General features: G+C 35.3%; 2 protein-coding genes across 2 annotated transcripts; one reads left to right on the top strand and one right to left on the bottom strand.

Annotated features, from left to right (window-relative positions):
- Positions 1 to 3,349: 3,349 nt before the first annotated feature.
- On the top strand, positions 3,350 to 19,080 carry naalad2 (N-acetylated alpha-linked acidic dipeptidase 2). The gene is made up of 19 exons (XM_006628119.3): positions 3,350 to 3,522; positions 4,648 to 4,753; positions 6,739 to 6,925; positions 9,417 to 9,518; positions 9,706 to 9,831; positions 10,884 to 11,070; positions 11,532 to 11,625; positions 11,798 to 11,893; positions 12,616 to 12,701; positions 13,194 to 13,313; positions 13,657 to 13,739; positions 14,217 to 14,280; positions 14,490 to 14,557; positions 15,851 to 15,942; positions 16,087 to 16,177; positions 16,364 to 16,628; positions 16,859 to 16,940; positions 17,310 to 17,402; positions 17,730 to 19,080. Exons 1-19 carry the CDS (start codon positions 3,438 to 3,440, stop codon positions 17,917 to 17,919), a joined length of 2,217 nt encoding a protein of 738 aa, XP_006628182.2. The 5' UTR covers positions 3,350 to 3,437; the 3' UTR covers positions 17,920 to 19,080.
- A 355-nt stretch (positions 19,081 to 19,435) lies between these two features.
- On the bottom strand, positions 19,436 to 25,394 carry LOC102695968 (cysteine and histidine-rich domain-containing protein 1). The gene is made up of 11 exons (XM_006627832.3): positions 25,112 to 25,394; positions 24,184 to 24,233; positions 24,040 to 24,096; positions 23,428 to 23,576; positions 23,213 to 23,316; positions 23,038 to 23,096; positions 22,457 to 22,527; positions 21,893 to 21,998; positions 21,365 to 21,484; positions 21,157 to 21,219; positions 19,436 to 20,979 (listed from the first exon to the last, which is right to left on the bottom strand). Exons 1-11 carry the CDS (start codon positions 25,176 to 25,178, stop codon positions 20,821 to 20,823), a joined length of 1,005 nt encoding a protein of 334 aa, XP_006627895.2. The 5' UTR covers positions 25,179 to 25,394; the 3' UTR covers positions 19,436 to 20,820.
- Positions 25,395 to 72,089: the final 46,695 nt, after the last annotated feature.

The raw sequence follows: 72,089 nt of genomic DNA on the forward strand, positions 1-72,089 counted from the left end.
AACAGTGGATCATGTCCTCGTAGACTTTTGCTTTTTATATTTAACAATAAAGTTACCGTGACATTAACAATGTTATTAAAATATGTTGATTGTTATAACATTTAACACCATCCCCTTCTATTCTGAGGATACATTTATTTTTTAAACTGTAACTCAAAACTGCAAAGAACTAAAAAGAATTGTTTGCTACCAAGTACTAATCTCAAACATAGCAAAATCATGAAAAAATATTTCATTTCCCAGGAAGATAAATGAACAGACATTTGGGTGGATTCATTTAAATGTGATGATACTGCTTCTAGATTAATAAGCTTTTAAAGAGACTAAATAGATAATTTGATTATTTTATGGAAAAAACGAATTTCTTGTCAAAGAAATACATTCAGCCACCAATTCATTCATTGTGTGCTATTTAAAATAGACAGGTCTCGTCTTTGTTGATGGTCCCAATAAGTTTAGAGTAAGCAGATGCAGATTGTTATATCATGGTGTTCTACCAAACAGTCAGATAAGAACAAAATAAACAAGAAAGATTGCATTGCAAACTTATCAGTAATACAAGAACCCCAATGGATACTGAGGATAAAATTTGTACCATTTTGTTTTATAAACATGTAAGAGAGAAATGGCCATATAACATGTAACTGCCATACAAAAAACATCTCTTGGCACAGATTTTGCATTTCTGTCAATCAAGCAACTGGTAATGTTTAAAGAGTAGGGGGGCATATTTAAATATATACTGTAATGTATATAGAAGAGGGCTCACTTCATCCATCCCTGTCATTCAGTTCACAACTGGGTGATACACGGCAGCCATTGTTGCCCAATAATGTACCAGATCAGTTAGAGAAGTGAGAAATTGATTCTCCAAGTGAATTAAAGTGGAGAACTAGGCCGGCAGGAGCCAAGAATAACATTGAACACTTGTATCTGGTCTTAAGCCCCTAACTGTGCCATAGAATGTTTGCAATTTTAACAACCAAGCAGTCAGGAACTCAATTCATCACCTCAGTAATGACGTCTCCTACAGGACGGGGCCTTCCAGACCGCAGCACACTGGTCTGGAAGTTTTGTTCTAGAGGAAAGCATACCATCTATTGTTCCACAAACACTACTTATAGCAGCGGCCTGGCTTTCCTTGTCGTTGGAGGTCTCCCCACCTCGTTATGACTAGGCTAATCCTTGCTTATCTTCTCAGATCAGGGTAGGAGATAGTAAGGCTTCTGTCTTTTAAGTATTTTTACTACAGAAATACCTAAAAGTCTGCCAGTGAAGCCACCAGCCCCACCAAGTCACCTTTAAGAACGAGGAAACCTTTTCTTTGTACACTATAGATAGCATTCGCCAACTGAACAACTACAGTTTAAATTGCTTTAAGCTTAATGCAAAACATGATTATTCAATATGATGCGAGAAAGCCCATTCTTTAAAACTGTAGTTCTTATCAAACTAATGAGGATAAACTACATTAAATCATATGTGAAATTACAATTAATCTTCTGGATAATAAGTAAAGGTAAAGGAACCGGTCATGTAAATATTCAGGAAAAAATGATCATTTATGATATCAAGAAGTAAATACGTCCTGTCAATCAGCATTCGCAAACCAATTTGCTCTTTCTGCCAACAGTAATTATAAAACATGAATGCTGTACCCCTGTCTCAAACGTAGAATAGTCATCTGTCTTACATAAAATTGTGTATGAAATGGGATGTTGGAATCTGCACATTTTTTAAACAACTGATAACCCATGTTTTGACTTTCTTTTTTCTATTGGGCAATAATAGGAAATCTTTTAGTGTTTAGATTGAAATGCAGAACTGTACTGAGAGGGAAATTTCTGAACAAAAAAAAATGATACACCATAGCTTTTTAAATATCAGCTACCATCTAACAGCTGTTAGAAATTTATGCTTCAGAATATAATTGATTGCACCATTTTTAATTTGTAAAAACAGTCGTTTAAAATCCATAAAGTTACACTTTTATAATCTGCTTTTCTGACTTGCACATAATTGAAAAACCAGCCAATGTGTATGTAAACACTGTCCTCTAGTGGATTTGCCGTGAAGTCCCGTGAAACCTGGAAAAAAATAACTCGAAAGCTATTATTTTCCATTTCCCGTTTTAAAAAAATAATTCACTAGAATCAGTAATACACTTTAATATAGGTATGTATTTAAGGAAAGGAAGGAGAGTTGGTGCCATAGTTCAGGCCTATAGTGAAATCGCTGTTTTAAGAAAGCGAAGGATGGTATTCTTTGCCCTTAATCACAAGTGCGATAATAGTAATTCCTTATGATTTATGAAGCACTTTAGAGGAAATGGGGACTCCCCTCCACCACCACCAATGTGCAGCACTCACCTGGATGAGCGCCACAGTGCGCAATTACGCTTACCACACACCAGCTATCACTGACAGATGTTATATAATAATGATGGTTTCAGTGGGGAGAAAAACAGGGTGATGAAACCGACTCATAGATGGGGATTATTAGGATGACATGATTGGCAAAGGCCGATGGAAATTTGGGCAGGACGCCCAAATTTTCGAGACATACCCTGGGATTTTAAATGAGGACAGAGTCAGGGCCTCGGTTTTATGTCTCAGCCAAACGGCGGGGCCTTTTGACACTATAGTGTTTCCGTCACTATACTGGGGCATTAGAGCCCGAACAGACCGCAGGGTGAGCGCCACCTACTGTCCCCTCTAATACCCCTTCCAATAGTAACCTTAGGTACTGGCCAAGCTCATACCCGCTTAGTTTCAATGGGCTGGCAGTTCGTTGTAGGGTGATGTGGCTGCTAACGATAAAGCAGATTTCCGGCAAGCAAATTAAGTTGTCTGAAAAATACATGAGAAACTGGAAAATACCCTCTCAAAATTCTACTTTAGAGACGATTATATGAAAAAGAAAACAGCGAGGGTATTGCCACCTTCTCTAGATTCCACAGTAGCAATCTCTCTTTGTAACCACTACTGTAAATTCAGTCATACTATGATTTTCACACAAGGGTTATTATATTAAAACGCTACAAATTGCAACTGTACATTTCAACAATGTTCCTTTTTGTTTCTTCCTCACATCGTTAATTTTATTCTATGCTATTTAATCATCCATTAGGTTACCGCCGAGTGTAGGAATGGGTGCAGAACACACAATTTGTAAATGTCGGTGCCTGTTCGGTATGTCGCCATTCCTGTTTGTTTCAAGACAGTGACCTACTGTGTGTGGGTAATTTAATTAATTTAACATCCTTTATTCTTTAAGTGTTTCAGTTTTGCGAATAACTTAAGTCACACCAACAGTAAAACAAAACGGTTCCAAACTTTGTGGCAATTGTTTCTTATGGGACCGCCCTCCCCCCTTATCTCTCGCGTAATAACAGCAATCATCAGTGGCAGAAGCTGGGATAGCTGGAGACGAAGCTAATGGGGATCCAGAAGGAGAAGCGTTTAAAATGGTTTGGTTTACTAGTAATTATTACTGTTTTTTTCCTAATTGGATTTTTAATAGGTAAGATATTATTTTCTTATTATTGTGAAGTAATGTGATTTTATATCTCGCAGTAACTTTTAAAATATTTCGTGCCGATTTACCTTGGAATACATTTACTATTCATACCAAGCAACGGTGTTTTTTTTTATGATGAAACTAAAAATGCAACTTCGCAGAAGTTTGGGGGATAGCGTATGTCAGTAAATGTATTTAGTAACTGGTGATCATTAGAAAGTTTGGACTTGCATCTAACTGTTTGTAAATCATAGTAATAAAAATAACTGAAGAACTTCTTTAAAATAATTTGTTTAAATCGTTAGAAGATCACAGGAGCTGCGACCTTCCATTATAATATATGCATTACTCCTGTTATTTTTCTTTCTTTGCTGAAACTTTGAAGGCAAGGATTTATTGATATTTTGGATTGACAGGTATTTATACTTAATACTTAAAAGTATTTAAAGTATGTCGAAATATTTATATACCATAAAAAGTAAACAACGTTTTGTAAACATAACAATTAAGAAGCAAAAAATTTAAGTGTTTAATAGTTCCGCTAGAAATATAAATCTAAAACAGATTGCTTGTTCAACATCAACGAAATAATTATGAAACTGAATAGGGGCAGCATGGTGGGGTGTGGTTAATACTACTGCCTCGGTGCCTCGAGTTCTAGTGTGTACTTGGGGTGCTATATGCATGGCGTCTATAGTAGGATTTCTCCCAAGTGCTCCAGTTTATCCCTACAGTCCAAATACAGTACGTAATGGTAGGTTAATTGACTACTATCCCTGGTAAGAGTGTTAGTGTATCTGTGTTTGTGCCTGTCTGCCCTCTAATGGACTGGCGTCACGTCCAGGGTATACCCTGCCTTGCGCCCGATGCTCCGGCTGCCCTCTGAGCCTGAATTCGAAGAAGCAGTTAGAAAATAGATGGATGAATGAAATATAATTGAAATATTTATAGAAGAAGATACAAAATGAGAATTGTAATTCGTAATCTCTAATTGAAAGACAGCTTTCAAGTACTACTGTTAATGCATGTGAAATTCCCAATAAAACAAGCTCTGGTGAGACGTGTCCATTCTTGAATTATGGGTCTAATTGTGTAAATTGTTTTTTTTTGTTACTTTTTTATATAAAGGATGGTTTGCAAGGCCCAAGGCATCCAATTATGAAGGACCTTCTCAGAGATTCCTGAAGGAGTTTCTCAGTGAAATGAAAGCTGAAAACATCAAGCAGTTCCTCAGGTACCATCAATTTTCATTTCCTTTTTAGACTAAATATAGTGTTTTATGGGGCAAAAAATGTTGATACCCTATAGCCAAAAAAAACCCAGAACACTTAGTACCTTGAGGGTTAGGAAAGGCTAAGATTTTAAATGTAGTAACTTTATCTAAAACATGTATATTAATGTAGAACATGATTGTAACTTTCTCTTGGAGCTTCAAACCAGAGATAGAAGCTGCGTCTTCCAATGTGCGCCAAATTTGGTGGGGTATTCAGACAAACAAACCATAAAGCTATAATAAGCAGTGTTACATCCACTGATATGGATTTCTTTCTGCCGGATGAGTTTAATGCCTATTACGCTCGATTTGAGAAGGGAATCACGGAACTGCTGGCACTAATGTTCCCAGCTGCTGATGATAACGCAATGTCTGTCACGGAGGGCAACTTTCAGACGGGAGAACATACGGAAGGCATCTAGCCTGGATGGCATTCCTGGATGGGTCTTTAAGTCCTGTGCAGACCAATAAGCCAGTTTTGGGGATATTTGTAATCTTTCACTTTTACAATCTTCTGTTCCCCTGTGTTTTAAGTAAACTACCATTTTATCAGCAGTGAAGAAAAGTACTGCGAGTTGTTTTAATGATTACAGATCAGTAGCACTCGAATTTTCTGTAATGAAATGCTTTGAAAGGCTGGTAATGAGGCATACTGTATTAACACAGTGGTACCTGAGTGCTCAGATCCACTGCAGTTTGCATACCGGCATAAAAGGTCCACTAGTGATGCTATTTCCTGGCTCTTCACACTGCCCTGGTTCATTTGGATGATAAAGACCATATACTTCAGAATTCTATTAATTGATTACAGCTCTGCATTTAACACTATAGTCCCATCAAGACTAGTCATGACACTTAATGACCCGGGCATCAGCACCTCTCTCTGCAGTTGGATTATGGATTTCCTGACTGGCAGATTACAGACTGTGTCAATGTGAGTGTGTCAGTGTGACTGTGAGGGTCAATGGAAAGGTTTCTTCCATACTGTCCATCAATATAGGTGCCCCTCAGGACCGTGTGCTTAGCCCACCGCTATTTTCCACGTTTACCTACGATTGTGTGGCCAGACACAGCTCCAACGTCATCTACAAATATGCTGATGACACTACCATCATTGGTCGAATCTCCGGTAGTGATGAGACAGCCTACAGGGAGGAGGTCAGAAAGGTGGTGTAGTGTTGCCCCGACACTAATCTTTCCCTCAACGTCAGCAAAACCAAATAGTTGTTCATTGATTTTAGAGAGTAGGGTGGGGACCACGTCCTTATTCACTTCAGTGGGGTGGCTGTAGAGATGGTTAGCAGCTTCAAGTTCCTGGATACCTTCATTACCAATGATTTAACATGGTCCCAGCATATAAATTGGGCTACAAAGAAGGAGTATAAGGAGCTACAAAAAATGCACAACAGGGCCTTTACTTCCTCAGACAGTTTAAAAAAATTGGTCCATCTTAAACTATCATTACTGTGTTGCGCAGGTGTGCTATTGAGAGTGTGCTCACGTGTGGTATTACAGTGTGGTTTGGCAGCAGTTCGTTGTCTGACCGGAAGGAGCTATAGGGGGTGATTAGGTCAGCCAACTTCATCAGGAAGGCTGGAAGTATCACTAAGGATACCGTCATCCTGGTTTCTCACTTTTCCCCCCCCTTCCCTGTGGTAAGCTATATAGGAGCAGAAAGGCATGAACGTCCAGAATTAGAGACAGTTTCTTCCCACAGCTGTCAGATTACTGAACTACCATTGCCTCACACTGATGTTTTTTTCTCGCACTGCTTGTCTGACTTTTTTTTTTAAGTCGTATGTTATTTAACTTGTTGTGACTGCTGTGGTTCTGTTTATGTTTTTGGTGATTCCCTTTAATGTCTTTGTATTGGAGCATACATGCAAAGAAGCATTTCATTCCACTTGTGTGTATGACTTATTTATGTTTGTTTTGCTGTCTCTCAGGAAATTCACACAGCTTCCTCACCTGGCAGGTACAGTTCAAAACCTTCGCCTGGCAGAAGAGATTCAGGATGATTGGCTGCAGTTTGGCCTGGATTCAGTGGAGATTGTCCCCTTTGATGTCCTCCTGTCCTATCCCAATGAAACCCGTCCAAACTACATTGCAATCATTGACAACCTAGGAAACGAGGTACTTTACATAAATGTAATAGTAATCATGTCTTCCTTTACAGATCCCCAACTTGTAACTGCAAATTGTTATGTAAAAGCACATCTTGGGTCACTTGCCATAGTTCTCAGAAAACTGATTTTGGCTGTCAACGGATATTGGCAATACAGTCAGCAAGGATAAAGACTCACCTGCAGTCTAAATGCTTTGTATAGTTACATCTACAAATCAAAACTTTTAGTAGATAGACCCCTTCTTAGAACTGTAACTTAATTTGAAGTAAAGAAAATATATTTTTTAATTTACGTAATAGGTGATGTGTGTGCGTTTTATTTCTCTTGATTTTTTTTGCTTTGTAGCACTATATTATGTGAGGCTTATTTAGGAAACGGACATATCTAATATCTTATTCATTAAAAGATGTGAAGTTTAGGGTAAATAATCTCAAAGATAACTTGTCTGAACCCAGGCTGTATTACTTGCCATCTAGAGTTGTTGCATAAGCAGTATTGGAGTTCAAAGGTGTAAAGTCCATGCATTAACCCATAGTAATGTTAGTACTCAGTAACTCCTCAGTGTACTGGATGAATCATCTTAAGCAGCTTGCAGAAGGATACAACAACAAGGGCTGCATTAAGGGGTTGGTGCCATGACCCTCTGATAACCTCTGGTTATCCCAGAATGCTAACCATTACTCCATGCCTGTAAATGTCATTTGTGATGTTGTTAGGCACAGCAGGAAGAAACTAAAATGTATATGCCAAATCACTTGTGAGACTGGGATTATCACAGATGACTTCCATTACTGTTAAGCACCATCCTTATTACCTCTGCTTACTGTGTGTTAAAGCTAATGTAGAGGCCAGTTTAAACACATTAGTCATTACAGTTTAAAATGTTGCAGAACCTAAGCCTTCAACAAACCATTAAACTGTGTAAGACTGAAGTTTGCCTGTAAAGATTAGCCAGTCAAATCAAGATTGTTGACCATAATCTTAGTCAAATGACAGTCGCTATGCACTGTAGAAACATCTTTCATTAACATGAATAACTATCACTTAAAAATAAAATTAACCTTTACGAATTATCAACACTTAATAACACAACTGTTTAAATTGAACACGACATTGGAATTTGCTCCATGACACTAATTTATGACTGCAGTCACACATAATAAATATATTTGCTTATGAAATGGAAAAACATACTCATAATCTGGGAGTTCAAGAAAGACAATAATGTTATCTCTAATAGAGGTGCCATGTTGCAGGGTGGTTGGCCCAGTGGCCCAGTGGTTACCATTGCTGCCTCACAGTACTGTGGCTCTGGGTGCAATTTTGGTGCTATCTGTGTGGTGTTCTCCCTGTGTTCACATGAATTTCCACCAGGTGCTCCAGTTTCCTCCCATAGTTCAGACATACTGGCAGGTTAATTGGCCTCTGGAAACACACTCTCCCCTGGTGTGAGAGTGTGTCTGCCTTGGTATGGACAGGTGTCCTGTCCAGGGATTATATCCCGCCTTGTACCTGTTGCCTGCTGGGATAGGATCTGGCTCCTCCCCGATCCTGCATTGGATTAAGTGCTTAGAAAATTAATTAATTGATGGATGGATCAGCTGTTACATAATATACAGAATGCATTTTTGAAACATCATATTCTATTAAAGCCATTACCTTTGTACTGTAGGTTTATGGTTCCTTTAAGTATTATTTTTGTGTGTGCTTGCTCATGTCTTTGTGTGTGGTTCAACTGAATTACAGGTAATGATCAGTATAGGTTAAAGTGTAAGGGGAAAGTCAAACATCAACAAATGTTAGCAATATGTTGTTCAGAATTGGATACTATAACAAACTGCAAGAACTTCTCCATGAAATAAAACATCTGGGTGCATAGAAAAAGTAAAAGGATCATAAGTTTATTCATCAATATTTTATTAGGGACAGAAATAGCCTTGAGTTGCTTCAGTCATTTTATTCATACGTTCCTAGATTTCAGTGATTAGTAGTAACCTTTAAGTCAATTTCTGCATTTTATTCTGAGATTTGCAAACTGCACATTATTGGACATTATGTAATTGAGTTGCAAATACATCTCAAAAATTGACTTGGACTGTATATGTTAACATTTTGTAGAGAATAATATTAAGAAGAATCAGAGGTTTATAATGTAATAATAATAATGTTAATAATGTTTAATTAATACTTGTATTACTATAACTTTTATTGTGACTCAACAAGGGTGTCCATAATTTAATATAGAAAATATTTTTCTAAAGAATAATTATTGTGTTTTAAGTGGCTTTATTTATAATAATTTTTTTGAAAGCTTAAGGTGAAAGAAAATGGTATTTTTTGTAATAGCATTGATTTCTAAATATCTGAAACTGTAGACATGAATTATTTTTCATGTGCATGGAAGTACAATTAAGTTTCCTAAAGTTAAGTCAAATGTTTCCTGACGTTTATCTGAAACTGAGTGGAGCCCAGTATAAATTTACTAAGTTATCTTTCAGGTTTTCAATACCTCTCTATCAGAGCCTGTTCCTGAAGGGTATGAAAATATTTCCAATATTGTGCCCCCCTACAGTGCATACTCTGCACAAGGTCAACCTGAGGTAATTGTTTTCTTATCACCTGTATTCTGAGCATACAGATTTAATCAGTCAGCTTTTTAATTGTGCATAACTTGTACTTGATGCATTAAATAATATATTTTTCTTATTATATAGATTAACATTAGATAAATAGATTGTATTTGTCTAATTTGCCAGAGTCCTGTTGTATGTCTTCTTTTGTCAACAGGGAGAACTAGTTTATGTGAACTATGGCCGGACGGAGGACTTTTTTAAATTGGAACGCGAAATGGGGATTAATTGTTCTGAGAAAATTGTTATTGCAAGATACGGAAAGATCTTCAGAGGCAATAAGGTGAGAGTCTCACAGTCCCTGGTCTCCGCAGCAAATGGCCGCATTCGCACGCAGACTCAAACACCTCTCGGTTCCATGAGAACATGATCAGGTAATAATAATAATAATAATAATAAAAATAATGATAATAATAATTGCTTACACTTATATAGCGCTTTTCTGGACACTCCACTCAAAGCGCTTTCCAGGTAATGACAGGGACTCCCCTCCACCACCACCCATATGCAGCATCCGCTTGGATGATGCGACGGCAGCCATAGTGCACCAGAACGCTCACCACACATCAGCTATCAGTGGGGAGGAGAGCAGAGTAATGAAGCCATTCATAGATGGGGATTATTAGGAAGCCATGATTGGTAAGGGCCAATGGGAAATTTGGCCAGGATGCCGGGGTTACACCCCTACTCTTTTCGAGAAACACCCTGGGATTTTTAATGACCACAGAGTCAGGACCTCGGTTTTACGTCTCATCCGAAGGACGGCGCCTGTTTACAGTACAGTGTCCCCATCACCATACTGGGGCATTAGGACCCACATGGACCGCAGGGTGAGCGCCCCCTGCTGGCCCCACTAACACCTCTTCCAGGTAGGCTGTCTGTGCTGCTTTCCCACACTTAACGGGTAATTACCTCATCAGCACCAGATCCTTAAACCCTGCCCTGTCCTCTGTCATTGGATTATCACCCTGAGGGTCTCGGAGTGCTTGTCTGTGTTTACTCCAGCCTTCCTACTGAAACTACCTGAACCTTTAAACCCGGGAACCCCTTCTGTATTCAGTGTGCTGCACGGCCACTGATGATGTGCACAGCACACAATCTCTATTTTGCCTGTCTGCGCAGCTCATCCCCCATTCTTCCTGTCTGAACTGTATTTCCTCCACCCTGCCTGTCTGCTTGCTTTCACCCTGACCTAGCAATTGGATTCCTCAGCCTGCCTTGTATCCACAGCATAACACAAGTCATTCACACTAGCCTCCAAACCCCAGCCCTAGTGAAGTCTACTACAATGCATCAAAGATCCCCACACTATAATGTCTCTCTACTGTGTTCTAGGTGAAGAATGCTATTCTTGCCGGTGCAAAGGGTATCATCCTGTTCTCAGACCCAGCAGATTACTGTGCTCCAGGGGTAGATGTTTACCCCAATGGGTGGAATCTCCCAGGGGGTGGAGCTCAGCGAGGGAATGTGTTAAACCTCAATGGAGCAGGAGACCCCTTAACCCCAGGGTACCCAGCCAAAGGTAGGTCCTGAGAAACAAGTAAAGAAGTTATAGATCTTCCTTTAATTCTGGTCTTCACAATTTTAGTGAAGAGCGGGGCCTTCAAAAGAGAGTACCCGTCCAAGTGCAGAGGACAGGCAAGAGGCTTTACCATATAATCTTAAATTTTACTTCACTTTATTTCACTTTTAGCAAAGGAGGAAGTGAACAGAATTGTCATTATCACAGTGTATTGACAAACTACTATTTGATCCTCAGTTTTCTCTGGAGCAAAAATAGAATTTTGGAAAAATCTCAAAGATACGGTGACTTTTAGATTTCAAAAGATAGCGACATAATTTAAATTTTATAAATTAAAAAAAAAATTATGACAACATCAAACATTTTGTATAGGTTTGTGATGTTTTCTTTTATTCAGCACCCAGTGAAATGTGTTATTCTTATGGGAGCCTTCTCAAGTGAACATCCACTTTTCTTCACAGAATATACTTACAGATACAGTATAGATAAAGCAGTGGGTCTTCCTAAAATCCCTGTTCACCCCATTGGATACCATGATGCTGTGCATTTACTCAGGTGGGTGAGAAAGAACATATTATTTTTGTTCACACTGAATATGCTACTTTTTCCATACTGGTTTTTATTTTAAGAATTTGACTCCAGAGTGGTGTTTCTCAAAGTGTCGTGAAATTGCGACATAAATATTTTCCTCTGGTACTATGTGTTATTCTGTATTGGCTTTTGACAGGAATATGGGTGGAGAAGTTCCCCCTAACAGCTGGAAGGGAGCCCTCAATGTTTCCTACAGAATTGGACCTGGTTTTGCTGGAGAGTTTGCCACACAGTAAGGACAGCTTTTTTAAGCTTAGTAAATAAATTCTGCAGGGTAGCTTTGCCAGTCAATAAAAAATATATTTCTGCCATGTGACTTCTTACAGTACATTACCTTTTAAGTTATCTAGTCATATGAGTAACTGTAACTGAATGATCCTAGAACTTATAGCCTTAATCACAAGATGTTTATTTAATTATTAACAAAATTCTGTAACTTTTTTGTTATAAAGAGGCAAAATATTGGCTTGAGGTATGAAACTTGTCTGTGATACCTGTTCATTACTTTGAGAACAGGACTTTTATCAAGGTAAAAAGTGTTACAGATACAGTATGAGAAGACAACTGAAACTGTGACTAGAGTACTAAGACCTGTACGTATTTATCTGTTGTACATGTACAGTTCAATGATACTCAAGATACAAAGCATACTGAAGTTCACTTAAGCTGAGTTATCCATTTGCAGACTTTTATTAAACTGCAAAGATAATTACAGTAAAGAGAAACTGTAAAAACATGTAACTGAAAGTGTATGATAACAACTGATGGTGCTTATCTTGCATTGTATAATGTTAATGATTTTGTATTTGAGGGGGTGGAAAAAGGCCTGCAGAAAGTTGTATGCCTATTTACAAAAAGGTTAGATAAAACTGCATATTGTTTTCAATCTCAGAATGTGTATTTTTTATTTTGTTGTTAGGCTTCCCTATCTAAAACGATTCTTTTCTTACGCAGAAAAGTGAAAATGAACATCTTCACAAACAATAAGGTCACAAGAATATACAATGTCATTGGGAAAATCCGTGGAGCAATGGAGCCAGGTAGTACTTTCAAGAATCTTCTTAATTCTTAATTCAGCATCTCCACTTTTGGACACCTAAGTCTATTCATACATCCTATGGCTTTGTTATCCATACAGAACCTTGGGTCACTTGACAGTCTGATCTCTGATCTTTAAATAATGAACTGAAGTCCTACTGTCCTCCAACTTAATTTTATGGTGCAAATTAGCCTAACACAAAAATATGCAATTCTGTTGCATATTATTACATGCTTGGGCTAAGCTGGCTAGCTAAACTATTACATAACGTGACAGGTTATTCTTGTCCACCCAGGTCTAGTAGAATGAGACTGGGACATGTCTGGACTGTTCCATCAGAGGCAAATGGAATCACTGAAAAATACTGTTTGTACGGTACCAAGGAGGTTAATTGTTCACTTATATGTTCAATAACCTTCAGAGTACTTTACCTGTGTCACAAGGACATTTGACAGTTATCTGGGTACAAAGTAGTGTAGTCTTGTATTCACAGACAGGTATGTCATCCTGGGAGGTCACCGTGACGCGTGGGTCTTTGGAGGAATTGATCCAACTACTGGAGCAGCAGCTGTCCATGAAACTGTAAGAAGTGCAGGGATGCTTGTCAAAAAAGGTTAGTTCAGTTTCATAAAACAAAGAGGGGAAAAAAAACGTTATTGGATTTTGAAACCTTTTCGCCGCAGGGTCAAATGGTGGGGTGGTTCTCCAAGCTATTACGAACTTCAGGTTTTTTAACTCGAAGGGAGGGATAGGGTTGGGGGACAAAGCTCTTTCCTCTTTATGAAGCAAAACCAATGTGCCGTTGGGCGCCCAGCAAAACCTTAGGAATATTAGTCCCTCCACATTTCAAGAAATATGTCTATTTTCATTCTACGTTTCAGCCTTTAGTTTCTAAATGTTCTATGAAAAAAAGTATTTTACTATTATTACAGTGTAGTAACATTTTATGTGTTTAGGGTGGAGACCCAGAAGATCAATAATTTTTGCAAGCTGGGATGCTGAAGAATTTGGATTGCTAGGCTCCACAGAGTGGGCTGAGGTATTTTATATCAGTTCCAAGCATTTTTGAGCCAAAAACAAATACTGTAAGAGACAGGCCTGTTTGCCCCTAACATTTATTGTTTTTTTTTAGATGCAAAATTGATCCGGTCTTGGGGAGTGAGACTGTTACGTACATTGGCAGACACGATTAATTTAAAATGAAGACATTAGTTACCCTGAATTGTGATTATTTAAATGAAATTCTGGAATGCCTGTAAACAAATATACTGTAGTGTCTTAATGACATTGAAAAGGGCATAAAATTACTGTATTGTGCTTCTACTGTATACTGTATAAGCATTGATCATGTACATTAAAATTATTATTTGCTTCTATATAATAATGTTCATGCTAGCTGTTGTTATATCAATGTTTTCTATTTGGACAAGTCATTAAATGGGCAAAATAAAACAGTTTAATTATAAGGCTACTGTATGACTTTAAACTTGGTTTTATCAATTTCTTTCTATGACAGGAAAATGCAAAACTTTTGCAGGAAAGAGGAGTGGCTTACATTAATGCTGATTCTGCCATAGAAGGTTAGAAGGTTATGTATTGCTTTTTGATTATTTTGTTCTGTTTCTTAGTCTGAAGTTACAGGAAAGTAGTATGTGAATGTATTTAAGTATCAGCTGAAGCTTCAAAGAGATGTGTGTGTTTCAGCTAAGCTCAGTCCTCTTAAGTATTGTGGGATGATTGATGCATCTCAAGCTGTGTGTTTGTTGCTGACATGGTTGATATTTTTCAGGTAATTACACACTGAGGGTTGATTGCACACCATCATTGCACACTCTCGTATATGACCTGACCAAACAGGTAACTCTGCACTTTTGGAGTAATTACACGTCTACCATACTTGGTATTTATTCCACTGAAAAATAAAGTCTGTGATTAACTTTTCCACTTTTACTTGAACTGGTTCTCAAAAACCAATGACAAGTGAATGGCCCCAAAACTTGAGGACTAAATTACAGGTTTTGGAGTAGATGTGTGGATTCCAGTTGAAGTGGTTGAAATAATTGTATATAGGTTGATGTTATGTAATGTAAGATTTATTTGTAATGTAACATTAACTTGTTTGTATGTTTTTCTAAGTTTTTCTCTGTGTGTAAAACAGCTACTTTGATGCAAATCAATTCTGAGAAGTCAGACAATAAATGTATTATCATATTTTATTGTCTTTAAGAGATCACTTCTTTTAACATACTACAGTATTTCTAAATGCTAAGTGAAGGGTTTGCATGTGGTAACCACAGAGCACATCTAATTATCTGGCAGTACAACTTTTTGGATCATGAATTTGGTTAGATCCTAATGAATGCGATAGAGGGACACATGTATTAGAGGATTCTGAGGGATAATCGTCTTGCTAAGAGAATGGCAGTCTGAACTCCCCCCTCACTTTTGCAAGGAATGAGCCAAGGAGCTGCTGCAAGAGTGTAGATTGGAGGGTTTGAGAGAAGTGCACAGAGTGAATTGCAGAAGGTGATAAATGTACTGTATATAGGAGAGCAGAAATAGGCAAGATTAGAAACTCAATATTGGGCAAATGTTGCTGAGATGAGAATACTCAACAATTGAGTTAACCATATATTTACTAAACAAGCAATAACCTGCAGTTATTTCTATTTTAATTGTTAGAGAAAATTCTCAAGTGACATTCAGGTTTCATAGTCATGATATTAAGGATATATGAAGCTGTCTCTGAGACTAATCAGTCCATTATTGGCGCAACTTTGAAAACTTTTAAATTTAATTGCTCTGTTTCTGGTTGCAAGAATGCTATATTTTAGTGATGTATGAATTTCTGGTTCTATACAAATATAATGTCTGAAAGTTATAGATATGTAATTCTTTAAATACTTTCAAAAGAATGTCTCCATTGTTGACTATATTATAGAGCAAAATATTTACATACATAGAACAAAAATCTCTGGACGTCTGCCCTTTTATTATTTATTGGGGCAATTTCTTCAGTACATTACTTGTTCATAAAATTATTTATGATTAAGATTTACATTAATTGAAGCAGATACAAAATGAATTAAAATCCATCCAGTTAGGATGTATTGTGTATCTTTTTTATATAATCATGTATGATTTCTATAGATTGCTAGTCCCGATGAGGAATATCAGGGCAAATCTCTCTATGAGAGCTGGCATAAAAAAGATAACTGGACAGAGGACCGAGATGCACCAAGGTAAAATAAGCTTTATTATTTTTACTGAGGTAATAAATCCAAAATAATTTGATTTTACTAATACTGGTTGTTAGTGAAAAAAGGTTAATGAATTATATATTAGTGACAGGATGAAACATGTCATGTTTTATTCTCTTTGTTCAGGATTAGCAAGCTTGGTTCTGGCAGTGACTTTGAAGCGTATTTTATAAGACTTGGAGTTGCTTCAGGGCGGGCAAGATACACTAAAAACAGAGTAAGAGTACTGGACTCTATCTTTTTTTAAGGATAAGATATGCATGTAACGTATATAATGCTTCATTATAAACACAGTATTGTATGCCACCTTTTTACATTTTTTTAAAATATATAGTCCCCTTCTCCATATTTGCCTTGAACTATGTGTAAATATGTTCCCTTTTCAATATTTTCTGTATTTCAGAAAACCGAGAAGTACAGCAGTTACCCTGTGTACCACAGTGTCTATGAAACATTTGAACTGGTGAAGAGGTTTTATGATCCTTCCTTTAAGAAGCTGCTTGCTGTGGCACAGGTCCGAGGAGGCCTTGTCTTTAAGCTGGCTGATTCCCCGGTTCTTCCGATGGACTGCAAAGAGTATGCAGAAGCCTTGTGGAAATATACCAACAGCATATGTCAGCTGGCTTTGAAACACCAGGCTGAACTGTTCAAATACAAGGTTTCATTCGGTCAGTTACCAGACTCCCATAAATAATTTTATTTGTATATGCTTGTGATTTATATGTATATTATAATATATTTATTATTATATATCTTGCATATTCTTGTGATATGCTTTTTCTATGTTCTAGTGGCTAAATGCAAAATGACCAATTCTAATATTATACCAAAAGCCCTGATCTAATCTCTCTATTATTTCAAATAACTAAAACCACCTATCTGTCTTTTTGGGGGGCAGGTCCTCTTTTTTCTGCAGTTGAAAACTTCACAAGAGCTGCAACAGATTTCCATGAGCGTCTCAAGGTCCTGGACATGACCAAGTAAGATTTAGCTTTTTTTGGCAGCCAGTTCTCAGTCCCATCTTCACAGGCATATAATTCATAATGGGGTATTATAGTGTTGTTTGAGAAGGTAAACTGAGTAATTTAAATGATAAAGTAGTTTATATGGCTGATGTTTTAACCAAAGCAACTTAAATGTGCACCCATTTATACAATAGGATATTATACTTTCCTATGCAATACTGACAATTTGTTACCTAGATTCAGTAAACGGTCAGAGAACTTGGGACTGCATTTTCCCTTTAAGTAATTTAAACGTCACTGATACCAGTAATTATAACTAGGACTATATAGGTAAAGTGATGTTCTTTAAAGCTTTTTTATATTGTATTGCATTTTCTTTTTTAGTCCTCTTGAAATCCGGATAGTAAACGATCAATTTATGTATCTGGAAAGAGCATTTGTGGATCCTCTTGGATTGCCAGGAAGGCCATTTTACAGGTAGGAACCCTTCCTGAAAACGTTGTGTCGACAGAGGCTCCCTGCTGTTTTTCTCAGTACATTTCTTGTAATTACACTTTTGCCGGAAGCTTCAATTATCATGCGTGGTTGCAGGAAGATGATGGAATGTTCTGCATTAATATTAAAAAAAAAAATCGAGAGGACATTGCCTAATTTTTACTCTTTTCATCTCCTTTGTGTTATTCATTTAATTTTGATCATAAGTGGCTCTCTCCTTTTTATAAAATGTTTCATAAACAAATGTTTGCAAGCCAACTTTATGTGAATGCATTAATGATACATTAATAGCTATTTTTTATCCTATAGGCACATTATATTTGCTCCAAGTGCCCATAATAAATATGCAGGGGAGTCATTCCCAGGAATCTACGATGCTATGTTTGATATCGAAAATGCTAAAGATCCACCCAGTGCCTGGGAAGAGGTCAAACGGCAAATCAGCATTGCAGCCTTCACAGTACATGCTGCAGCAATGACTCTTAATCCTGCAGCCTGAGAGGACCATAATGCAAACGGAAGTACAGCATTCAGTCAAGAGTACTGTTGTTTTCAGTTTTCAATATTCTCCCTGTGACATCACAGATGCAGAAACCTTTTCACCAGCAAGTGATAGAAAAAATAAAATTTTATTTTATTGCTGTAACTGGGTCATCACATGATTGTGATTTAAATAGTATTTTTTAATGGAAATACGTAACTTTAACCTGCATTATGACCGACGTTCCTTAAGTATTTTTAGGATTTTTTATATACTGTATGTAATTCTTGTACTTGGAGTGGTTTGGGACACCAGATGGGTTTTGGGATCTCTTGCCAAAGACAATCACTGGGTCAGCACCCCACTGTGAATATTAAGGTTGATTTCATACTATGACCTTTTCATTCCATCCAGCTGTACAAAAATGCACCAGCAAGTACTTAACTGGCCTACTGTCCCACTGAGAGGAAGATTAAGGTTGCAATGGTCCGTCACCATAGAAGACATTGGGCTTGTTGAGGGGTTTAAGGATTTTCCTTGCTTTACCTAGATCCTTTTTTAGCCATATTCACAATCATATGCTTTAAATGACTTTAGACATACAAGTATGAAACATTTTTGCATTTACATTTAAAATTTCCTATAATTAATTTTTCAAACAGTAAATTTATTTTATACAGAGTATTTCAATATTTCAAATTATAATCTAATATTTACACCTACATCTTCTCTTTCCAAAACCTTTCTTGGGAGATAATTTAATGTTTAAAAACAAATATCCTTTCTACCCAAAACAGTATACATGCAGGCACTCGTGTTTAATACTTAAAGTGATGATGCAGACAGAAAACTGCATATCACAGCCACGATCTCAAAGCCATTACATTACAAAGCCAAAAAAACCTGTGAAACAGACTAAATGAGAAATTCATAAACAGATTTGGCAAGATATGCTGAACCATACAGAAAAAAACTAAACTCTTAATAGTGACACGTCTCTGAGCCCCTTGTTAATTAGACCACTCTGAGGTTTTTATTCTCCACTATTGACAGATTACTATCACCTCATTTTCTCCACCTCTGCTCCACTTTTCTCTTCTGTATTTTTGTTTTACACTATAAAGGTCTCCAAACACTTTTGGTGTTCATCAACATTGAAATAAATTCTTGTAAATCCTTGTAGTGCTGTCTCAATATAAATATGATAATACTTGGCAGCAGTGGCGATTTGAATTTAAGCATAATACAATTTTTCGTCTTCATGCTAATTTGTACTGTAAAAAAGCGGAAACACGTACAGTACAGATTACTGGTTAAACGTGTTGGTGCCATCTACACTATCTTTGATTTAGCCTGGCAAATGCTTTTTTAAAAATTGAATTCTCAGCACGCAACTGCTTCCACTATGAGGAACGTTTCTATAGTCATCTGTGCTACTGTTTCTTTTGAGGATTAATGTTCAGTTCTACTGATTAAGAGGAAAAAAACACTGAAAAAACACCACAGATTTAGTTACTTAGTAAGCAATCAAATATTTCAATATAATGATATTTTATTTGTATAAGCTGTAGGAAAAATAAACTAATCTGAAGTAGAAAGAAACAGCTTTTAAAAACCAATTGCAAGAAAATCAGGTTCTTAGGTCCATAAAATACACACAGTACATGTTTACATGCTAGAAAGGAATGAGAAACACATGAGGACATCTTCAGAGAATAACTTAGTACTTTTTGCAATATACAAATTTACCCTGATAATACATTGTGCTGAAAGCCACTGTATTCTAGGCCTTCCTGGTAATATTCTAGGTAAACCTTAAATGGGGTTTAAGTAAGACATTTAGCAATTTTCAACATATTTTCCACACAAAGAAAATACTGGCATTTGTTGTTAACCATTCCTCATGCTTTTCAATACAGGAAAAATATAAAACTTCAAGCAAAGGTACAGCATAGAATTTTAGAATTACATTTTCCAGCATGACTGTATTACTCGCTATTAGGGCATGCAGACCTACCAGATGCATTCTCACTGACTTAACATTCAATAACTGTAATCAAACTAAGTTTGTTAAATCCCAAGTTATTCAAACTCGAGAAGAAATTCTGAAATGTAAATACGACTGAAAACAAAATATATAAGACAATAGCAGATGCTTTTTGACTTTGTCTTTGCAGGTTTATTTTTTAAATATGCAGCTTAATCTGGATTTTAATTTGAATTTTAACAATTGACAGAAGCACACCAGCAGAGAAGACCCACTTAGGTTTAAAATCTAGCTAAAGGCAGAAAAAGATGCATTAATATAAACCAGACCAATTGATGCATTTTGAGTACAAGTCTGAGAGGTCAACATTTTAAGTTAAGAGATCTGAATTCTCCAAAAGAATTGTTGGGTACAGCCTACATATCACTAATATTGTTTTAGACCCATTTATTGAAAATACAAAAAGAAAACATCTAAAAAATGTCTGATTGCAATCATTTAAGAACTTCAGTCAGTGAAAATCCATTTTAAGAAGGCATTAAACAAAATCTTGTAAGTCACGTTATTGGAAACTAAACCGTGCTGTTACACTAATAACTAAAGTAGAAAAAGGCATCAAAGGGCACAGAAAAGAAATATAAAATGCAAGTATTATGTAACAATGATGGTAATGTAAAGACTTTTGCTCCCATGATACAACCTAGACTTATGGACCTGAACTACAGAGGTGCTGTGGTAACCTGTAGATAATGTCTCTAGTTTTCAGTTCGATGCTCTAAATGATTAAGTCTGATTTTTGAATTGCAATGTTTTCAGACTTATGAGCCTCATCTGGGTTTGAACTAAGTCACTATAGCACTGCACAACATTGCTATATCTTTGTACTGCTGATGTAAGGTCGCTCTCCACCATATACAGTAGATTTAACTGGACTAATCGTCAACATCACCGTTTTCACTGTCTTTCTCCTTTTGCAAGATCTTTGCAGGAGGCAGATCCAGTCGGGCCCATGACATTGGCTCTGCTTTCTTCATGGCGATTTCAATCTTTGTAGCCGACATGTTCATAACGCATTTTTTCACGTCAATAACCTTAAAACATAACACAAAACAGCATTTGCAAAACAGAAATTAAAGGTACTTACTCTCATTCCATAGATTTCATTATCGAAGAGGTATCCATCTTCAAGTGGTTTACACACTTTTAAATAGACAGTATGGAAACAAGTGTCCAGACATTAGGTACTAATAAAACTTAAATATACTTACACCCCATAAGTTAATTTCTTGATCAAACTCCTTTTCGCCTTCAAATATGATGTGAATTTTTAGCTGTAATACAAAAAATATTTTAATTAGGAAATAAAATTAAAGTTAGTTTTCTGACCTCTTGAAATGGACTGTGATAACTCACAAAATGTCAATTGCCTATTAACTGTTTTAAAAAAAATTATAATTAGGTATAAGCAGCCCTTACCACAGTACTATTTCCTTCCACGTAGCTCAGTTCTGGGACAGCATTTTTGGCATAGATTGAAATTACCACTTGACTTCCAGTCTGATGCCAGTCAAATCTACAGGGCACAATTTTTTTCCCCTGAAACAAAATAATTTCTAAAGTTATGACAGAACGTCTTCTGCAAACATTCCCTTTGCCAACAAGATATCAATATTTTTTAAGATGAAAGAAAAAGCTACAATGATCTCTATTAATCTGTTTGAAATCAGTCTTTAAATTCGCCCAGAAGACCTACAGTAATTGTCACTAATTGTCAGTAATGTCAGTCATTTCTCTCTTATACAAACGATTGACACCGTGTTAACAATTGGTAAGTATAAATGTAGTAATTGTTTAGCAAACAGTAAGTGATAATAGTGTGATATAACTTAAGTGTATTTCCTACCATTATCTTGTCATACAAATAGTACACAAATGTCTAACTAATAAAATACTATGTAAAAAGGCAGTGAAGATCCCTGAGAATACAAGCACAGAAACACTTACAGAGTCCTTTTTTCTCCAGAAGTGGTTTCCTCTTGTACAGCCTTCTTGAGACAAAAAGGTGTTAAAATCTGAGGTTTTCCTCTTGCAGCAGCTCCAGTACTTCATCCTTTCAAAGAACACCATGCATTGACTTACTTTATGTAATACATTCACAGCTATGCCCCCTGTTTTACCAAAATAAGCTATTTCAGAATTTTAATAACTGTTTTGATTTTCACCAGTAATCTGAACAGACGTAAGGTACAAGCTGTAACTTCTTCTGCTTTAGACAATATTAAAGTATTGACATCAAAAAGAAATGTTATGAAAGCAGAGGAAAGATAAACACAGTATAACTACTGAACGTTTCATGTTCATCTCTGCTTTACTACTATACTACGTTAAGAGACTGCACTTTTTTTGCGAGTACTTTCAAATAATTCAGAATTGCATAATCACCCATTTACTTTAATGTACTTACAAAATAAGCATTTCGAACAATCGTAACCAGTTAATGAAACTTTTCTGTATTTTCAAAAAGAAAAACTTGTGTTTAAATTTCATTGCCCAAAGGGGGTGTCTTACCCTTCATGAAAAATAGGTACTCCAGCATGATATAGACAGGTCTCCTCATTGCTTTCCGGCCCAGCAAAAGTCTATAAAGTTGAAACCCAACACAGGAAACTTAGATATTACTAAACTACGCCTAGTGACAAAATCCTAAAGGATTTCCCACTACCCAGAGAGAAAACAAATATGTAAAGAGATGACACATGAATCAGAAAGAATTGGTTAAGTTTCTGCTTTGAATTTCTTATGTTGTAATAAATGACAAGTGAACCAAAAATCCAACAGAAAAACAGAACTATATCCAATGCACAAACCAGTAACCAGTTTCCTAGGACAATTCCAGTTTTCTCTTCAAACCAATTCCTGTTGCCAATTTTTCCAATAGTGAATGTATAAAATGAATTCAAAATAGACTGAAAAATAAAAATTGTAACTGAAAAACTGGAACTGGTCTCAAAATTGATTGTTTTATATCTTTAGTTCCTCTATAGACATTATTTTTTAAATTTCTCTATTTTACAACACTTGCAAATATCAAGAAAAGTACCTTGTTACTATGTTTTCAAAGTTATATTTTCTTCTATGTGCGCATTTACCTTTGAACAGCCTCCATTTGTACACGATGTACCAATTTTCACTTCTTCTCCCTCGTTTTCTGAAAACAAAAATGTTTATTTAGTTATACAGTAAATGGCAAAGTAACAAGTGTTAATACACAAATATTTTCACAATGTTAAGAATTATTACGTTAAAAAACGTGCTACCATTTACCTGACTTTTCTTGATCATTGACTTCTGAGAGTTTTAATTTTTCTAAAGCCTGTTTCAGTGAAGGTGAAACTTTATATTGCAGCCTTACAAATGGCTCATCGGCACTGTAAAGGAAAAAATAAGAAATATTTTGTACATGACTATGTGACAACTTATAAGCAGAAAACCAAAAAGTATCAAAAAGTACTTAGATTTTAGGATGTAGAAACCTTTACCTTGGTCTTTGGAAACTTTCTACCGGTTTTGGGCCCTGAATCACATATTCATTGAATTTTGATTTTAGATCCTCTGTTGAATCTTTTTTATCTTCTGTCTTAACAGGCTCAGGAGGCTTCTCCTTGTTATGAGGACCCTTTGTACAACCCTTGAAAAAAATTATAAAGGGACACATTCACCTTCACAATTAATTTTTCTTGAAAGACTTGAAATAATTTTATTTATGAGCAAATTGTATTTTCAAGAAATTCGTGGAGCTATACAACACCACAGATAATACACAACAGAAGAAAAAGGTATAGCAAATTGACTTACTGAAAATGAAAGCAATAAATATTTCACTCAAAATCTGTCTTTAAGACAGTTTTGAATGCGTTACAAAACTGTAACACATCTCTTACTGATGTGGGTTACATCACTCTTAAATCTTCCATTTCACTTTATACTAACTGCACAGATTTTGGATTGAACGTCTCAGACTATTTGGTTTAATTTTTATAATCAGAATCAAAATGATAAAATAACTGTATTTTAATACTTGATATGGCACTGTCCAACACTTTTCAATTAAGTTCTGTCACAAAGTACTGAATCAAAGACAATATACTTACTGGGATGCTCAAAAAGTCTGAAAAGTCAGTTGTCCGTCTTTTACAGCAAGACCACCCCTAGACAAAAAGAAGATGCTACAGTAAAAAAATCATGCTTCAAGCTTTAAAAAGCTTAGTGCAGTCTGAAAACTTTTTTACACAAACCTTCAAGGCATCGTGAAACACGGGTACTCCAGGATGATACGTACAACCATCTAGAACAGAAATAATAAACAGTAGATAATCGGAAAACACTAGAGTACATTGATTAACATCACATGGACTTCAGTACTGCAGATGCAAAATATTACCCTCATATTTTTACACTGCTTCAGTCAGGATACTAACGCACCTTTCAGGTATATTTCAACCTCATTCATTCGTTATTTCGACAATGCTACAATCAGACTTAGGTTGGTCTTTACTTGAAACATCAGGAATTACTAACCGGTCCTGAATCTGGTCGACTGACATATTAACCCTAGAAGTCCCCAGCTATATAATATAATCAGCTGGGTAATGAAAATTAAAAAGATTTGCAATGCATTCGATCCCTCCCACGCACACACATATTGCAAGAGTACAAATAAATCAGATCACATTACCCAATTTTAGATTCAACCTTGACCACACGTGGGATCAGGGCATATGATCATAATGCATTGTTAAACGTTTATATTACACGAGTTTCTTATAACTTTCCTTTACAAATAACCAAGGCACATCGAAAACCGGCTTATTTTGTGCCAGTAAATGAAACTAGCTGCTGAAAATCGGGATGACCTTTCCAGAAAATTCTTCCGGTTTACCATTTTCTAACAGTATGTTTGATATACTTAACTTAATTTAAAAGACCAATAGATGTTTAATTCAAAATAATTAAATATCTCGTTAAATAACGCTACATACGTATAAAACACATTTTTAAAATAACACATGCTTGCTGCAGATGGAAACTGATGTCACCAGTAACTGTTACTAAGTAACCTAAAAGGCGAAGTCAAAATATAAAACTAATATAATAATAATAATAGTAATTAAAACATTTGCATCCCTATCGTATTCTTGTATATTTTAACACACGTGAACTTACCATCAGGATTATCCTCGGGGTTAAAGCGCTGTCCGCAACCTTTATTATAACACAGCACAGACATCATAAAAAAACTGCGGAATTTAACAAATCCCTATTAAAAGCAGCAACGTTGTTATAAAAAGATAAAAAATACGACACCACAACGACCCGAACTTTACGTATCAGATCACAAAAACAATCACACAACGGCCCAAGCAGAGGGGTCTGTGCTTAGAAGACACAAACAGTAGCCGCACCGCACTCCATTCGTTTGCACAGATACTTCCGGAAATTACCGGGGCCTTTCGGGAAACTTCGCGAAGTTTCTGGTATCGGAAATCTTCGAGTATCTTCGAGTACCTTCGGACTGACGTAAAGCCGCCACAGAGTCCGCTCTTCTTTTCACAAACGCGGAAACAGTGGCGTCTAGTGGAATTTATGAATATTGCATGGATCTCGTTAACATCAGAAAATGAATTCCACAGAATACAAACGGTATGTTATGAATGTCACGCCTTTATGCCTGCCTGCATTTTTTTTTAACAATTGAATTAATTGAGCTAGGGCAGTGTATGAGCTGCAAAGAAATAAGCACAGGGCAATTCCACATTAAACGTTTAAAATAAAGAAGAAAAAACAAAAATAAATTGGCTGAGGACTGTACAGTACTTCAGGTGTTTGAGAGAATGAGAGAGAGAGCAGGAATATGAAGGAAAGGAGATCAAATTGAAGATAATATGAGCATGGGTAGTGTAAAAGTTAAAAGAGATGGAATTCTTGGGTAATAATTCCAATCAGGATTTCTATTTCTTCAGTCATGGTTCTCTTCATCATTGTGGCTTTTTTGGTCATTGTTGCAAGGTCAGCATAACCATATCAGCCTGCTTAATAAGTATCATGTTATTTTCTAAATCTGCATTTTACAATATGGTAAATTCAGTTAAAATTAAATTAATAATTTAAGTTACAGTGTTACATAACCATGACTCCATACCCTAATCCAGACCTAACCTGATCCCTCACATGAAGCAGTCACAGAATTCACAGTTGTGAGTTGTACCTTCCGATAGAAGGTTAACATATTAAAACGTTTATCCCTAGAAGGGAAATCAGGAGAAAATGCATAGAAACAACACTGCTTCACTCCATCAACACACATGTACAAACATAAGGGTACAGTCACATGGATGAGGATATTTTTCACTTAAATTTCTCTATAAACGTAAATAGCTTATGTCGACTCCAGTACTTTAATTATGAGCGTTAGTGTGTGGGTAGCACTAAGGAATATTGCTAGGATTTTTTTTAAAAAGGGGCATTTGAAAGTTGTCGAGTACTGAAAAAGAAACAAGGCAAAACCATAGATTTATTTTCACCAAAATACAACTATCTTTTTTCATAAATATCTGATACATATCCGTTTTTATTTTATTTCCCGACCATTCACTGGATTCTGCTCCGGCTTTTAACTTTCGTCTCGCCTCTCATGGATGGATTACTCTGCTCTGGACTTTAATTCACCCTGGATCTCCCTACGGACTCCCTTTGGACTTGTTCGCTTGGACCACGCCTCCCCCGAGCACCAGTGCACCGTTGACACGCCCTCTTGTTCGTCTACTGGCCCCGTTCCTTGTCTTCTCTCCCCGCGTTTTTTCCACTCCCTTTCTGGATTCTATTGTCTGCATATGGTCCTGAAAAAAACGTTTCGTGACAAAAACAGGGTCCATCACTCTCTAATGTGTTTTTATGATTATGATCAAACATACAGTATGTCTTGTTAGATTGCAGCCCATGCTATCTGTACCATAGCTGTGCGTCAGTGCAACCTGATTCCCAGTTCTTTAATTGATACTAAATAGGATCAACACATTAAATGAACTGATGTCTGCAGTAAATACTACAAAGGAATGAAAAGGAAGTGTCATAGAGCAGATTGGGAAGCCTTGATCTAGGTTTTCCACAGAATGAACAAGAAAACATAACTCTTCATAAACTCTTCAGGGCAAAACAATTTTTGTTTCTTGAAACAAATAACAACAACAACCTTCAGTTATCCTGCAAATCAGCAATAGCTTGAACTCTATTTAGTAATTCCCTATTGGTTTAATTAAAATTCTCTATGCAGTCTTCATAACCGAAAACTAATAAGATAAAACTAGACAACACCTGTTAGCAGCTGTTGTTTTTCTTTTTCTTTTTTACTGTAGCCATCTGAAGATACTTATGAAAATGCCTACAATTCTGATATGGTGAAAGGAGAAAATTTAAACAAACATACAACAACACAAGCAAATATACATAGGTAGGTACAGTAATTCCAAGTTCAAAACAAGAGTTCATTCAGGTTTTCAAGGCATTCAGTGAACAGAGACCATAAGACTCCCTTAGCCAGATGAAACACCAGTGTATTTCCTACCGCCAGCAAGCACCAATTTTACTGTACAGCTGGATAGAGTAAGGTAGTCAGGGTAAAGTACCTAACTCAAAGTATGACAACTGCGCCCGTACCTGAGATTTGAATCTACAACTAGTTCAGAGACCTATTTCTCTACTCTATCCCCTAGGTGGGTTGTACTTTTGCTAAATTCTTCCTAATGCATAGTGGTGCAAATTGTAATCAAATGGATGAGAAGATTACTCCAAAAGTCATAAATGCACTTTAACTAACATATAGTAATGAGAAATGGAAATGCAAAGCCATGTTTTATTTAATTCTTATCAGGTATAATCCTCGTTCTTGTTACTATAATCAGATTTGAAACAAAAAAATACATTCTTTGATGATGTCAGTTTATTATTTTGTTTTAAATAATAAAGACTATCAGAATGAAAAGAACGAGATGCCAGTTTCTGGTATCACTCCTGTTAGGCTACTTTCAAGGACTATCAAGGTCATTTTCATGTTGAAAGACACACCACCCATCAATTGGCTTGTACAATGCAATAGCAGTGTTGTCACAACACCTTCAAATACAGTATGTTGTCTTCTAGCAGTACAATCAAGGGTGCATTCCTGAGTGGATAAAACACATCAGTCTCTTTTCTGTCACCTCAGATTCTGCCTGACTCACAAAAGCTGATTATTTCCATGTTTAACATCAAGACATTTCCTTACCCAGATATGTACAGAGTTTTTAAGCAGAGAGTTTGCTATGGTCAAAGCATTCTTTCTGCACTCTCTTATTCTATTACCACTGCACTCTAAAGACATGACATTTCTCAACCCTAGTGTTTTTGTGTTGTTTTTTTTTCTGGATAAGCTTCTTAATTGTCAAAGCAGTGTATCTCAGTCAATGTGTCACACAGACAGTCCACCTTTAATAGTGTTGATCATGAATTAACCACTTTTGCAAATCCTGCAATCCTGCATTTTCACGTAGTAAATGTCTATCACAAGAAAAGAATACAACACAGCATTACATTCAATCACATCACACCTTATTTATCACGCACAGCAGTTTTCAAATGCCACCAGTGGTTCTTTGATGTTAAATTGCACTTTTTTTGCATTTTGGTTGTGCATCAGAATATGCAATATATGGTGAGCACAGTAAATCTTAACTCATCTGTAAATTTAATTCAACCTGACGAAGATAAAATATGCAGATTTCAAATTAAATTCAGTGGCTCCATGGCCTTGAAGAAAAGCTCAGATAGATATGCAGTAGATACGGGAATCCTACTGTTTATATTCAGTGTTAAAACAGACATAAGAACAGACTCTGTTTAAGTTAGCCTTTCCTTACATTTATTCAGTCGTAAATGCAGGAGCTAATCCTTTTACTAGAATGAAAGCCATCACCCACTGCAGTAGCATGATAAACATGAACAAGAACTGCAAATATAGACGCGGGCCAAAATGGAAATAATGACAAGAAAAGATACATGAAAGCAAAGCACAATCTGATTGAAGGCTGGTCCAGTAGCAAGGTTGGCTGATTTTCTTTTCTGATCTGCTTTGAAGAGCTTTTTTTCTTTACCAGGGGCTGTGTTCAGGGTTTCCTTTTTAAAAGTGCTTTTTCCAAAAACATAATTAGGTCTGTACTGTCTTTGTGTGATCCATTTAAAGCATAGAGTTGGATATTTACTCTGATGAGTTTTCAATTTAACAATTGTAATTCATAAACAGACATCTGCAGATACCGAACATTTTGGAATCTTTATATTCTACTCACCATGCTAACCTTCAAATCTCAAAGTAGGTATAAAACCCTCAGGGAATGCTGTGTTCATACCCCAGCTTGTTAAGTCAGTCTAAAATCCCTCTGATGGCCTAGATTCCAAGGGTTCTGCAATATGAAGGAAGCCGTCAGTGGGAAAGTGTGACTAATGTTTCTCTACTAAATCGTGTACAATCATATTTCCTCGTGGTCTGTTTGCCCTTCTAAACAGCAATGCTATTTCCTAGAGCTATACTGTAAATATTATTTTTCTCATACCTGGTTTGATATGCTGCAGTTGGTCAAAGCTGGTCAAAAACTGCATTTTTTTAAATATTATTTTTTACTTGGTAGCTACTGTCACTCACTGTTGAAGGTAAAGATTGAAAGCTGTTTTTAACCAATTTTATGCTGAACACCATTGTATAACACATGAATATACTGAAATTAGAAGGGCAAAACAATTTACAGGTATTCAGGTCTTCTATAGAAGAATAGAAGTATTCCAATTTACAAGATTCAGAGAGTTTCATGCTCTTTAAACATGGGTGGCTTTCTTATTTGAAGAGGAAAGGTTCTTTTGTAGAGACAACAAGATGTTTTATAGGCTCTTGCTGGCTGGTTTCTGTTCCAGTTGAGCTCTTTGCTCCTAAAAAGTTCCTTAATTGGAAGCACTGCCAGTTTATTTTTTCTACTCCAAAGTTGGAGATTCAAAGTTGGACATGAAGAGGGATCAATTTCCCTACGGGATCAATAAAGTCTTATCTATCTATCTCACTTATTACTTATTGAAGTATAGAAGGTAACATATATTACTTACAGTATGTATTAAATAATATTACTGATTACTGAATATTAACGATTATATTATGTTAATTATTAAAAGCAGCAGTTTAAAAGGCAATGAACTTTCCGGATGATGAGGAACTGTAACGTTCAATTTAATCCTATTGTTAGGTAAACTGCATTATGTAACGAAATGTTCAGTCAGAGCAAAAAACAAACAGGCATGTGAGTGCACAAGAGTACAGTTGGGAACCCCTAGCCTGTGCATACCATACATTCCAAGGCATAATTTGTAGTCAGCTACAAAACATAGCAGGAATATTATACAGTTACTAATGGTAGTCTATCATGCTTCCGGGAAATTAACTATGGACAAATGTATTATGAGATGAGAAGATACAGTAAATGGGTTAATAAATAGGAGTATCAAAACACATGAGAATTATAAATTAGTTCTGCGTGTTAAAACATATTAAGCATTAAGTAACAATCAGAGCTTGTAAATTATGTTGAGTTTTTTAGGGCAGTGCTAGCTGAACAGTTTGCTCACTACATGATCAAAATATTTCTCTGTATTTTTACATAGCTTAATGTGAATTTATCAGTCAAGTACATTTATAAAGACTGTTTCTGAAATTATTACAATTAAAGCAAGAGCTCTTTACGTTCTGAGATCATTTTCCAAAATATATATATATATTTTTTTATTTCTTGAAGGTTGGCTAGAATATAACCATTACTTTGCAGTAATCATTATTACCACTTTCACAAAAAAAGGCACCCTTCTCTCTTCTTAATGTGAACATTTTATTTTACGGGAATGAGTACTGACTAATAATCAGACTTGAAATGAAGACTTTTGAATTCATCACACTGATCAGACACAGTTCTCAAATGAACAGCAGTCACACACAGTACAGTACACTTTATACCCAACATGACATTCAAGATTTCTTATTTTTTAAGTAGAAAAATGTTGGATATCAGTAGCAAATAGTGTATGGAAAACTTAAGTTAGTAAATTGTTTCATTCACATTTTTTGAAAATGACATGCATGCTTCCCTTCCCACCACCACACACACAAACACTCCAAACAGGGTAAAGGGGTCAAAGTTTATAGCTACCCAGGAAATGCCGTGCTGCCAGTGATGGCATATATGTCAAATGTTTTAAAATTCAGTTAAATGCACTTTCTTCCCCATTTCCTATTTATGCTTCAGTGGTGCACTACAGGTTTTGGTAGTGTCACTGCATTGCCACAGCTCACAAGATTGATACAGAGGGAAAAATGGGCCAGTACTCTTCTACAGTTCTATGAACCAAAACACTGAGGAATTTGAAATGAGAGCAACATATAAAAATCTGTCTTCTGGACTGACATGTTTTTTTTTTTCTTTTACAATTCTGTAGCATCTCAGCTCTGATAAATATGCATTATAATATGTTGGCTCTGATATGAATGATTCTTACAGCTGCACCACAAACTGTTAAAAGATCATGTAAAAATGAAATATGGAGCAACCCACATCCTTCTTTGTGAAGATTTCATGATGAATGGATTGATTCTGGTCTGGGATTTAAACCTCTTCTTCTTTTTCCTACAAAGGCTTCTTTCATGATAAAAGAACAATGCTCTCTTCCCCTTGGCATCTGTTTTTGTTTCTTAAGTTCTGCTGCTACAGTGTATTTGTCAGTGTTGCAGTGCTTTAAAACAGACATTTTGTATTTGGAACACTCTCACCCCATCATTTCTTGTGCCAGGCGTGCTGAAACAACGGCCCAGTTTTGAAAAGATAACAATCTCATAGATAATTTTCCTTGATAGTTTAAATCTACGAATCGCGAAAACACTCTGGGTTTGTTACAAGAGCCACTGGCTGTAACAAAAATCAAGCAAATCTGCAGCTTGAACATTATGAAGAAAGAGGAAGGCTTTTCTGTCAATGTTAAGTCAGTGGATTAATGAGGTTTCTGAACATAGAGAAATGGATGGAGATGAGTAAAACTATTCTGAGGACCAGAATTTACTATAAGTAAATACAGCATATTTACAGAATAGGTTCTGCTTACGAAACCTGTGGTTTCCCATTTACTTCCAAAATCTATTAAAGAGCAGATGGGAATGAGATAGATATTAAAGTGAGTGCTGCATAGTGGAGATACTGTACACAAAACTGCCTTGACATTTTGCTTAAGAAAATCACAAGGTACTGCAACACAAACCAGGATATATTTTGGCATGTTAAAAGTACTATTTTATCAAGAAAATATTAAATCAAGACCATATATTCTAAATAAAGCCTTGAAGTGCTGTTATGTTGGAATATTTTGTGTTTATCAGCCTGTAAGTAAGGCTTTTAGTGTGCATCGTGTTTTAATAATTTTGTCTGGATTTGTGGGACAGCTAGTGCATTAACATTACGAGACAACATAGGTCCAGAATCCTCCAGTTTGAAAAAGTGCTTGATTCCAGAGGCTAATTTCTTCAGCAAGAAGGTGTTAAATTCTAAATAAATAAAATGAGTGTGATACAATAAAATATATACCATTTCATATTTTTAAAAATTGATTTCAGTAATTGTACGCTGAGCTACTGAATTTCCTGACTTACCCTTACTCCCCTTACTTTCCTGACTTACTTAGTGGACATGACCATAAAGCAATCAGATTTTGTTATTACAGGAAAGGAACTACAAAGATGTCAAGATGTCAAGCTTTACTGTACAGTACTCTAGGGAAAGCTATTTTTCATATGGTCAAGAAGCCAGTGAGATTATGTCTTGGGCATTATACTGGACACATAACTGTCTAGCAATAAATTATTTAAAGAAGCACTAACAAACTTTGGAAATGTTTTTTTTTCTTCCTCTGAACTGTTGCTTGACTTATTCTCTAAGCATCAAACATATGTTGGAGGTTATTGGGCAGGCAGCCTGAGATGGGCAGGGGTGTTTTGCTGAACTCACAAGCAGTGCTCTGGCAATGAGAGATCAGGATCTCCTCTTTGATGTCACCAAGATAACAAAGAGGATGACAAATTTACTTCTTAAAAAGAGACTTACATTAATAAACACGCATAATCTAAAATGTCTTTGACAAGGTTTTCTCACTTCTTATGAACCAAGGACTTGTTCTAAATAGATATTGAGGAATGTGTTGAACCAAGTTCAATTAAACAAATATTACAGCATAGGAAGTTCTTGAAAAACATATATTACAAACTAAGTAAGCATTGTAGCTATAATAAATGCCATTTGCAAACCTTAAAGCATATCCTCTACTTTTATTTTTAATTTTTACTGTTAAGAGACAACAGGTATAAAGCAAACATAATTTTGTTCAAACCACCAAAAGACTAAAACCTTGAGGAGATTATACTGATTAAATTGGTAATTTATACCTTTCAAAAATATACAGTATATACTCTCAAAAATACAATTAACTTTTGTTACATCATATTTTGAACGTACATATACAGTATATAGTATATATACTGTAGATCATAATGTGTTACAAAGAGAAATCTTTAATGTTTTCTCAGCGTCAATGTTTTTGTTAAGTGCTACCACTGATACCTTTACAGTATCCTCCGGATGCATGCCAGAGAAATGTGCTGAAGTTAGCTGGAATGAAAAGTAGCTCAGTCTTTATCCTGTGTTCCATTGAGAAAGCATCCTCTTAAACTGCTGAAACATCCGTTTCATCATTGCAGTTTGTAGCAGTGATAAGGAGGATTTTAGTCGCTGTTGTGGACACTGCCCTTGAGCAGAATTCTTTTACCCCAATTACTCCCTCTTCACTGTAAATGAGTACCGGCTTTTCTATCCAAAGAATGAGGGAAGTCACACATTCCTTTATCTACTTTTAAGTTTTTAAGCTTGACGACCTCTCTTTGTTTTTGTGTAATAAGCAACATAAATTGACTTTTTGATCAATACTAATTTTTTTGATTAACAGTGCAACAGGTCTGTATTTTTGTCCTTCACAATAGCAAAATAACTAAAAAGGCATCTATTGTTGAAGTAACTTAGCAGATATTCAGTTCTGACCCAGGAGAAGTGATCAGGATGATCAGGACGGACATATTGCTTATAACTTAAGCCTGATTTAACTAATTGTATTTGGCACAGCACTGGTCACAAATAATTCCCTAAATATAACTCCAGGAGACTGGAGAGTCGCATCAAAGGACAGATGTCTATTTCAAAAGAGCAAAGACTCTTGGGTTTTGTTTTGCTTCAAATTTAACTGCTCTTGCCTTCACCTGCACATTCATGTTTTGAATTGTGAGCCCAGAATTCAAAACTGAATGAGGGTCAGGCTGGACAAAGAAAGTACAAAAAACCATTGGGGAATGAAATTATTGTTGCCTTTTTTGATCTTGGTGGTGATAAATAGATAGTGCTTTGTCTACAGTGTAACACAGCATCTTATGCTTCATAACAGCTGGGCTGATTTAAAATAATCAATATTGTCACATCAAGGGACACTTAGGTATTGTCCAACATCTACTGTACATCATTAAAACAACAAGTGAGGTGACAAAAAATCATGTAAAAATAGTATACATATGAAACAAAAAAGATATGCATTGTCATACAGAGTCTATTTTCAGTTTCTTTAACAAAACCAAGGAATGATCAGACATGGAAAAACAATCCATCGCCGTCACTCTTTGTCCAGTTATGCACCCATCTTTAGGGATTCTCAGACACAGGTAATATCTGTTCTGGTCTCAGTACTGCTTTCGACACTGTTAATCATGATAACTTACTTTCTCATCCTGAGACTGTGTTAGGAGTTTCTGACACTGCTCTCAAATGGTCCAAGTCTTAACCTCACTGATCGCTGTCAGTTTGTCTCTCTTGGCATATTTAGGTCTGAAATTGGACTCTGTTGTTAGTCTGTTGTTCCTCAGGCCTTGATACTGGGCCCCTACTTTTCGGCATTTACATGTTTCACTTGACCAGGATTTAAGATCACTTGGCCTCATCTATCATTTCTATGCTGATGATACTCAAGTCTACATCCATACCAAACCTGACACTGACATGGCTGTCTCTTTTCTATCTAATTGCATCTCTGACATAAAAACATGGATGACTCAAAATGTCCTTTGTCTAAACTTTTACAAGACTGATGTCATGCTCATTGGGACCCCTCATCAACTTAGTAAAGTCAGCGGTGTAACTATCTGTGAATGGTACTGTACTTGAACTTCAGTCTAAATTGAAAAACTTGGGGTAATATTTGATTCAGGCTCGATATTCGACCCACATGTGCAACATATTGTCAAAACATTGTTCTTTAATCTCATAAATATCACTCGACTACATCCTATGTTATCGCTAACTGAGGCTGAAAAGCTGATTAACACTTTTGTCTTCTCCCAAATTGATTACTAAAACACTCTGCTTGTTGGGGTGTCTAAATCCACATTAAATAAACTCCAAAATTCGGCAGCCAGAATCCTGACCAGGTCTAGTGCAAGTAATCACATTATTCCTATCGTGGAGTCCTTGCATTGGCTTCCTGTTGTCACGATTATAGTCCCCCCTCCTTAAGGGTGCTCCAGCCCTTTCACCTGTTCCTGTTCCTGTTCCTGTTCCGACCCGGCTTCTGGTTTTAATTCCGTGTTTTGATGGATCTCCTGGTTTTGGACTTACCCATTTGTTTTGGATACTCTCTAAGGATTACTCTTTTGGATTGTTCGTCTCGGCCACACCTCCCCCGTGCACCAGCGCACCTTGGACACGTCCCCCTGTCTTCAGCCCCATATTCCTGCATGACGTTTCCCCTGTTCCTTTACTTCACTGGTTCTTTTCTTTACAACTCTGCTCCTACTGTGGTCAGTACCCCTATCTTCTGCCTTCTCTCATTGTGCATAAGCTTTATTTTAATTTTTTTTATTGTTGTTATCATTCTGTAAAAGGCTTTGAGAAGCCACCATTAAAGGCGCTACAGGTATATAAAATAAAGTTTATTATTATAATAGCAGGCCAAATTACAGCTTGTAATTGTCTCTTGTATATGCTGCACGCCAAGCCTATGTACAGTAAACTTTTATCAGTCGAGCCAATTGGGAGCCCAAGAATTATTTTACACATTCTCCTCAAAATAACCAGGAATTGGACTATTACCTCATCATATTTGGATCTATATCACTATTTCTAGGTGCACACTGAATTTTATGTTGGTTTCGCAGATTAATAGCTGTAACCTGCTTTGACAACAGTTTTAAAATAGTTCCAAAATGAATGTCATTCTAAACTTTGTGTTGTATAAAAAAAGCAGTTAGAAATAGTCATTTAAGACATTCTTTCAGCGCTTAGCCATAAGTGACATCACAGTCACTTCGGGGTGAGACAATAATTAACTCAACCTTTTAACAGATGATAAATTCACACAATTATATAAGAAAAAACACAATAGGTTACCTTAGTATTCTCAGGAATTAAATGGAGGATAAAATACAGTGTAATATATTGTCACCAGCCAAGTGTCCAGGCTTGGCTCAAAAGAAAAGAAACTCCCAAAGAGCAGTCTTCAAATGGAAACAAAACTGGATTTATTGCCATCAAAATAGGGATAACAAAGAAAACCCTCACAGAAGTACTCTCCACACCTTTCCTCTAAGAAACCCTCCTCCATACTGAGCTCTCCCAGTCCCTTTTATAGTTCCTCCTCTTCTAAGGACCTTCCTCTTAAAGGGACTCACTCACATTTTCTTAACAGAGATGGGAGTTTGATCAAAATAAAGTATTTAACCATCAAAAAAAAAAAAACTTATAAATTTTAACAGAGTCATGCAACCGTGATATATTCGCTTAAACAAAACACCTAACCTTACATCGGTTATTTATAGATGGCTCACCAGTAACCTTTCCCTTTAAGGTCATTTGTGTGATAATACAAACAGGAAAGGTAACTGGTGGCCATCTTGATCAACACAAAACAATACTCCAACAGGGAAAAACACTGCAGTGATTTTAGGGAAACTACCAAAAAGGGTAAGTATCATTCACACTTCATTCATATCACACACACTCTCTCAAACATACCAGAAGGGTAGAGGGAAGAATTGGAGTATTTCACATTGTAAAAGAAAGAAAAATAACAAGCACTCTGTCACAAGTATGTACAAAATTTAAATAACTTTAAATTAAAACTTTTTTAAATGTCTAACCTTCGATTAGAACCTGTATTGCACTTCAGAGAATATAGAAACAGGTAAAGGTTTATTCCTTGATGAAAGAAAAAGAAAATACACTTTGTGTCTCTTTTCTTTCCTTTTCGGCATGGATAAACCTTTACCTGTTCCTTTGCAGCCTATGCATGCTGATGCTGCTACCTACTTGAACAATCAGAGAAAATAAACTACTGGCAGAGAACCACTGTGTCATTATTTTGATCAAAGTTTATTCATTTTTCAAATTTGTCTTGAATTCTAGTTATTTTGTCATTAACATGCCCATATCTTTTTAATTGCTAGTGTTTAACTGATTTAGGTCTTGTCATCTTCAGACTCCATTGTGTTTACCTTTCACTCTCATATTCTTAAATTGCCCCTTTGGGGATGAATAAAGTATTTCACATTGAATAATCAAATAAGAAATACTGCAAAAACATATTTATTCCATTGTTTCTGATGATGATTACTTTAAACATCATTTTTGTTACTAAAACAAGTTCAGAATTCATTCAGAGATGCTTCAACTGGTTCAAGGACTATTACTACACCTTTTTTTTGCTGTTCCCTGCAACTTACTCCCCAAATACAAACATGTATATAAACAATATACAGTATAGTGTCTATGTATAGAATATGTACAGATACATGTAGATTCTGTAGATAGATTACATGATGAAAGTCCCTGGAACAAACTGCCCAGTACTGCTGTTGCAGCTGATTTCCTATTAATCTTCCAGAAAGGGATTGATCGATAAGCTACTGGCACTACTTAAAAATCAAACTAAATGGCCTCCTCATGGAGTACGATATCTTGTGCTGTTATGCAGCATGAATTCCATATTTCCATCTAGCAGTTCAGAAGTTTATTTGTTTCAAACCTGCCTATCTGTAACTATATGACTATCTGCCTCAGTAGATCAGGTAAAGTAAATGTGCCATACACATACTGTCTATACAAATACTTTATACTTTTTTGGTCATGGAGTCAAAAAATGATCTTAGGTTTTCATGTTGTCAATTCATTCTGTTATTCTGTCTGTGCAAAGAGTGTGTCCACAGAGAACAGGGTCCACAGGTATCAGCCACGGTGGGTGTCCAGCTGTACTGTACAGTATATCCCTGAGCACATTTGATGAAGTTAGAGATGAGTTCAGATCACCAAAAACTAAAGCTACAAAGAGTACGTTTTCAGTTTCTTTATTTTGAGATCTTATACTATGCCCAGTACTTTCCTGCATTGTTTAACAATATTGTGCTAAAAAATGATCTATCAATTAAAATGTGGTCCAGCTTCTGAGTGAAGAATGAACTCTCTCCCTCTCTCCATATAAGAGAGAAATAACAAAATAAAACCAGGACTCCATGAGTAATATGTTTCCAGGGTCTTGCCTATCTAAGTTGCATTACTAAGTTACATTAGTTGTTATACTGGTATCTCAGGGAGAATAATGCATTCTAATAGCAAGGGATTCTGTAAAAAATGCAAGTAAAATGATACATAGTGCGCTCAAATAAAATGGCCAAATTAGTGTGTATTTTTTATTTTATGCAAATGTGGTGCCTTCAGAAAATTGTTTTGAATATCTCCTGTGCCACCATTTGCATAATGTGCAGTTTAGTTTTGAAAAACCCATATGTGATTATAAGATTTGTACACGTTTCAGATTATCTGCAGGGTTGTCCAGTACATGACTTAGTAGGATAATTATGGATCAGTTGTTTTATTTAGTAAACTCTCAATAACATTAAAAGAATACAGTTATTAGGACGCCCCTTAGGCCTATATAAGACGTTTCTTGACATTGTTAGTAATGTTAGCTTGTTTTAGAATACAATAAAGTAATTTAGGAGGGACATTCCATACATTATTGGTAATATCCTGGACACATTACAATATTCCAATTTATCAATACTAAATTCTGAAGTAAAAGGTAAGTCTGTATTTGGTTCCATTCATTTATGTTCTTTATAAAAATCTCTTATTTGTAACTAGTATGCATCTGTAAAATGGTACAAAAAACATTCATAGGTACAGACCAATAATCCTTTAACTGTGAATGTAATACTCTTTTTATCTGAATTAGTCCATAATGTAAGTTTCTCTAATGGCTTAACATTTCTTTTGAACACACTTCAATTGGAAAGGATATTTTTCATGAAGTGTACTTAATTATTAGGAGCTAGCAGCATGGTTGTACAGGATTAAGCCTTGAAAGAAGCTATTTATTTCTTGAAGTACAGCACAGATGAACTTCATCATTGTTCTGCAATAAATGTTCTGTATTGACATCATGTTTTCTACATTTTACACAGTTTTCATTTGTAACATGCTTGTGAAAATCAGATTTGACTAATCCAGGCAATGTCTTTATTAAAAAAGGAAAGGCAAAAGGCATTTTTATTAACTGAATTCTCTCTAGTTCTTTATGATTAGAGTTGTTTGCTCCTCTTCTGAGAGAACAATATAAAGTCATGTAATAACATGATAACAAACTGATAATTACAAGCTAGTTATCTTTTTGTAATGAAGAGTTTTGAATGGGAAGTTGCATCAGAATGAGACCTACAAAGGAATAAGCAGAGGTTAATAGTAAAAAATAAAAACATAAATGGATTTAATATGTAAGAATGGGTTATAGGAATTTAATTGCACAGGTGTTATCTTACTAGGTATATTTTATTCAAATGCAAAAGTAGTCTCCTAATCTGAAAATAGGATATAAGGTTATCTGAAAACAGAGAAATTCCTGTCTTCTTTCTAAAACAAAATGTTTCCATAATGTTACTTGCCCATGAGCAAATTGTCTTTTTAAAGGAGAACAAATCAAGCAACAATATACAACAAATATAAACAATGGCATCTTAGAAACATTCAAGGCTAATTGTAAAAATACTAGATTTTCCCATTTCTTTCTTTATTTAAATTTCAGTGTGAAGCCAGGATTTGCTTTCCTCACCAGTCAGACATCATTCTTATTTAAAGGCTTATTTTATTTATGGAAATGAAAATACTAATCTCCAAATTGTAAGGACAGCGTAAGCTGAAAATATAATATCTTTTTGCTGTCACTCTCATTTATTTTTCTGCATACCTGCATCTGAAATCATTAGCTACTTCATATTGATATAGCAAAGATTTCAGACACCATGATACCTTAATCCCTGATTATAAACTGATTATAAACTCAGATTGGTGGTAAAGCTAAAGGCTGCCTTGCAGTGGTGTTCATGCATAGACTGCTTTGCATTCAATGCTGAGGCTAGCATCTATAGCAGGCATATAGTGTAAATCCCTTAAAAGGGTTTAAAATGGTTCCTCTTTCGCCTTCTGCAGGGGACCAAATCATATTCACACAGCTGCAGAACTCAGATCCTTTGTGTTCTGTTTAATTCTGTCTTCACACCTCTCTCACACGCTTTCTACGAGCAGCAGCCCTTCATTTTACATATTCTGTTTGGTGTACCGCTTCTGAAAACGTTTGTGCACCTTCACCAAGAAGTTTTTTTGACATGTTTTCCTCAGATCACAAAATCTATCACAGGTACACAGAATTCATTAGAAAAACAGACAAGGGGGAATGGGAAATTTTTAGGAGCAACAAGACGGTGAAAATAATTATCACAATAACAGGCTTAATTTAATCTAAGTTCCTACAAACAGTTTTCTCAGAGCTTGTAGTACACCTTGATTGATTCTTAGCACCATCTGTTGCCATCTGGATGGATGTTTGCTCTAAACACAATTATTAACACCCATTCTGGTCAAGGTAAGCAGCATAATTTAAGCTGTGCTGACTGCAATGTACTTTGGTTGATCATCTGTGATACACTACGTTGTACAGAATTTTACTGGAATCAAGCCCAGACATAAATAGGACAAATGAACCATTTCAGTGATACTCTACACAAGGCAGATGTTAATCAGGCCAAGTGAATTAAATACTGTATGAGGAGTGGGAAAAAAACAGTTCACAAACAGAGTTAATAATCATCATCCTATAAGCAAAGTGCTTGATGATGGACCATACTTGTTTATTGATCATGAAATCAAGCTGTCATGTATTATACTTATATAAATGAGCAGCCTTCTGAACATATTTGTTTAAGGTAACTGATGGACAGTTTAATTACTGTACATATCAGATTATGGGTAGCCCTTCTGTACCCATCTGACTTTCTCCCAGGTGGATATTGAAATAAATGAATCCACCTGTAGCAGGATGGTGTCTTAAAATGGGTTACATTTAGTCCCTCCTAATGGCAGGATGTTTTTTAAAAAAATAATTCAGTGAGACATAACAAATGACAGCCATGAACTATTATTCCAGAACAATTCAGGACTACAGCTAAACCAAGAACGTCAGAATTTAATTTACTTAACAGTCTTGTTTCTTTCATGTACTTGATTTCTTACAATATGTATATAATGAAATTCTCACTTTTCTTGTAAGCTTTGAACACTCTCATACAACCCCCCTAGGGAAGAGCTCAGGCTTATTGAATATATATTAGTCTGCCAAGAATGAACACAGGCTACACAATCCTCTCTCAGTCACAGATCTGCATTAATATTTCTGAACCTTACCTATGTGAAATGCAATTAACACCTTGGGGAATACAATGCAAGATCAAAGTTCTGTTCTCTAATATTTATGAGGATGCTGAAAAGAAAAGCTTTTAAGGGTGCAAGGAATTCCATTGCCTCATTTAATACAGCAAAATAAAGAAATCCCTAAGAGACCAAGCCACAACATTATAATGCAAAGCAATCTGGCTCATTATCTACATGCGAGCATTTAAAAGAACTGTACCACAGTCTTGACAAGGGCTTTACAATTGTAGTACTCAAGTGTTGCACTTGTTGGCCTTTGAATTGTTACATTTTAAAGCACTTAAATTCCCTTCTTGACCTCTATGCAGATTATTTTCTTTAGTAGAAGAATATTTCTGTCTGTGAAACCAGCTCTATTCTTGGTTTGAGGTGTACAGTATCTGTTGTATAGGTCTGTTAAAGGGTGGAGAGGCCATTTAAGTTGCTAAAGAGAAGTAAAAAACATAATTTCATCAGTACGGGGCTACTGTAGATATTGTAATGATCACTTTAACAAGATGAAGGTTTTGGAGAAGTCTGTCTTTCTAGTAAATTGTGGTCATGAGAGTAGATTCACCAAATACCCTTTGATACTGAAAGAAAGCATTTCATTCCATATATTATGCAATTGCCCTTTTTTAAAAAATACTTTCATAAACTTGCAAATAAAAGATCAACAGTAATAAAATGAACTAAATGGCCTCTGATTTGAAACTGCTTTCATGTTTTTACAGTATATAAATATAAAACTATAATGTAACCAATACCAAGAACTTAGAGACTACAGCAAAAATTAAAAAATATATATATTTTTAGGCCACTTTCTTTTAAAAAATTGGGAAAGACTGCATACTTTTTCTACTCAAACCAACTTGGAGTCACCTCACTGCTATGACCCTAATACTAGCAGAGTAAGGATGATGCCTCATGATGCCACAGGCATCATGATGCCTCTCCTTTTTTTTCACTGTGCAAGTCACAAGCACCTGCACAACACTGGATATTGAAAGGAGCACCAGCCACAAAAGTAGCTGTATAGCTGCAATATGAAGATGCTCATGCTAACATACATAACATCATCACTTTATTAACCCTTTACAATTTCTTGCATTAGGAATTATCTTTTCACATATCCCAGCTTGCTCTCCATGAGACATGTAACATTGAATGAGGAACTCAAGGCCTAAAACTGATACTCTCCAATTTGTTATTGTAAACAAGATCTTGTTCTCATTTGGTTTATCAAGTGAAATGAAGGTTTATTATTCCCTCAATCTCAGGGGCACCAGACTCCTGAAGTACTCGGCTAACTGTAGTTCGATGCTTGGTCTGACATAACATCAAAGAATCAACAAGGCTTAAATGATTACTTAAAAATTAAATATTTTAATAATGTTATCTTTTTTACCAATTTTTCTCATCTAATATTTTTCCTTGTATCCACCGAATAAGCTTCAGAAATAGACATATGTATTGAATTAATTAATCCTTTCTAAAAATCAGACTATTCATTTGGCACAAATGGCCTCACATTATCAAAAGTATTATAAAAAGTAAACAATAAATACATTCTGCATTTTTCTGCAGATGGGGAAAAATCTTGCAGTGAGACCCATATGGTAGGAATATCATAGTATTTCATAAATATTTAAAACCTCATCATTAGTCTCGGTTTGCTTACACAAGAGAAGCTTAATATTCTTATTTCTATGCCTCTTTCTCAATTGTGACAGTCTGACTACATTATTCACTCCTCGAACAAAGAGGTATCAATTTTATTCAGAATTCATCTGTCAAACAGCACTAAATTAATGAAAGGAACTCCTGCACTAACCCTGTCACAATGTTTCAAAAATGCAACGAAGAGATTATCATATTTTTCTCTACTTGTCATCTAATAGTGTCGTATTCATCTCTGAGCATTTCCACTTCACAGGATTTTTGAGCAGTTTGGGTTTGTGCCTATGCAGGACAGCACATTTTCCTTGCATTCAGAATCAAACAGATGTGCAAATAACACAGCAAGAACAGCCTAATCATGAATGGACAGATGCCTTCCAAGCCACATATTTTTTTTAATTCATTTTAAAGTTCATTAATGAAAGGTAGGTAGGTTATTTGGAAATAAAATGTTCCAAGGTCTTCAGGATCTGAGAATGCATCATATAACACAAATGAAAGCTTAAACAAAAATGAAATGATAGCCTGAGAAATATTCTAGAACTGTATACAGTACCTTTCAGGAAAGGAGCTGTTTACATGTGTTCAGTACCTGATTTGTGTATTGCAGTCATCTTGGCCTGGTGCTCACAGTCAGGGAGCACTGATTAGGACTTTGAACTTTGAGTTGGACTAATCCCTTAGCAAGACTAAAGCAAAGGCTCATGGGACTGAGGATTTTAGTGTAAATAGTTACTGGGCTGTGACTAATTAATATAATTAATGGTTACTGCATGTTCAGTGTTTTGCCCTGCAAGGAAGGTACTTTTCTTTATGTCTATGTCCAGTTATTCTTTTGAATGGGTTGCTTAGGATTGGAAGGGAGGTATTGGTTCCTCACCCTCTTGTGTGAGACTGCCATTTTGCTGTGATTGCTGGTAAGTTGCTGGCAAGGATAAGACCTGGGTGCAGATCTTTTTTGTGTGTTATGAGAAAAATATCCTCAATCCCCTTGCAGTACCACTTAGATCAGAACTCCCATAAAATAAGTCTACATCTACAATGTTAGTATCTGATTTTGTTTGATACTGTATGTCTAAAATCTTCCTGAATTATGAAAAGTACATTTTGGAAGAGAAAATATGAATGTAGTACACATTTAATCAGGCGCCTTACTACCTGTCACAATCACCTGTAGAAATGACAGTGCATTTCTGAATGATATTTCACTGTTAAATACAATGGTTTAAATCTCCATTGCAATTACTTGAGTATGCAATAAACTTGCCATTAGGTTTAAATTCTAGAATACTTGAGTCCTCAATCACTAATGCTTCAACTAAAGATGTTTTGGTATACATCTAAATCTAAAGCAATACTATGTATTCAGGATGAAAATGGAAATTTTATGTGATCAAATGGCAAGAGCATTGTTGTCACTTTGAACTACTTCAGCTATTTTCTGTTTTCATAAACAGTCTCTTGCCACCAGAGTGCAGACTATCTTTATTGGAATGGTATCCTGGAAGCTGCCTTACACACGTGAGTCACCCTCAGATACACCACCCCAACACACAATAAACTAATGTACAAATAAACAGGAGCAAAATGTTCTAGTTTCAGAACATTATTACAGAATCTATTACATTATATAAATCATTTCATGCTTAATAATAAACTAATGTCTTTTCAACACAGCTTTGTATAAACCAAAATGTAGAAAAACAGATTTCACCATCCATTACCAGTAAAGCAATAGATATGAATTAGATATGAATAGAAGGCAGCTTTTTGCCTTTTTAAAGTGCTTTTTGTTAAGAAGTAAATAAGAATGCATAAAATGGAAAAAACTTCAATTACATTTCAATTATGAGATAAGAGACCTTTTGTTTATATAAAACATTGCATTCTGATAAAGATGAGATACGTCTATTAAGAATGATGTTTACAACCATTTTGAGAAGTATATGAGCTCTGTGTTATAGTTTAACTTGCAGAAAAAAATAATTTGAATATTTTAATTTAAAAGCAATATATTTGGGCATTTAATCAGATACAACATCACCAGTGACACTTATTGATATTCATGTTACTTGAAGAGGGTACCATGTAAGTATTTTTCCATTATAACATTCATTACTGTTCACTATTGAAAAATAGAATGATTCAACCATTTGATCATTCTACAGTACGTATTCTTAAACCATAACAAGTTTAAGGAGCCATTCATTAAGAAAACAATGAAACATTATATTAAGTCTGAAATATGCTTCTGGCTTTCTGTATGTGGATTTTATTTACAGTAGCTTTGTTATTTCATTAGATAAATGCGAATTTTGAAGTTGTTCCACAACAAAACCAAGATGAATAAACAAAAACAGTGACCTTGATTAATTTATGATCTGCATGACAATTAATTGTACATGAATAAAAAACAGTGTAATGAAAGTGTTCTATTTACACTTCAGAGAAAGAAAATCAAACATAATTGGTGTATTATGAATGAAAAACTGATTATAGTGAGAGATACCATGTGGCACTTTAACCTTCTTCTATTTATCTTGATAACTCATAATTAAATTAGTAATTTTAGGATTTATAAGATGCTTAACACTCTAATCCATACTCCTCTATGTGTCCTATATGTCTTTAATGCTGAATGATATAGGCTCTAAAAATTATAGCTAGCTTCTATAGCCTCAAAACACAAATGTCTCTTTGTTTTCTGTTATACAATGTGTTACCTACTTAGCCTAGAGGGAGAGAAGTCTGCACCCTGTTTTCTACCAGTTATCTTGGGTATATGGGAGAGAATGAAACATTCGAATGGCAACTCTGTTGCTATTTCATATTTTAATATCACCTCAATATAAAAAAAAAATGAAAAAGTGTTGAAAAAATAATTTAATTGGAAAAAGAGAAGTTACTTCACGTCCTGAAATTCACCTTCCATCTTTGTAAAGTACTGAAGTGCAGTTTCATCAGAACTTTGTCCATTCCTTTCAATATAAGTCCTTCACTGCATTCCGTAACTCCTTATTTAAATAGCATTTACCATTCTGTGCTCTACTCTTCAATTCAAATAGCTAAAACCCCAAGGATTAAATATACGTATAATTACAAATTTTATTCACAATTTCTTTTTTTCCCCAAGTTGCTAAAAATATAATCTTTGCAACAGGTCTATAGAATGTAGTTTGAGAATGTAATTAAAACTTTCAGTATCAGAACAATGTTTTGATGTGAACCAGGAAAGAGCATTGCAGGGAGCAATATTTTTTGAAAAAATAGTAATCTTTTACACTGCTTATGTGAATGCTGAGGGCTGTAAAAACTGAACAGCTTGAAGCAGACACTGCAACGTTTCACACTGCTGAGAAAGCACAAGAGCCATGAATATGCATTGAGAGTGAACAGTGTTCATGCATGCCATTAACCAAGCACTGTATCAGTAGGAACTGTAAGGGGAAAAAAAAGAAATGCATCCATGTGCTTTTACGAATATATGAATAATTACTGGATAAACATCTGGATATATACAAAACACTTTAGGCTTTGTCCTGCCAACAACTTCAATTGCCTATTGGCAGCAATAGACGTTCACATACTTAAGTGCCAGAGAGAGTGAATTAGCATGGGAATAGTGGCCACAACAATAGGTTTTAATACCTTTGAGACATCTGCTCAGTGCATTCAATGGGTAGCAAAATTGTTTGCTAATTGTAGGTTTTATTTTCAAGTCATATGGCAGAGATTGTGTGGCACTGCCAAATCAGAGGAGCATTAGAATTAAAGTATCAATAATGAATTCCTGTGGGAAGAGGAATTTGCATGATAGTCTTTATTGGACATCTCAGTAAATATTGATACTTAGAAGTGGACATCCTGTTAAGGGACAGTTTGTTTTGTTTTCATATTGTGCTGCTCTGATTGAAACCATTGACACACCTAATTGCTCTCAGTTAATGCAAATGAAGCACTTTTTTAACTTGCCTTGTAAAGGGCTATAGCACTAGAGTGAACACAGTTTAACATTTTGCCATCAGCTTTACAGTATGTAGAGAAAACGACGGTGCTGACTGCCACCTTTGCTACCCACTGCTGTTTATTCATTTCTTCTTCACATTAACTTATTCAATTATTTTCGTCAGCCAGTTTCAGCAGGCACCATATTGGGCTCAATCAGACAAGGCCTTGGGCCAAATTCACTTTATGATTGCTCTCTATTTGTGGCTGCAGTTCAATAAACCACTAGTACTGCAAATACTTCTTTCTGAATGCCTACCTATGGCTTTTATTATAAACTATGTATTTAAAACAACATTATGAAGAACTCAAAAATAAGTAAGTGTAGAAACATAGCATAACGGATGAAATATCTGAATGCAAAACACTTAAATAACAGATGAAGCTTGGATATGAAATGAGTTTTAATCCATCTGTAGCCTATAATTAATCATTTGTTTCCTTCTCATGGTAATACTAGTAGATATATTTTATAGCACCATATAGTGCTGTTTCAACACATGCACGTTGTAATTGTATGTACATCAGCCACACCATTTTTTGGCTAAAATATCGTATAGGATATACTTGAGATCACAATGATTTTGAACAAGAATTTATTAGATTAAATTTTGAGTATCTGAGCCTTACAAAACGTTTTTTTAATCTAACTAACAAGGTTGATAGGCAATAGACACTCAGAATGTATAATCTAAGGGGAATTGAAACAATCCTCTATAATAAAAAAGCAACAAATAAAAAGAGGAAATACAAGATTATATTTTTAACTGTAAGCAAGGTGTTATTTTCTTTCTCTGAGATACCTATTTCTTATCTTACAAGCTCGCAAATAGGAATCTCCATCATCAAGAAACTGAAGTTGGCATGAGGCCTGCTCTATTCTGATCGTATACTACAGAAACAGGAGGATTGCTATTATTATATTAATATAAGCATGGTTTTGCTGTATGAGACTTCTTTCTAAAGAGTCTTTATAACCAAGGAAAGGGCATGATCTTGTCCTAGGAGCAAATATCTGCAACTGGTTTGGAAAACTGAGTGGAATATAAATTTATGAGTTATGAGCAGCCAAGCCATCTGTGTTCAATAAACTTTGTGAGAGTTCTGTTTCTTCCACATGCCCAAGCTTTCTAATTACTGAGTTACTGTAATTAATAATTGATTAAATACATCTATCTAAAACTGTAATTGCAAACTAAATTCTACAGAATGTAGTTAACTACTTCATTACTGAAGCATGATATCCTACAAAGTTCATTAGCAATCTAATGTGGATAAAATTGATGCATATTTAATACTGTTTGAATCTTTTGAATTATTTTAAGCAATACCATTGTACAATATTTGCATAAAATGAACCCAATTTTTTAACCTTCAGATCCAGGGACGTGTAGCACAGTGGTAAAGATATTGGTGTCATTACTGGTGGGTGGTGGGTTTGAGTCTCAGCTGTAGATTCTGTCGTTGTATCTTGAGAGTTAGAGGTACTTTAGTCCAGTTGCTCCAGTCTAGCCAGCTGTATAAGTGGGAACCACCATTGCTGGGGACAATCCCTGTGATGAACAGGGTCCCTGGAATCCTGTAATGGGGGCGGTGGGAGAGAGTCATGTGTTCTCTCATTCACTTAACACCATGGAAACCAGGATAAGCTCTGGCCTGACGAGTTGCTGTGGCTTAAGAAACTGTATTTACATCAGAGCACTGGATCCTGATTTACAACATTGTCAGAATCACCAGTCATTTCAGATCATTTGAGCTATTCAAGCAAAATATCACAAAGGTATTCTCAAAGGTGATACTCTCTAAAACTGTGCATAAACCTAGTATTATGAGAATATAATAATCCTGAAGACAATGGTGATGGATTTACAGTATTTGTCCTCATCATTTCAGAAGCAAACAACAAATGTATGAGGTAAATGTCATATGTAATAAAGCACTGAAGGTGGCTGTCTTGTCTTCTACAGGGCAGTATAGTAGTTAAGACTCTGGACTTGAGTCCTTTGGGGACTCATCCATGGTGAGACGCTATTGTTGTACCCTTGATCACAGTACTGCATTCAAACTGCTCTCGTAAATTTCCTGATGTAAACATAATAAAAAAATAAATAATTTCCAGGTGGCTTGTATGGTTAAAAAGGGTTTAAAAATAGAATTTGTTTTGCATGATGGTGACAGTCCTCAAGGTGCCAAATATCAGGTGATAATTAATCCTGGATAATGGAACTGTGTGAATAATTCCTTATTCAGTTAAGATGAAAGACATTTGGTTGACCAAGCGAATAAAATAAAGAATTTATACACATGATGGTAAAGCATAGGCTGCATAGGCACAGAGGAAGGATGGATAAGTGATAAAAATGAAACAGACTCCACACAGAGTGGGAGGAAGTTGTAGGTGTTCTGCTGGTATATATGGAAGAGTGATGTATTGTGTCTCGAGAGCAATCTGTCCCCTGAAACTACAGTTTTAAAAAAACATAATTTAAAGTCTTCAAGGCGACATGTCTTCATTACAACACAAAGGCAGAGTGTGAAAAATCTACCTTTGAGTGATCATCATTCTTGAGCTGTAAATTGGAGTAGTTTTCAGTTTTCATGAGCATTGATGTATGTGCTAGACAGTGATTTGAAAATAATGCCTTTAAGGATTGTATAAGTCTTAAGTAACAAAACCTGAAACCAAGGGGGGCTTTATATTCTGACAATGAAGTCTCCATCTAAGCATTTTCGGACAAATTTAACTAAAGAGAAAGAGCACGTGAGAGAAGGATAGAAAATAAAGCATTTTTTCATTGCAATTACCCAACTCTACAGCTAATTTGAAAGTAGGATATCAATCCAGAATTACTGAATATAAGGAGACATACAAGCTCTCTTGTAGAAATATTTAACATTATCTTGAATAATGTTTATTCCATTTCTGTGTATGGGATTACATGTTTCAGATTTCTCTCTTCAATACTATATTAGGATACTGGTTTCCAAGGCAGACCAGTTTTCAGTTTTTGAATGTGAAGACCATTCCCTGAAGTGCAAGTTAGCTGTGTGATTTTTATTCACACAAATTGCTCTGCGGAAACAGTGTGGAAGATACAGCAAATGAGTGTGGTCTCTGCACACATTTAGATTTGGAAGATTTAAAGTACTTTAAAGCTGTTCAATATACGAGGGACAATTGCAATAGAAAATATTCAAATGCTATCAGTTGAAAGTCAATACATGTAAAAAATCACTGCACACAGAGTAGAAATCAACATAGGATAAGAAGTTCCAACTGTCATTTCACTCAATAGAGGGCACTGGCTTCCCAGTCATAATCCTGCAATGAAAGTATTTTGGCTAAGTGTTGTGTGCTTTATTTTTTTTACATTAATGCCTGTTTGCTTGTCAGTGACTTGTCGCTTATTGGCTGTGATTGATATATCTTAAAATGTCTTATCTGGCAGGTAATTACAGTTTATTCCTGTTGAAAACTAAAACTAAAAATGCAATTCCACAGATGTTCTCACATTTCCTAAAACAGAAACTGGTGTGATTTGGCTGCATACAAAATAATTTTAAAGGGTGTTTTTCTGTCTTGACTTAAAATAAATGTTAAGGTGTTATTCTACATAACACAAAGTTGAATATTCACTATATGAAAAAGTACATCACCTAGTTTTTTTACTGCACAATTGTGCTTTGATGCATATAAGAATTAAAAAAAACATTCTGTACCTTTTATACTATTTTGTAACTCTAGAGTCTACAGTACATGTCACTTTGTCCTATATATTTGCATTGCCCAGAGTAAAACTATCTTTCATATTATTTATTCAGAACTTTTTAACTGTATTAAATCAAATGACTGAATTCTTGCTTTTCTACAAAACAAGACTTATAGTAGATTCCTCAATTTGACACAGTTATCAGAAACATTTGCTGAAGTTTAGCTGTAATGCAATTTGAAGCAAACACTGCTGTTAACACAGAAAAGTCCATTCTCTAATGTCAACATCCTGCTCTCTTGGATACTTTCATAGGTCTGGACTACACTGGATGTTTTCATTTCCCCCCGCAAAGAGTAGTTTGCTATCTGTGATATATACAATATATTTTTTAATTTATAGAATTGAATTTATAGGCAAAAAATGACAGAGTGAGTGATATTACATTTCAATCTCCTGTATATTTACTGTCAGACAAAGAACTAATTAATATTTATATATCATAATACAGTATATTATACTGTATACAGTATGTGTATATATGTTTCATATTCACAACTTTTAGTTTCTAAATCTTCCTCTCCCATTTATTGAGTAAATAAACTTTTCATGAACATTAAAATTTATATTCCAAGCTTGTTAAAAAAAAACTTTCTGACATTTTCCTGTGCCTCAGGCGACAGCTATGGCGAAAAGCCTTGGGAAATTATGATCCATTCTGTCACACAGTATATGGGTTATGTATGTAAGCTGTTCATAAATAATGAGCACATTTTCTAACTGAATTCCAGTTTCTATCAATGAACAAAATGGGAAACATGCTATATTGTAATGCACATTTTTCTGGATCTGCAAAAATGAAATATTTGCATAAATCTATCTTCTTGAAATGGAGTTTATGTATTTATCAGTGAATTCACTACTTGAAGAATGTTACTGCTAATAATGACATTGTTCCTGTACACATTAGTTATTTTGGTTCAGCTTTTCAGTCAAAAAACAGACTGGGAACATAGACTAAATACTGCTCTTAAAAGCGTCACAATATTGGGGTTTAGAATCAGTTGTTCTAGTTAAACAGGCAACATGATATGAAGGGCTGTGGAAATGTGTTTTATAATGCACATTATGAATTTCCAGAAGAATTGACCATGGTTAATTTAGATTATCTGTGTCAAAATAAAAATGAAACCATGCATGTTTTATCAAAAAAAAAATTACTCTCACACAACAGAATAATGCCATCTCAAGGACCTGGGAAACTAAACCCTTAGCTCTCTGCCTTGGAAATGCTATGGTCAGCGTGACTTCAAATTAAAAAAGCATGATAACAAGCATGAAAACAGCACTGTATACTAAAGCAACACTCATTTTCTCTAAAATTTATTTTTGTAAAGCCAACAAACCTTTTAATGAATTCTTACATTCAATATTTTCCCATCTAAAAGTTAGAGTTACACACTGTTGTGTAAAGACCTTAATGAATCACTTCCTCTGCATACATTCTAGTACATGGTCTGGATGGAGTGTGTGCTTTCAAATCGAGTCTTCAGTGGCAGGAGAGTGTAGTCCTTTCTCTTCAGATTAATTAGGTCATTAACTAGGGAGGACATCTGGGTGCCTGACAACTCCCTTTTTTCAACTCTAATACCTCTGGGGGACACAACCGATAAACACTGCCATCTCATTTCACACTTTCAGAGTTGCTTTGTGTGCTGCCAGAATATTCTTTTATGGAATTTGCTCTAAGATCAGAAAGGGACATAGAGATATGCAGTCTGAACTAAAGCGTTGCTGCTTTTGTTCTTGGCAGTGGTTTTGATTTGTTAATTTCATTAAACAAAATGAACAAAATAAATGTAGCACAGTAGAATATGAAATTGTATACTTTTGCTCTCTCGTAAGGTAGGGAGTTTGTATTCTCTTTTCAGCTGATAATGTGCACACCACAATACCTTGTCTGGATACAATAGTTGGTTTTCCATCTAAATATGGCTGTCCAGATTGCATGAAATGTAGAAAGCCTTTCTTTCTAGATTTCTTTCTAGAAGTTTGCCTGGTGCTGAGGCATAAACACAGAATGAGACTAGGAAAGACAAGAAAAGTGGTATATTTTTTGCTAGATAAGAGTACTCGTGCATAGTTCTGCTCCTCAGATAAATGTATGTGATTAATGCGCTGTAACACAATTCAAAGCCTATGTACAACACAAGCAATGTGGTTCAATGAAATAGAGTCACACTCTGCAGGTAAATTAGAGATCGACTAGGGAATTTGAACTAGAGTCGGTGGGGTCTGGAGGTCAGCCCTTGGTGTTGAAACAGTCAGAATCTTATCAGTGCCACAGATATAAATGTGACTTCATACCACTCAATTCTGTCAGCCACCAAGAGACTTCCTTACAACATAAGAGTAACAGAAGATAAGAGAGAAAAGGGAAGGGGGTGAAAGAGGTTAGAAGCAGAGAAAGAGCTTTTTGCTTTGAAGAAAGAAGAGATGGATGCTTCTAGGCCAGGGTTCACAGATTATTCTTTTTTTGGAGACCACGCAGGAAAACGATGGAACCCTGCAGACTTTCCAGTAATGGATGGCAACATTGAAGTCTTTTGTTTACTTGATGAATAATTCAGCAAGATATTTGATGAAACAGAATTGTGATAGAGAATTAAGAAATGAGAGAGCAGAATTTAAAAAAAATAGATTCGTTTTGAGAGAAGAGCTAGAAGTCCTTGATCACCTGAATGGCCTCTCAATTCTGAGAGGATTTGAGAAAAGGGGGGAAGGGGTATTTATGGTTGACAGGTTCTCAGACTCAGCCAGGATTTTTTCTGTATTGGATTTTCACAACAGTAATAAAACTATATTGCAGTTATTTTCACTTGTCATCTTTTTCATCTTTAGGGGAAAACATGGGGTGGAGTATGTCATCAAGCCATTAACAGCATTTCTATTTTTAACTGTTTACTGTCCTAACATGCCTACACACTGTATAATGTATACTTTGTACATTACGTCATTTTCTTTTTCAAATTCCAAACAAATTATAAAATAGTAGAGATCTCAAGGTAAATTAAATGATCATTTTATTCATCAGAGTCAAGAGATTAAATTTAGACACACTATGTCTTTTGAAATCTCATTGCTTCTGTAATCCATGCTTGTGAAATGGGAACATATACAGTAGACTCACTTCATCTCCATTCTCACGCACAGCTTTAAAGAGCCTTTTTAAAGAAAGTACTGTTAAGCATATTTCTGGAAAAGCATTCATGACATGCATAAATCCCACCTGAACAACAGAACAGAAAAACATGCATTTCCTTTGACACTGGCTCTTAAACACATTATACAGTATATTAAAACAAAACCTCCAATTTCCAATTTTCAGGTTGCTTATGACTTCAAAATCTTGATTTGTCTAGTCAGAACATTCTCGAAGGAATCCAGTGTATCAGACTGGAGCGGAACAAATTTGTTTGGCAAAATGCCGTTCAGAGATATAGCTTAAATGGGTTGTTGACATTTTTTTGCTTACATTACCTGGGACTACAGTAGTTTTCTCAGTCATTTCCTTTGTGCTGTTCCTTCTGCAATTCAGGTTGTATAAATTCAAGGTTTTGCTAGTCTTTCAATCTCTTGAAGTCTTTAGAGTTCCTTTGGTTCCTTCTCCAGTACACTAACTTTGTATGCAGTTTTTAAGCGCTTTTTAATTTTGTGGTTACCACAGATGTAGTCCAGCTGTTGGAATTTCTCCAGAATGTTCCACATGCCACACATACTGCAGATTACTAGTTTGAAGATAATTTTTAAAAATATATATAAACATTTGTGTACCTGATATATATAGTATACCTGATGAAAAGACATGTTTTTTTTGTTTTGTCTGGACATGAGAAACAGCTGTGCTGTTGTACTATACATGACCATGGAGTTGAAGTACAGTACCTACAGTGATCTCAAGTTATCTCTGTATCATGTGTAGTGAGTTATCTTGTGCATAACATGATAACATGGTTATCAGAACCACGAGAGCACCATTTTATAACTATACAGAACAAATGGATTGTGAATTGGCTGATATTGATCAGTGTGAACTGCTTGAATTTTCTGATGTGAACTGAACTAATGGACATAATTGAAACAAAACTTAAAGCAATAGCATGTCAATGTTAAGGACACTACCCAGGAGAATTTTGTATCGTAGGAAGGAAGAAATCCTAGGAGAAGGTTTCTGCTCTCTGATACTGAGCTTTTCAATGCATTCAATACCATCATGTTAAAGAGCTGAAACACCCTGCGGTCTGTGTGGGTCCTAATGCCCCAGTATAGGGATGGGACACTATACTGTTGCAACACTCCATGGAAAGCGAAGGGCATGACAAGACACAGAAAGGCATCATGGCTTTCCGCTGCAACCAAGGATATCTCCAGTTGTGATGACAACTCGTACTGCTGGAGACAGGCTTCTGAGGTCTGAGAGAGAGTGGGACTGCCCCAGTGCAATGGCTTTCCCGCTTAAAAAAAAAAGTTCTCCCACACAAGTTTCTTCATGCAGCTAATCTTCCAAACAGATGATCTGAACAAAGTGCAACCGTCATTGTCAGACACGTCGGGCAACCGTCGTCATCAAGAGCTGGAAAAAGCAGTGTTGGATATCAACATCAATAAGCAAGTAATTATGGGAAACATACAGTTGCTACTGTATGAACACGTTTAGAAAACACTAAAAAGAGCTTAGGTTATCATGTGGGTGAAACACTAATGCTCTCACTGAGGGTGAGGACACTTAATTTTCACTGCTGTCCTGCTCAAATCCTGCAACTCTTCTTAGACTGATGTTTGATCTTATTGAGTGTTGTCAATGTTAAGCTTGGTGACCTTCAATAAACATCAGCTGGTGCAGGAAGTGATGATGATGGCCTGTTAGGTGAACTTTCAACTCTGGCAGAACTAACCCAATGCCTATAAATGTTAAAATTCACTGTGGCATTGAGGGATTGTTCTCTGGGCACCCGGGAGAGGACTGAGAGTAAAATAAATGATTTTCGAAATGGTACAGTAGCTCATACAGTTTCCGCTGCATTTTTAAATTGCCCAGAGTAATACCATAAAATCATAGACCTGCCTGGCCATGCTGAGAGAACTGTAATTTACCTTAAATTAGGCTGTATTGTGACTGCAAAATTTTCAAAGGTAATTTATTCAGCTTTAAAGACCATAGCATATTATTGCAGTGTATCAGCAAAAAGGAATATAGAGATCACTTTACTTTTATTAATTCCTTTCATTAATGCTTTCAGTAGGAAATTACCTAGCACCTGTGCACAATTATACATAATCTATGTCTATGGAGTCTAGATACAAGCCTGAAAAATTGTAAAGGGATTTCATTTCAGTAGGTATGTCCTGTGTTACCTTATAAGCAAGGCTATAACAAATTAACTTTATTAAAACACATCAATCAAGTTATATTGTATTGAACATAGATATTTTGGGGGGTTTTGTCCAGGATTTAGAAACATGGGTTTACCAGTGAAAATACAATGTATATCCTGTACATTTACCGTAATTATAAGCCAATACTCCACTACATTACATGGAATAATAATAATAATAATAATAATAATAATAATAATAATAATAATAATAATAATAATAATATACATTATATATTAATATTATTATATATATAGGGTTTTTCCAGAAATTCCGCTCAAATCGCTTTACAGGTTAGTGGGACTCCCTTAACCACCACCAGTGTGCAGTATCCACCTTGACGATACAATGGTAGCCATAGTAGACCAGTACACTCACCACACATCAGCTATCCGTGGGAGAAGAGCAGAGTGATGAAGCCAGTTCATAGATGTGGATTAATAGGAGGCCATGATTGGTAAATGCCAATGGGAAATTTGGCCAGGATGCTGGCCCCTACTCTTTTTGAGAAATGCCCTGGAATTTTTATGACCACAGAGAGTCAGGACCTCGGTTTCACATTTCATCTGAAGGACAGTGCCTGTTTACACTATAGTGTTCCCATCACTATACTGGGGCATTAGGATCCACACAGACTGCAGGATAAATGCCCCCCTACTGGCCCCACTAACACCTCTTCCAGCAGCAACCTGGGTTTTTCCTAGGAGGTCTCACATCCGGGTACTGACTAGGCTCACACCTGCTTAGCTTTAGTGAGTTGTCAGTTGTGAGTTGCAGGGTGAGATGGCTGCTGGTATCACATATTAATAGGGCATTGAGTTTACTTAAAGCTGTCTTAGGTAGGTGAGGATAGAATTATCATTCCATCCACACTGAGAAAGTCATAAAAGGTTTCCTCATTGTCTGTTTTTAAAAATGTTACAATATTTGACAGAGCAGTTACATTCTCATGGGCAAGTTTTTCAATAACTGAGAGAAGATTTGAAGCCATGAAATAAATGAGAAAAAAAAGAACCAGAAAGCTGTTCCTTAACATTATTCTCCCTGGAATATCCCTGAAAATACTACTGACAATGGAGCTAAAAAAATCTATAGCTGAAGAGTACTGGTCACCATTGGACAAATAACTGAATTTTTGTTAGAAGGTATTCTATTCAAGATAAGTTTATTTTAATTTTGTTTTGCTGGTAATTCAAGACAGAGATGCACACAAAAAGGCCAAATTGCATTTGTATTTTTTTCCAGCATAATAACATGTTTTGAATAATATACTGTAGCTTAACCTGCTAAAATGAAGTGAAAAATAAATCTAGTATTATGAGAACTCACTTTTGTATTATCTACTGTCATTAGAGTATCAGCAATTTTATGTACTATTATTGTATAAAATGTTTTTTTTAGGCATTTCAACCAAAGCCTATGTTCTCAACCTAAATGCAGTATTATTATATTTATAATCCACTTTCTGCCAGGAGATTTCCATGACACCTGAATGGTAAACAAAGAAGTAGGCTAATAAATAGTTTGTTAGTGCTGTCAAAGTAAAATTCCACTTGTCTTATGATACCACATTAATGGCTTTTGAAATGACAAAATAGCATAATTGAATTTTTAAAACCTTTAAGATTTGCCTTTCCACCACAGCAAAAAGAACACGTACACGTTTGCTGTGGTACTTTGATACGATCAACGTGCAGGGAATTCTGAAAATGCCAGCTGCCCCCATCGTCTTATTTGATTTGAAATATGATTCACTGGCTGTCCCTTATTAAATTGTCCTCTCCATTCAAACGTCCTGTCATATATTATTCATATTTAGGAGGACTTGGGTGATGAAAGAACTCCTAGCTGCCACCCTAGCTGGATCAAGCCCCTACAGAGAAGAGGCTCAGTAACACAGTCAATTTGTGGTTAAATATTAATATGTTATCACTTGGTGGCTCAGTGGAAAACCCTAGTGGTGCTGAGATTATTTAAGGGTAAAGGCAAGAAATACAGCTAAAGGGCATGGCTGTTAGTTTGCAGCTAGCTGAGCTTTCGACATCTCATTCATAATATACGAATGTTAGGCTACACTCAAAATAAATAATCCTATGTACAACACATAGATTGAGGTTAATATGCAATTTCAGGACACATTTCCACAATACCTTTATCTAATTATCAGTAATAGATGCAATATATACAATTGTGACATTAGATTATGTAGGAACAAACACAACGGAGAACAATATTATCTAATGAAAACAATAGAGAATATAGCTCAACTCAAAGCCACCTCTATTGTTTCAATTTTTTAATCTCTCACTTGCAAAATGTCATTTAATTTTAGAGCTTTAGAGCTAATAAGACAACAGATAAGAAAAATCAAGTTTTACAGAAATACAGTACCGTATGTGTATCTACAGAGCGGTGCAGAGATATTAGGTCTTGGGTTTAGTTCTGAACTCAGGTACTGTAGTTTTGTGTGGAGTTGGAACATTTTCCCCATGTTCATAGTGGTTTTGTTAAGTTACTTTTTTGTCAGGTTAATTCTCACCTCCTACTGTATTCACCTGGGTTGGGCACCAAACTTCCATATCCCTCAGCATGAGGAAGTGGCTTTCTGATAATAAATGGATACTGTATATGCTCAATTAAAATTAAGGCTGACTAACCAAAGACTAACCCTACAAATTCATTTCACAGACAATTAAAATACAGTATAAAGAAAAACAAATAAAATATATATTTCTCAGGTGGTAAAAATGCAATCAATTTGGTGCAGGAAGCAGGCAGGAATGAAAAGGAAGACAAATACTTAGGAGTCCTTACTAATCATTTGTTATGGTCTATAATTAGATACTGTACATGTCTTTAAAGTATTAACACATTGATGGACATATACCACTGTTACACTTACACTGGCTAATGATTTATTAACACAGAGACATTTGAATTTAGCACACTTTCAACTGCAATTAGTACCCACCATGTGGCAATCCTCAAAGTCTAAGACACTTTGGATGCATTGTAAAGGTCATCTAATGTATATTTAAGTAATCAAACTGTAACAGAACTTAAAAGAAACAACTGGAAATGCTTAGATTTCATAATAGAAATGCTATTCAGTCAGCAGTGTTATATGGCATTGTTATAGTCTAGCACATTCAGAACTTGCAGATAAATACAAAACATAACAATCACAAAACATTATATTTCTGATTCCGTCTTTAATGAAACAGACTGTGCTTATGTTACATTCAAGCCATGTGATAAAACACGTTTTATCATAAAATAAAGCAGTAAAGCATTTCCATGTTGTGCACTGTTTTTTCCCATCATACAGTATATATTATAAAATAGGATTATAACTGTTCAAAGGATTTATATATGTTATTTCTAATCCCTTAAAATAAAAATGTGTCATGTATATGCTGAGTTCAAAACCCTTATTATTTCAGCCTGTTAATTTGCTTTTTGAAACTGAAAGTACTGTATACACTTTACATATTCATATTAGGTGTAGGAAGCAGGCTGCTTTCTAACAAATGTGCTTCATTGCCTCTTAAGTGAACTTCATATGATAATTACAAATAAAACACTTCTCAGTAAAGGGCCTTAAGGAAGCATTTTAATGATGCACTTGAAGTCTATTACTTGGATTGAATTTGAGATGGTTTCAGAGCACAGCTAGAGTAAAAAGATTATGGACAATTTTCCCAACTGTCTGACCACAAACAATAGGGTTGATTTTTACATTGACTTGATAATGTTGTTTTGGCTTTCTTATTAAAGAATGCAAACATGTAAGTTAAAGTGTTATTATTTGATTATTTATTATTATTATTATTTTAAATATATACTGTACATTTATATTTAAATTACCTTGTTACTCAGGTTTGCAAGTAAAGTGACATCTTTTATGTTTTTAATGACATTGTACTACCTTTAATGATTCTTAATGAAGACTTGAAGTGTATTCTGGTGCAAAAGTAAACACATATTGAAATAAATCAAATAAGTCATAAATCAATCAACATGAAAACAAAAGTCAAGTTTCTAGAATAAAGCAGACATGTTTACTGGCTGTTTTTAATGGGGCATATGAAGCCAGACTCAGATTTACACAAGGAAGATGGTTTCTGAGTGACTGACTTAGTCACTTGTGAGACAAGAAAGCTACAAAGAAGCTTAATCTGCTAAGAGTGGTGATGAATAAAGAGACCCGAGGGGTTAAAGGAGCCAACACTGTGAAAAGCCTTGAAAGTCAGAAAAAGCAGGCTGGAAATAAGAAATGACATTGTCAGTACTGAAAAAAAGTATATCCAACCACTCAGTCCCTGTTAACGATCTTATTGTTCTTCTATCTCCAAATGGAGAGAATATAAAGATACAGTATTAAGGGAGTGGATATTAATTAGCTCTGGCCATTCACAACATGAGGAAATAGAAACATCTAACTGGAATCAAAATTATGATGTTGTTATTTAGATGCCTAATAAAGCTCTTTTACCCTTATTGGGGATCATTAGTATGCTTGTCCAGTGAAATGGGTGATTTGCTAGTTCTAAAAGGTGTTTCTCATTAGTGTGGCAGGTCAAACTGTAGAGTGATTGTAATGGCAGAGGACCTACAACTAGAGTCCACAAATAGGTCTCTACTTGCAAATAGGCTCACTGGGTATCAATAAGTTAATAATTAGGTTATGTGGTGGGTTAAATTCTACATTCTGGTACGGTGTATGGTGTTAATTTGTGGTGTTAGTGTATAAAGAGCTTTTCTGGTGTTAGAGGTGGGTGGGGTTGGAAGTAGCTAGGGCAGACTGCTAGAGTTTGGTAGTAATGGAGAGGTAATGGGTGGCCGATCTTTAAAATAATTTATGTGTTATACCTGCATAAACTTTGTAAAAGACCTCTGCACTTTAAAATCACTGCCCTTGTGGGTTTTTATGTTTTCAAATTCCTGGAGCCACCGTATCTCAGAGTTATTGTCACCGCCTTCCAATCATAGCTGTTTAACATTCTTTACCGGCATAACAAAATATTAAAAAGCAGACACTGGGAGTGTTTTCAAAAAGGAACTGTTTTTCTGTTTTTTTAGCACTTAGAAAGGCTTTCAGTTAATTAGGACTCTTAGTACTGCATGGTCCCTGTAAATATTTATAGTACAGTTTGATGTGATCCTTGCCATTGAACACTACAGGCCGTCTCAGTTCCTGTTCCAGTATGTTCCTTGGTACTTATCTGAGCTTGCCATCTCTTTGTTTCTTCCTCTTAATAACATGACAACCGATTCTCAATAAGGGAACTTAAATATTACTTTCTTGCAAGACATGCAATAAGTTAGCAGCTTGATTTTTATCATGAATGTTGAATAATGCATGGAATTTTATCCAGGTGACAACGCTGCCTCCCAGCTCTTGCATTTTGAATTCAAAGTCTGCCTCATGTGCCTTCTGTGTGGAGTTGCAGGCTCTCTCCATATCCATGTCGGTTTTCAGTAGGTGCTGATGTTTCCTTTCACTTCCTAAAGACATGCTCTGCCTTATGTTCACCTTCACCAAGAATAAGTGGCATTCAGAATGGATATTTCATCTATTAAAAAAATGCTTTGCTCTTAAATCTCTGTCCTACTGTATGTTGAATTCAATATAGACAAAATAGTTTTCATCATGAGCAAACTAGTTCTACCATGTACTGTATCTTTTAACAGTTACTGTATGGCTTTTTATCATTTTAAGCAATTAACGCATGCACAATTTAATATGCGTTTTCTATGATGTTCTCAGAAGTTTAGAAAAACCCTTCCTAGGACTCATAGAGATAAATTAATGTCTCCTGTTTCCTTAGAGGGCTGAGGATGCAATCAGTTTATTTGAAAAGCACAATTGACTGTATTTACTGTATTCACTGGAAGCCTGTTTGCTGCTTTGCCCATTTCATGGTGGGAAATTTAATAACATTACAATGGTCCTTCAGGGTGATGCTTCACTAGTGGAAGTAAATTAAACAGCAAAAGGGAAACCATTTACAAAGAAACACACCAGCACACAATGGAAAACAAAAGAAACTACTGGTGAAAAAGCCACCCAGTTGCATTTAGTGTTTTTAGTCACCTCCGCTTTGTAAAAAAGTCTAACCATGCAAGGATGTCTACTCTTGTTGTGTGTGTAAAGGATTCAGCTTCTTGTAAAACCACACAAGCTTTCCCTCTTTGTTAGGTCACTCTAACACATACTGAAAAGCACTCCTCAGCCCAGAGCATGTGTGGCCCTTATTCTGGGCAATACCATTCTTTCAGTTAAGCAAGACTGGTGTGTTGTTCATTTTCATTTATACTTTATCCTGAACTGGTGGCCTGTTGCAAGATATTGACATTTTGTAAAGACGATTTAGAACTGTCTCTGATGGAGCCAGGGGACTTTATTTTGGCAAAGTAATTTTTTTATATCTAAACAGTGTATGTACTGTACAGTAGATAAACCAGTAAACCTCACAGGAAATATAATTTCACCACATTTCTTTGTGGACATTTCTGAAAATGCCATGGAATTCTGTGTGCCTTAAAGGTATTAATCTTCATGATATATTGTAGTGAAATTGCTTTTCGTATTTTCATTTTTCAGACTGCACCTGTTTTGATGAATTTTTAATCACATTGTAATTTTACAGAATGTAGTGTTTTTTTTAATGTTATTATAAGGTTTGTATTATCTCTCTAGATTTTTCTACTTTTGTGTGTTTTTTTTTATAGTTCTGGTATATGCTTTACTCCGACAGTAGACGTATTGTAATTTCATTAGTATAAATTAAAACATTGATTAACTTCATGATTATACTAAGATTTGTTTTTGATGCTGCTACAATGTTAAAACCCAAAGGACAGAGACATCTGGAAGACTACATGCTTCCCTCAAAACTCTTGGAATTGTAAAGCGTGATTTGTAGGTGGCCTATTTCTCTATTCCTGTACACAAAAGGAAACATTTGTTTTCTTCTTTCTTGCCCAACATGAGTTCTCCTTGGTTTCCTTCTTCCCTGGTGATATTTATCAGGAACAAAAGCACTTTATCATTTATTTACAAGCATAAACACAAAAATGACATTTTGAATGTGGTTGAGCTCCTTCCTTCACAACACACCAGAACTGTCCCTATACAGAATGTATTTGAACTCCATTGGATTTCACCAGAGATCATCCTAACAAAGCACCATTCACTTATTCATGAAAATTTAATGCACATTTTAGTTGTAAGTATTTTGTTTCCTGCAACAGAATTTTTCTCACTTGTTCTTGATCAGAGTTGCAACATTGCAACAGTAGGTTCAAGAAGAAACCTAAATTATTTCACGTAAGCATCTGTGAATAAGCCAATAATGATTATAATTTTTCATTAGATTTGTTATAGCAAACAAGGCTATATTTTGAATTTAAAACTTTTGTTGAATTATATTGAAGAGTGTGATACAAAAATATCCTTTTTACTAACTCGTTTATAAAAGATATGCTAGTTGGATATGAAACTAATTAACTAATGTTCATAATAATAACAGAAACAAAAAGATGGTTTGTGTAAATGAAAATGACTTTTGGATCATAAACTGATATAGACTTCAATATCAGCAAGCTACGCAATGGTTACTGCAGAGAGAAAATATTCAGGCCTTTAGGAGCAGTGTGTTATATTGGCATGGAAGAGCATAGTAGGTCTATGTGGTGATCTTTAGGGAACTTGAAGCCAGGAGAGAACGTTAAAGGATCCTTATAAGACAGACAATACACTCCATAACCCTTTCTCATTATAAGCTGTTGAGCTGTATATCATGGCAAATAATTGTCTCTCTGTGTGTGGTGACACTAGGAAACAGAGCAAACAAGTACAGAAATGCAATTGAGACTGAATGGTAATTGTAGGACACTATGATAAATAACATTTAACCAGGGGTTCCTTTTTCCTGTCTGCTTTTAATCACCTCAGTTGTAAGAACAATTGGGTCTGTGTGTCTCTACCTATAAGAGCATCTGAGGCTAGGGTTAAAGGAACAAAGAATATAATTTGTACCCTTGCCTTAGGTGACCTCTCAATACAGTGAAGTGGTGTGGTTTTTAACAGCATTAATAAGATCAGGATTTGCTTAAGAGCCAGTGTTTTATTCTTGCCCTGTTGAATAAAATAGCACATTAATCAACAATTAAAATTCTTCCCCCGGTTAATTATGGTCTAATTTAATTATTTCACACAAAACTGGAAATAATCAATGTTTCCCAATTAAATAAGACTTATCTAAATTAGAACCGAATGAGTTTTTTAATATTCTGTAATGATTCCCAGATGGATAGATATAAGCTGCCACTTCCACACCTGGTGTTCCTATTTTTAAAGAAAACAAATATAATATTTATTGAACATTGTGAAATGTAGGAAGCATTTAATGTAAGCCTAACAGCTCCCTTCAAATTGTGTTCTGGCACCCTGATCATAAGATGCTTGCTAATAATTTTAATTGATGCTAATATTTCAGTAGCTTTACTTGTAAAGAGGGAACACACATACCGTAATTACATGCAACAGATGAAACACAGTTCATAAAGTAATTCTTACCACAGCAATGTTATGTATGTCTTCAAAGAAATGTTATTTTTAAATCTGATTTGTCATATGACACATCAGAAATTCAAATCTGCCTTTCAAAACAGAAATCTTCGTCTTTCAATTTTCATTTACAGGCTCATACTAATTTGCTGGGATGTCTTCGCATTCATTCTGTTACAAAAATGTGACATCACTACCATACAAAAACCCTTTCGCTTTATCAAGAACTTTGACAGCAATATTGCTTTCCTACTGTATTTTATATTTTATAGAAGTGTAAGGAATTATAATTATTAACGTATTTTGCAGTATTGGAAAATAAATGTGGTTAATTCTTAATTCCTAAATAGGGTTTTAAAAAACAGTATCTTTCATTCTGATCATTGTAGGTAGATAAAATCATACTGTACATACACATACACAAAATAAAGAAAGTATGTTTCAGATCATTCCTAATCTTTTAAAAGTACAATTACAATAGGTAAGGACCCCACTATCCCTGTTTCTCTGTGAAACTGGCATTACTAGAATTGCAATGCATGTTATCACAGGTCCTCTAAGAACCTTCAAACAAACAATTTTCTGTCCCTTTATAGTACAAAGCAATCAATTTTAATAGACTATCAGTGCTTAAATTCCTGCGTGACTCTTCTGTTCCTAACTGTGTGCATCATTGGAATGTGTGTGTTTTCATGATAGGAAGGCTGTGGGAGAAATGAAACTTCTCAGTAGGTTCAAAAGAGACCAGCCTCCACATCAGGGGGACACACAGGCCACAATTTCACTAGCAGAGACTGAAAGAGTCAGAATCCTGACCAAAGAAAACCTTTATGAATGATGATATGACCACCTTTTTTTTTCTTCTTTTGCATCAAATCAAACAATAATTGATCCGCTGTACTGTGCACACCCACTGTAGGAACAGCTTTATCAAAGCTGCCAGTAGTCTTCACTGACACTTGAGTGTTGATACAGCAAAGCCTTGGCCAAGAGCCAGGAATTCCACTATCAGGGGAACTGGAAAGTGTAATTGAAGCAGATATCACAGTTCACATCGGTTTGCTTGCCTTGAAGCCTAAAAAAAAGTAAAGGAGAGAAACGTAAGTAAAATCTCAGCAGAAGTGCTCCCACTCAGGACGAAAAAATGGAAGTCAGGTGACAATCATACTGAAAGCAAAATGAGCATGCTTTTTCTATTTCAATAATGCTATGAAAGAGGGTTCAAAACACATAAACAGATCGAGTAAATAACAGTCTTTTCCACAGTTTATTTAGACTGGGCAACATTTCTTCACTAATAACTGTTGAGTGATTAAAGGGATCCATCAAAAGTACAGTGTAAATATCTATACTTATTTTAAAGCCATAAAACAACTTTAAGAAATAAAATATTTAATTAATAATAATATTTTATAATGAATATTTAATTACACCGTACTTTTTCTACACATAAGAACAATTGAAAGTTTACAAGTGAGAGGAGGCAATTTTTTCACATCCCAACTGGTTTCTAGTAATCAGTGGATATGAGGATGTCCTCCTGCTTCTAAAACAAAGGCAGGGTATTAGCTTCAACAGTGTATTCGATAATTTGCTTCAGACTACCACAGGAAAACTCACCTGTTTTCAATCATGCAGTAAACGCACATACCCTTGTTTTTTTATTTACATGCTCTGGTTTATGTTTCTCCATCGATCCTGAAGAAATACATTGGGTTGACTTTGTCAATCTTCTTGAGTGTTTTGAATACGTCCCATCATAGCCTTTCAGTCCACACTAGGACTGAAATATAAAGTTCAAATCTGGGTAAAGCTTAATTACTGCAGCATGGCCTTTTTTTTTAAATAACTCAGTTTACAACAACAGTTTTATTTGAACATGTGTATCTTTAAATAACTTGATTCTGGGGTCATTGAGCTCAGGGTTTCTTTAATACGATCTACCAGTAAATATAACACGTTTCTGTTTAATTTCTTTGTAGTATATAATTGAAATATAATTGAAATGCGAATTTAATTGAACTCTGAACCTATGCTGTAAAGAGAAACAAATATGATCATGGATTTGGATTAAAACTAAAGATCAGTTGTTCTGATGTGATAACTCTATATAATATACAGTATAAAGATGTATACACTGTTTACCTATACTGTATTTTCTGTATATTGTGTATGTCTTACAAAATACACCCTTCAAGTTATTAAATCTCGGCAACAAAATAAATTAATTGACAGTATCGCAATGTTTTACAAATTCTGAATTAAACACAAAAACATGAACTTTGTACTTTATACTCGCCATGTTGTCAAGAGATTGAGAGGATTGTGACATGAGGCGGCTCTTCCTGCTCACTAGTTACTGTAATGACTAGTGTAATGCAACGTATGACTGAATGAGTACAGGATGTGTAGCAGACATTTCAGCAGAAATGTTCCAATGTAATCTTCCAATGTAAATTGAATTAAAAGAGATGTATTTACAAGCCTGCTTGTTAACAATATAATAGGGCCACTTCAGACAATGACAGAAATATGGCACTGCAAATACCTGAAACTTTTGTCTATTTGTGATGTAAATTGGAGGTTTTACACATTATTGTGTACATTTTACTTTAATTTAGGCTGAATTGCCCTAGTCAATGCTGATTCTTTCTAACCCTGAAATCTAAAATAGCATTACAGGTGCCCTTTAAATTTAAATGGTCACTATGAATTATGGGAATGATACATTATACTTCCTTTTTTTCATAGTGACTGTCCATAAAAGACACAAGTACTCTGATTCTTTATATTTTCCTTATATTGCACACACATATATATATATATGCCAGCACTAATTCTTATTCATTTCCATTATTTAGATTTGTGTTCTAGCTAGATTATACTATACTACATTAATAGTTAATAGCTCTATTTGTCCTAGCAATTTGTAACCTTGCATTTATGTAATGTAGATCAATAGTGTTTCTTTAGCACATTATCTGGAAATCACAAATTTTACAATTGACATGTTGTTTAAAGAAAATGGACTACATGTAAATCATTTTTTTAAGTTATAGAATGCCCCAAGCAGCTCTATAAAGAGTGGTTTTACAATAGAGTAGATAACTTAACAAATTCAATTAAAAGCCCAAACAACTCTTAAATATGTGGCAAAAAACGAAGAAATCAGCTCTAAAGCCTGGACAGATGGAGAACCTGAAAAAGCTGCATCGGAGTGATCTGTGTAATATGTGTAATCCGATAGTCCAATGAGAATAACATCATACAGTACACTTTTGAGTTCTCAACCAAAGAAATAACAAGCAAAAGTATTATAATCAATACTTCATACTGTACTGTATATCTTGTAAGTTTTTTTTTTCATTTTTCGCCCAGGTTCAACTTGACTCAAACTACACAATGTTTTTAAAAGGCCATACCATGTATACTGAAGCACTTCAAAATGCAAAGACAGATTGAAGATTGGCATCAAACTTAGTTATGTTAATTCTATAAATATTGACCATGATACAATTTCATCTTTGTAAACAAAATGTTCTTTGCTTTGACTTCTTTAAAAAATTGGCACAGTATGATTGATTGTGATCCCTTTAAGAGCCTTCATAGTCTTTATGAAGATCAAAATAAAGCATGCGTTTAAGTCTACAAATTCTCTTAGCCTTAAGAGACACGTTAACATTTCATACAGAGCTTACACAAAGATAATCATGAGTGGTAAAGGTTTGTGGAATGCTGTTTAACTCCCCAGGAGTGAACAACAGAGCAATGTGCTTAGCTGTCTGCCTGCATTTCTGCTTAACATTACCAACAGCTCTATCACCCTCCTGGAGAATAACGTTTACTATTCTACTCATATACTATATATTCAATTCCGTCCTTTGTTCCCACCAGCCTGAGTACCTTTGCAGTGTTTCAAAATGTCCAGTAATACATTCAAGCAGGTGTCATTAAATCAAAACCTTATTTATCATAATTATTTCTTTGAAAAAAGCCTACCGCATTAGCCTTCCTGTATTATGCCATTTGTAGATTATATTGAAAGTGATTAATTATTTTATTGGTGCATATTAAAAGCAATTAGAAATGCAATCTGCACATTTCCCAGATATTTCCTGTTTCCATTTCAACTTCTCTATAAAATTATGACCTAATATAATGGACCATTGGCTCCTAAAGCATCAGTGGTATTCATATACTGGCATGTAAATTCTGAAAAGATCTTTAAGATGACAGGTCTGTTCTGTAGGCATGTAATGTTAGTTTCATTGATTTAGTAACTCAAGATGAATATAATTAAAACCAAGTAAATTAGCAGCTTGCATTTCTCTGATGTATTTTTTCCAGCATTTCTTTTTGTATTTACCAGTGTTTCTTCATCTAGCCTCTTGCTCCATCAGACTTCGGGCTTTCTGTTTTCATGAATCATTCCATTTGATCTTGCTGTGTGCAAGCCGTTTGTTCTAAAAGGAGTGCATAATCGCAGAGTTACACTGAATGTCTCCTACAGTGGAAGGATTTTTCCAGAAAAAAGTAACTTCAAAGACAGAAGAAGGGATTAAGCCAACCCACAAAAAGCTGTTCTCCTCCATATGTGCATAGAGATGCAAGGTGTGATTAAAAACCGAATTACGTCTTTTCTGAAAAGTGACATTCATCACTGAACATTTCCACTCTGTTTGTGAATAATTGACAATTTTAATATTGTACCTCTGTAAAAAAAAAAACTTTTCTTTGCTCGGGGATCATCTTATGTTGACTTTATGCATTACACAGCTTGAACAACTTCCTGCTGATGTCCACCATATTATTTTTCAAAGACAAATTTGTCGCACACAGTATCCATTTGGGTTCATGACTCTGTTGTGTTTATGTTTGGGAGTTACTGTTTTACTGCACCTACAGTAGGTGCCCTGGCAGGTTTTTGCCATTCTGGGTCAGGTAAAAAATATGCACAATAAAGAGGAGACATCTGCAAAACCTGTTCACCTCAGTTCCTGGAATTCTGCGGTGTAACAAAATGGTTTAATCCAGGCAAGACGTATTTCAATAACCAGACTAGCCAGTAAACAATAACTAATTAATTGTTAATATCAAATACTTTCATTGAAAAATAAATTAAAGGTTATCAATAAACTTTAATCACAGCTACAATCTACTGTATCATACAATGTGTTTCATTTTATTTGTGATTTGAATTCCAGTATGTGAAAATAAGGATGATAGCACTGGCACCAGGCTAGAATTTCAACATTTAATAAAAGTTAAGAATTGAAGATATTGTTCCACACTGTATTTAAAATGAATTTACTGTATTTATATAATTGTTTCATTCTTGTCCACTTTTCTTTACTCTCATTGCATGAAATGTTCATTCATTTCCAGCTTTTTAGGTTTTTACACTTATGCACAGACAATACATTACATCTTAAAAAACTTTTAATTGTTTTCTCTTGTAAACATAGAGTTTTAAATAAATTATCTTAATTTCCATCAGTAACCATATCTTCTGGCCTAGGTATATCTATTATTTTTAGTTGGAGAAAAACAATGACTTACAAGTTCATTTCAGTATTCTTGAAGCAATATATATTTGTATTAAAAAAAATAATTGAGGCTTCATCCAGTTGGATGCTGCACATTGGTGGTGGTGGAGGGGAGCCCCCATTACCTGTAAAGCGCTTTGAGTGGAGTGTCCAGAAAAGAGCTATATAAGTGTAAGAAATTTATTATTATTATTATTATTATTATTATTATTATTATTATTATTATTATTTTGTAGTAACTCCACAGAAATACAATATATGGTATGTTAGTGCCTGTAGAGATGTCTATATGCACTGTATGTGTGTGTTTTCTGTTTATTATTGTCTAGGGAGATGAGCTGACAGCAGGGCCAGATAATATGAATAGACAGTAGACAAGCCTGATTTCAGAATTTCCCATATAAACCAGAAATTCATTGACTTTAATCAACAGTCAATGATAAGTGTGTTAATTGTATAACACGGCTGCACTTATATGCCTTTTCACATAATTACAGAAGTTACTAATGATTTGTTTTCTGTGAAGATGTTTCTATATTGACAGCACATTTTACCCAATATATTGAATGTGTTTATCTGTGGATTTTTATGTGTCCTTTGACAGTGTGCTTTTTAGGAGACTAATGGGTATATTATTATTATTATTATTATTATTATTATTATTATTATTATTATTATTATTATTATTATTATTATTTTTAATGTATCCAATATATGTGTACTAGCTAATGGGAAAAGGGAGAAACCTTGTTGTCTATGCAGATGTGCACCTACTGCAGCTGTATTTACTGTAGATAGGAGAATGCTGAGGAATTTCCCTAGTGAAACAAGTGCCTGGGATGTGCCTTTGCGACAAAGATTCAGTTGCATGACTGGCACTTGGTTTACTGTCCTGCTAGAGACACAGCACCTGCAGACATTTCTGACCAAAAATATTGAGATACTGTAATTGTTCAACAGCTTCTGACTCTCTTAAAAACAGTACACCTGGTGGTATACACCAGGAAAACTATAGGATATGGATCTAAATTGATAGAGAAAACAGGTCAAGCTGCACGTAAGGCAATTGGGACTGCATAGGGTAGAAAAAAGTTTGGAGAATAGATAGCAGATTAAAGAAAATTATTTTCAGTTTACCTTTTTCTTGTTACTGTTTCCCTTTTAATGTTTCCTTTTTTCTTCATTTAGGGTGTTAATAGTCTTCTTTCTTATCGGTCATAGAAGAAATATGTAAATTAATGTGTAAAAAGAGCAATTGTAGCACCCAACCTGTGTCCTGATGCTTGAAATTTAGGTGGCACTGCTTCTGGTTAG

The sequence above is a fragment of the Lepisosteus oculatus genome, chromosome 5 (genome assembly GCF_040954835.1).
Source record: "Lepisosteus oculatus isolate fLepOcu1 chromosome 5, fLepOcu1.hap2, whole genome shotgun sequence".
Lineage (NCBI taxonomy): Eukaryota > Metazoa > Chordata > Actinopteri > Semionotiformes > Lepisosteidae > Lepisosteus > Lepisosteus oculatus.

What these genes read in the sequence shown, in the direction of transcription:
- LOC102695968 (XM_006627832.3), bottom strand. Translation starts at nt 25,178, where the DNA reads ATGATGTCTGTGCTGTGTTATAATAAAGGTTGCGGACAGCGCTTTAAC. An exon ending in TGGAAGGAAATAGTACTGTG is followed by an intron (nt 21,220 to 21,364) that starts GTAAGGGCTGCT and finishes TTTGTATTACAG; the next exon opens with CTAAAAATTCACATCATATT. An exon ending in AAGAAATTAACTTATGGGGT is followed by an intron (nt 20,980 to 21,156) that starts GTAAGTATATTT and finishes TTATGTTTTAAG; the next exon opens with GTTATTGACGTGAAAAAATG.
- naalad2 (XM_006628119.3), top strand. Translation starts at nt 3,438, where the DNA reads ATGGGGATCCAGAAGGAGAAGCGTTTAAAATGGTTTGGTTTACTAGTA. An exon ending in GCTGGAGAGTTTGCCACACA is followed by an intron (nt 11,894 to 12,615) that starts GTAAGGACAGCT and finishes TTTCTTACGCAG; the next exon opens with AAAAGTGAAAATGAACATCT. An exon ending in AAGGTCCTGGACATGACCAA is followed by an intron (nt 16,941 to 17,309) that starts GTAAGATTTAGC and finishes TTTCTTTTTTAG; the next exon opens with TCCTCTTGAAATCCGGATAG.